This window comes from Marmota marmota, unplaced genomic scaffold (genome assembly GCF_001458135.2).
Source record: "Marmota marmota marmota unplaced genomic scaffold, marMar, whole genome shotgun sequence".
NCBI classification, from domain to species: Eukaryota; Metazoa; Chordata; class Mammalia; order Rodentia; family Sciuridae; genus Marmota; species Marmota marmota.
In genome coordinates this window covers 30,064,633-30,136,721 of record NW_025999900.1, presented here as the reverse complement: position 1 = coordinate 30,136,721, position 72,089 = coordinate 30,064,633, and positions in this window count along the sequence as shown.

Below are 72,089 nucleotides of genomic sequence, written 5' to 3'. Positions count from 1 at the left end.
ATCCTCTGATTATAATTATTCTGTGTTTTTCAATTCAAAGGTCTCTCTCTCTCTCTCTCTCTCTCTCTCTCTCTCTCTCTCTCTCACACACACACACACACACACAATGCCCAACATCTGCTTCCTCTGCTTTGCTTCAAATAGATTTATTAGTATTATATTTCTCATGAAAAAGGTGATCAGCATTTGTGAGTCAGTGGTATTTTTCTTTCCCTAGAAACATAATTTTTTCCTAGCTGGTGTACAATTTTATCCTAATTTGGAACATGATTTTGGTATATGAAGAATGGCAAGATAGATACTTGGTAGGCATATTATAGCTAGAGCCAATTTTGATTGCTTTTGTTTTTATATTTTTGAGTAATTTCTTCTATAAAATAGTTCAGACACATTCTAAAGTATAAAAATAGTAGATAAGCACCTATTAACCCCCAAAACAGCTTAATAAATTAAATACTATAAATACAGATGACATTCCCTCCATCTCCCCTCTCATCACTCCAGGAGTAAACACCATTCTGAATTAAATGCTTATCTTTTCTGTGTCTACATTTATGCTGTCATATATGTGTGTATGTGTGTGTATGTATATATATATATATATATTTTTTTTTTTTTTTCTTCCAGTTAAGAATTTGGAATAATACTGTGTGTATTCTTTACCAGGAAGATTTTGTCCCTCAGTGCTATGTTTAGAAGCATTACCTGCCCAGTTCATGTATTTTAATCACTTTAATTTATTCCACCATATGAATTTTCCACCAAGTATTTGTTAATGATGGTGGTATACATTACCTCATACTGTTTCACACAATGACTTCAAACATTCTCACACATGATTCTTCATGCTTAGGTTTCTCTAGGCCACCCAGCAGGGAATTGCTGGGTTAAACATTCATGTTATCAAACTTATTAGGTAGTGACCACCCTCTCTCCAGAATGTTTAATCAATTTATAGTCACCACTACATTGTGGTTATAAGCAGCATTTTCTTGATTGTTAAGTTGCAAATATCATTTCATGTATTTATTGGCCAATGAAATGTCTTCCTCTTTCTTTCTCATATCACTTGTGCATCTCTCACTGGGATGTTTGAAGTTTTTAATGCTAGTTCACAGAAAGCATTGACACATTATTGGTAGTTATCCCTTGTCAGCTCTCTGCAATACAAATATCTTCATCTCATGTGTTCACTTAGCTTTCTCTTTAGCCCAATGTCTTTAGATGAACACAAGTGTTTCATTTTATCATAGCCTATTTTATCAACAATGTCTTAGACCATTCTAGACTTTTGTGCCTTGTTTAAGAATTTCTTTATAATTCTAGGGTTTTGTAGTTTTCATTGTATAAATCTTTCACCTCTATAATTCCAAAATAAAGAAATGTCTTTCCTTGTTTTCTTCACAATGTCTTAAAATTTTCTTTTCATTTAGATCTTCATTCAACAGAAAAAAAAATATATTTGTATTGTCTATAATTAAAGATAATGATCTCAGTGCACATCATATGCAGATATTGAAATATCACACTGAACCCCATTTATATGACCAATCAATACATGTTAATCCAAATATTAAACAAAGATAAAGATTTTAACATTTTTTCACAAGGGTGATTAATAAAAGTTGATCCTTTCCCACCAATTTACAGGAACAATATCTGTCATATAACTGTGTATGTGTGTGTTCATATACATTAGTAAATACACATGAATACATATTGCTCTAACTGGACTTTCAGTACCCATTGGTCCATTTATCTATGTCCATTCCAATACTGCCTCTATTTAAGTACTGTGTCTTTAAAATGTCTTGATGTATGTGTGGGCTTCTCCCTGGGTTGTTCTGTTTCACAGCCACCTTGGTTTCTTTCCCTTTCCCTCTTAAAGTATGGATGTTAGAGCCATCTTACCACGTTACATGAATACTGGTGAGGTTTTTAATGGAGTATTGCTTCGAATTTATACATGAATTATCTCCAAATTTGGAGATAATTTTTTACTATTTTGAATTTTTCTATTGCACACAGTATTTCTCTCCATTTATTTGGTTCTTTAATGACTTTCAGTAACATTTTATAAGTTTATCCATACAAATCTTGCACATCATTTATTAGATTTATTCCTACTGCTTTACATTTTAGTTGCCTTCTAAATTGCAATCCTTTTAAAATTACATTTTAAAATGCATTTGCTGTATCTTGTGCATAATAAACATGTCAAAAGCTCCTTTTATTTATAACAGTTTTGCTGTAATTTCTCTTGGGTTACCTATGAGCCCCGAATACAGACAAATTTGTTTCTTCCTTTTCAATCCTTTTATTTACTTGTTTCAATTCTGGGCTTACTGGGCTGACCAGAGCAATGAGAAAATAGAACATCTTTTTCTCATTTCTGATTTTAAAGCATGTTCTTCTAAAGTTTTACCACTGTCTGCAAAGTTTGGAAAATTAAGAACATTTTTCTCTATTTCTACTTCTCTGTTTTATTATAAAATATCACTGAATTTTGTTGACCTTTCTGCTTCTACTGTGGCAATCCTGTGATTCTTTTGTTATTCATTTATAAATCTGTTAATGCAATAAATTTCATTTTAGTTTTTTTAGTTGTATATTATGTTTGGATTACTGAGCTAAACCACACTAATCATGATACATTTTTTTTATCCATTGTGGATTTGGGTTGCTAATTAATTGGTTCATGATTTTGTTTGTCTTCTAAATTAATGGCTTTTCATTTTTCTTTCTTTAACTTTCCCTTCAGCTGACTGTTTTAGTAACAGAGCCACGCAATGTCCTTGCTTACTTCTATCTCTGGGACAGTCTCCGTTTGGCAATAATGGATTGATTGGTTACTTGGGTGTTTGGTGTAACTTGCCTGTAACATAAGTCTGTCTAGATAGTGTGTGGCTTATGGGTGGGGTGGGAGAAGATTAGTAGTAAATGTTTTAAATACTGTTTCAACTTATTAAGTAATAATACTTTTATGAATTCTACTTCCTGCACCAGACTTTTATGAGTCATATTATCCCAATAGATCATGCTTTTTTACCCTTATTCTCAAAATAATCAACAAGAAAATGACTGTAAGTTTCAACATCTACTTTTGTGTGTGTTATGTGACCTTGGTTATTTATTTGTTTATTCTTGCCCTCTGTCAGTCTCTCTTCCACTTACTTTAGATTTATTCTGTTTTTCTCTTTCTAACTTCTTAAGTTGAACGCTGAGCTCATATTTTTCAGCCTTTTCTTTTACAATAAATCCCACTCTGGCCATTATTTTAGCCACATCCTATAACTTTTGATATATTGTGTTTTCTTTATTTTTCACTTATATTGTCTAATTTCCATTATGATTTCTTCTTTGAGTTATATAGAAGTATGGTACTTCCAAACATAAAAAGATTTCTTTTCCCATAGGGTGAAATATATTTTCTGATTAGTTCTTTTGTTGAGGATTTAGCACTTTGACAGCACTGGCTTTATTCAGGAAGCTTGATTCAAGTTTCTCCTTCAATCCAAAGCCCTTGATTCTTGCTTCAGTGCAGCAAACAAAATCCACTCACCCTGTGATTGGCAATGTCCAAAGCCACAACTTTTCGTTTTGGTTTTCAGTTCTTTCTTCACTTTCAAACCTCCCTGTCCTTTATTTTCTTGCAAGCCAAATTGTACATTTTTTAAATGTACTGTAACAGGAAATTTTCAGACAACCTAGTCAACCATGCTGCCAAGAGCCAAAGTTGAGGACAGGGGTACTTGTGCATGTTGCACATTGGAAAGAGTGTAGGGACATAAAATTTTTCCCATACTGTGTCTTTTTGTTGAGTGCATGCAAGTCTCAAGAAAATATTTGTCCATGAAGACTTCATGGACACTATTACATCTTTTTCAATGTAAAGTAAGTATGATCCCGATCCTTTTGGTTCTTCAACATATCTGTTACATTATTATATCTATACTGCATCTTAGATTCTAGGACCTGGACATTCTTCCTATACAGTGCCATAGTATGTCACATATAGATGTTAAAACTGTATTTATTCATGCCTTGTCTCATTCGATAAAAGTTAAAATTAAATAGAAATCAAGTCAAACTTATACGTAGGAGGAGAGTAAAAATAAATAATTGAGAAAATTAGTAAAAAGAAGACAGGAAGAGCTGGGTAGGGAAATACTAAATATAAGGATAGAATTAACATGTTAAAACAACTCCAACTCCATGCAGCACTGTACAAATACTAACAATAAGCCAAATTAGCTATTTAAAAAGGAGAAAAATCAAAGAAGGAATGTTATCCATTGCAAGAATCAAAATATCCTTATGATTAAAACAGACCAGTTGTCAGGTACTGGATCAAATATGATATTATAATGAGAAGAAGTCACATTTAGTTCTCTAAATACTTAGTCCTCTAAACACTAACACATTGTGATATACATGAAACATTTGCCTGAAGCCAAACATAAGAAATAGGCAGAAAGTGTACAATAGAAATAGAAGCTGATGGATACTATAGAATATTCTGTATGTTTCTCTAGAGACCAGAGGGATACCTTTGATGGAAAAATTGTGATTTTCTCTAGTCTAGTCATGAAGTAATGTTTCAAACACCTATGCCTTCTTATGATATTAGTGTACTTAGCAAATGTCTGTAGGTCACACCAAGAAATTATAATTAATTTTTAATGGCAAAAGTTGACATCAGAATTACATTAAGGCCTTTGCCCATAGGAAGTATAAAGCCATATTTAAACATTCTTTTTTTATGTGTATTTTTTTATTGGTTGTTCAAAACATTACAAAGCTCATGATATATCATCTTTCATACATTTGACTCAATTGGGTTATGAACTCCCATTTTTACCCCAAATACAAACTGCAGAATCACATCGGTTACACACTCACATTTTTACATAATGGCATATTAGTGACTGTTGTATTCTGCTACCTTTCCTACCCCCTACTATCCCCCCTCCATATTTAAACATTCTAATGAATTGTTAATAATTGAAATATTATAAAAACCTTACTGCATGCAAATAGAAAAATAAAGAAATATTGAGTAACAAAGTTGAGCACTACAGATGCCATTTAAGGAACAATTTAAGTGCAAGTCAATTGAAGTGTTAAATCTTATTCTGTTCTGGGAAATGGAAGTCACTTTGATGAAATAAAAAGTATGAAAACTTAAAGTACATTTAAAGAGCGCATATAAATATGTAAATCTATATAGATATAGTGACATGTATTTCAAATAGACTATCTCTGAGAAATCTTAGAACAAGAAAATAAGGTGACATTGTGGCACTCTGAAGAAACGTATACAGTTCCAGAAAGGGCAAATTTTCAATAAACTCATAATAAAGAGTTGAAATTTTTTTAAAAGGTGGATGAAATGCTCTATATTTCACACTTAAGCAAGGTTAATTATTTCTCCAAGAAAAATTGTGCACTTTATTATTTAATGCCGCAGTCCAGCTGCAGCAGAATAATCAGGGGGTGACGAATAACTTGTGTACGTTGATACAGCAGGAGTGGGAGCCGTTTATTGCAGGACAGGAGCAGTATTTATACATTCCACACAGCTTATCTAATTAGCATAAACTAGATACATCAGTCAACCAATAAGGAATCTCCACACTTAATGGCTCGCTTTTGTTACTTCTCAAACCACTCCCTCTGGCATTTTGCCAGGCACCATACAGACTTGTTTATGAACTCTAACATTCCCCTGACAAAATGCCAGGTGTTATTTTGACTTGTTTGCAGACTCTAACAATTTAAAGCCAATTAAATAAATGAAATATGAAAAATTTTAAGTGGGAAGAGAGTTGTGAAAATAAATAAGCTTCATGTTAAGGCAGCAATAAAACTTACCTTAACCAAGATAGAGGGAATGACTCTTGAGAATAGGGTTCTGAGAAAAGATGGAGAAAAATGAAAAGGTCGAAGGTCTTAGAGGTAGTAAAGGGATGAGTCAAGGCAGTGATGCAATTATAGTAGCCTTGATCCTTAACTGCTAACTAATAGTGTTTTTACATTTTTTAAATGTTTTTGGGAACCCAAAGCCAGGTGGGGAATTACTGTAATAACTATGTAAGCATCAAAGCTCAATTGAAAGAATTTTTATGAAAAAAGGCAGGGAAGAGAAGGAGGTTAATCTGTTTGACATTAAAAACAAACAAGCAACAACAGCAGAAAGAATATGCTTCATGGTATGGAATAGAGATGGATCCTGAAAAAGAAAAAGAATAAAATAATAATGCTTCAACCACAGGGAATTATGAGGTTGTTAAACAAATGCCAACGAAGGGGTAATTTCTGGCTGGAGAGAGGAATGCTAAAGATTTCTTTGCAGTATCTAACTCTGAGTAACTCACATCTATTGTAGCAACGTTCAGGAAACAGCAGAGTTTAATCTTTCAATTTGGAAACGGGATGGCAATTTTTAAACCTAAACAAAGTGATTTGCCGCCATCTTGTGGCAAAGCTGGAAATTACAGTTTATTTTAATATTTTTATTCTCTAAGATAAGTATGTTCCTCTTAATTATTGGTTCAAAGAATTTCACAAGATCATTACAATTGTTTTCAAAGAAGTTATATGTTTTATATGTATTAAACTAAAGTTTCAACTTTTTGTTTAGTCAAGTACAGAAAATATTTAGTGATACATATTCCAGTGTATTCATTTATTTTTAACTGTTTACATGAAAATTCATAAGCCAAATAAACAAGTTTTGATTATACACCTCTTTGTGAATAACTCCATGATACAGGCCAGAAAAAAGTAAAAGACATTGGAGGCTTCCTGTATAGATAGTGAGCAATGCTGCTTTAAAAGTTACACAATGTGAGTGAAAGAACTGACTTCTACCTTTACCTTCTTATTTGGTAGTTTTGTGACTAAATGGAAATTAGTTAGTGGCTGCCACTCTTTCCTGTTACTCAGTTTCATACAAGGGAAGGTCAAATGGGGTGGTATATGTGACAATACTTGGAAAACTGTGAAGTTCTACTTTAAAAATAACCAATTATATAAATAGATAAGATAAAAGAAATACTAATGGACCTATGCCTCAGTATGGAAGGGAAGGTGAATCAAAGCAAAACACTTTCTTCATGTGTAGTTGAATTAAAACAATTCAGTACACATATTGTTTTTTTAAATAAATATAATATGCCTGTTATTAGTGAAGACTATCAAGAAAAATGAAACCTGAAGATCTAACCAAAAACACCTCAGAGTCCAGTGGAAGATAAAGCCAACATTTTTAAGAGCTATAAAAAGATGTGAAAAATACTAAAGTAAAATGTTTGCAAGGTACAGTAGAGTTTCCAACAGAACTAAAGCCATAGATCCATTATTATTTTTATTTAAAATTAGGATAACAGAGCTACTTTAAATTAGGTAGAGGGGAGTGAAAAGAGGGGAGGGGGTTTGGGGGTAGAAAGGATAGTAGAATGAATCAGACATTATTACCCTATGTACATGTATAACTATACGACCAGTGGGATTCTATATTAAGTACAACCAGAAGAATGAGAAATTATACTCCATTATATGTAATGTATCAAAGTGCATTCTACTGTAATGTATAACTAAAGCAAATTTAAGAAAGAAAAAATTATGATAAAACCTTTATGTAGTCAAATAATGCACAGAAATTAAGTTCATGAACTAAAGCTTTACTGTGTCTACCTGATGGTAATAGGTGAGATGAACGCTTAAAGATTTATAGAAAAACCTATACAGAAGTTCCAAAATATCTGTGCATTTCACACAAAAGCAATGTTAATTCTTTCTCCAAGGAAAATCATGCATTATTTTAAAGCCAATTAAAAGGGAAAAATCTACTAAATTGTGTGAATTTGAGAACTCTTGAGACTTGCATGAACTACTTCATTCTTTAACTACTACTAAAGCTCTACAGGATTCCTGAGACAGGTCCACAAAGTGTAGTGTGCTGTAGTTTAGATTTTGAATGTCCCCCAGAAGATCATGTTTTATTTAATGCAGGACTGGTCAGAGGTAAGATGATGAGATAATGGGAGGTAGGACCTCACCAGTGGATTAATCCATTTGATGGATTGGTAATTTGAATAGACTATTGAGTAGTAGCTATAAACAGGGAAAGCATGGCTGCAGAAAGCAGGTCACTGGGGGCATGTCCTTCCTTAGCCTATATCTGTCCCTGGCCCCTTCTCCTTTCTCTACTTCCAATCTACCATGAGCTATCTATTTTTCCTTTACAATGGCCTTTGGCCATGGTGCTCTGCCTCATTTCAAGTTCATAGCAATGGATGTGGCCAACCATGGACCGAGCCTCTGAAACCATGAGCCCAAATAAACTTTTCCTCCTCCAAGTTCTTTTTGTCACGTTTTTTATCACAGTTATGAAAAACTGGTTAACACATGGTGCAATTCCCCTGATTTAGATATTTTATGAATTAGGAGGACTGATTAGGCTGATTGACAATTTTTGTTTAATATCAGGAAAGAACAGGATACAATGTAAGGGTAATACAAAGAAATTTTTAGTCCCCTTAGAAGAAAATTTCTCTGAGAATGTAAGTCATTTCTTCACAGTGTTTAATAAGACTGTCCCTTTCATTACCAAGCACAGTGGCACATGCCTGTAATCCCATCAACTCAAGAGGCCAAAGCAGGAGGATTGAAAATTCAAGGCCGGCCTGGAATACTGAGTGCCTTAAAACAAACAAACAAACAAACAAAAAGACCCAAAACACTGACCCTTCTTTCATCCTGGCTTACACAGGCTAACTCTTCTAAAGAAATACAAGTCCAATTCCAATTACTTATAAACATATTAATCTCTTTGCAGAAATTGTTAAAATCTACATTTTGATTTAAGGATACAGGCACCCAATGAAGCTGTCCACTAGAAAGTAAATATTAAAAAAAAAAAGCCTCTGTGGAGCTGTAGAACCTCTTTTCTGAAATCGTTGAGAAAGAATATATTTAATAATTCATTATTTTACTCTGAAACACTAATCTGGGTGTGGTGGCACACGCTTATAATCCTAGTGGCTAAGGAGGTTGAGGCAGGAGGATTGCAAGTTCAAAGCCAGCCTCAGTAACTTAGTGAGGCCCTAAGCAACTTAGTGAGAACCTGTCTCAAAATTTAAAAATGAAAAAAAAAAAGGGCTGGGGAAAGTGGATTAGTGGTTAAGCAACCCTGGTACCAAAAGTAAAATAAAATAAAGCTAATAAACCTTAAATTATATAGCTCCTTTTGTGGGTATTATTAATGCAGCAAAATGTATGTATATTTCTAACAAAGGGATTGAATAAAAATTATAAACAGCTTCATGTTAGGCATTGTTAATATTACACACAAACATGCACACACACACACACACACACAAACAGTTGGGCTTACAGAGCCTCTTAAATTTCAGAATTGTGTGGTGGACCAGTAGCTAAAAGCCCATGCAAATGTTTTGTCCTTTATCTACACAAGAAAGAAAGAAAATGTGAAAAGGGTCTTTTCAAAAAAACAAAGTAGAAAACATGGTGGGGAATATTTCCTAAAACCTAATAAGTTTCCACTGAGCTCTCTGGAGATTGGCAGGTGCCTTCTTTTCTTGAAAGATACGATTGGCTGGTTTCACCATGAGGTTATTCTAGGTTCTAAGAGGTAAACATCATCAGGTGTAGCGTATCATTGATATATCACTGTGCAACTACACCTAACTGTGGCTTAACACAACAATGTCTTATTTGTTCCTGGTTCTGTGGAGTCACTGGGCACCTCTCCTGATAGTCTCACCTGGAACCAACTTGTGTGGCCTCATCCGTCCCCTGACAGCTTGGGTGAAGCAGAACAGTGTGAGATACTCTCGCTTTTATTTCTGGAGCCTCCACAGATATGACTGAATAGTTGGGATAAGGAAGCCGATTTCTGTCTCTTTCTTTTATGTCAGCTTTCTTCACATGACACAATGATTCAAATGTCATTTCCAACACAATGTACATTCCAGATTCAATGTATCGAAGGAAGCCATAAGGCCAACCAGGGGAACAGAAAAGTGGACCCTGCCTCTTGATAAGAAGAGCTGCTAAGAACTCAAGACACATTTGGTACACAAAGAAGAAAACTTTGGGAGAAAGGGTAAGCAATTTGCAAAATTCCCAAAGGCTGAAAGCCAGCAGGAACCCTAAGTCAGAGGAGAGTTCATTCACTTCAATCAGAAAAACAGACATGGAGGGCCCCCAGCAACCGCAGAGTCTTCCAGGAAGCTGTGTAAACACAGAAAAATATCAGCCAAAGCAGAGGCCAGCCTGCTCTCCTTCCCAGCTTTCCTCCCCCTTCTTTAAAAAGGTTGGGAAATACAGCAAAATGGGAATAGAAGGGTAGGAACAAAGGCTGGAAAAGAGAAAAAGGCAAAACCCTCTTCTGCTTTCTGTCTGTGAATGCCCCAGCTGGGGAGAAATTTAACCTTAAATTAGATTCAAAGTTTGATTCTTCCATGGTACTAACTACCTTTAATTACAGAATTGTAGCTGGAAACTTAACCATAATTTTGAACTATTTGAAACTGAAAATGACCATATTTCTGTTTCCAAAGAGAAAGCTAAAAATACATGGACCTGACTGAATTTTCATTCATAAGAGAGAATAATTGCTTCTCTGAATAAATACTAAAGGAAAGATGAAAGACAAAAATAATGATAGTTTCTGAGTGACTGCTATTGTTATTGATTTTGAGATTGGAGCTTCAACGTGTACTTTGGGTACTGAGCAGTGCAATTCACATCCCACAAGATCAGTTGATTCAATGTATTGATTAATTTTTCTTGAAGAAATGGTGAAGGGTGACAGTACTACAGTGCATAAAACAGAAAATTATCCTGAAAATTGTCTTTATCCTGGCCATTCCCAGAGTTTTATGTCTCTTGGTTTTTCCTAAATCGTCCCCGCCTTAGTCTTCAAGCACTGTGGCTGACCTGGTTGCCCTCCTAATTCTCAAGTTCATAAAACTATGATCTCTTTCCTGTTTCCTGCAGGGAGAGCACCTTGCCAAGCACCTGGCCACATACACACACATCTAACTTATAGAATGGTGACTCTAAAGGTGTTTGGGAAGAAAAAATTCTGCATTAAATTTTGAAACCTAGTCCTCTAGGAAATAAAAGAAACTTATTGAACTTTGTTTATATCATAAAATACTATGATAATATTCCCATGTCAAAAACAGGTGAATCTGATGGTCATGTGCAGGATAGATTCTACAAAAAAGGTTTCAAAGGTAACAACGGAATTTTAAGTGACACAAAGAGAATAAGGGTGATATCAAGTTATATGGAAATGATAACAAGTGATAATTAACTTAGCTTGAAGAACCTGGCTCTGAGGATGAAAAAATGATGAGTGGCTATTCACAGCTAAATAGAAAAGGTCTGCTTTTAAAATATTACAATGAGTAACTATAATTAGAAGAAGTTGTATTTGCATTCATTAAAATCTCAGAATTAGAGGCTTTCCCAGATCTCAGTATTTTTGTAATAGATTAGGAAAAGATGGTAAGTTTGCAATTTGCAGATGACATCTATATTAACAAATTGCATTAAATGAACAAAAACAAGATTCCAATGTGACAAATCATCAAGATTGGATATCTACATTGATAAAATTCAAATTCTTCATTTAATTTAGGTTAGTTGCTCAGATTTATAGAGGAATACCATATAAATCATCCAATATTCAATACTCATTAAAAACTACCTATAGATCATCAACTCTGTAATGAGAACTTTATTGAGTACCTCAAAAGACATTTACAAGACAGAAACAGACCCTGCCTTGATATAGTGTACTATGGGATTCTGACAACTAAATAGAAAATTATGAATCTCCACGATGTGCAATGATAGCAAAAATAGATGCTGCAGTGTGGGCAGAGAGGAGGGAAATCTAATCCATACTTGGCATGTCCAAGAAAATCTCAAGAGGAAGTGACATTTAAATAAAATCTTGAAGATTTAACATAAAAAATAATAATAAAAGTACAAATGAAAAACAAGTTATGATTCATGTCAGATGGAAAACATGCAAATTCCTGGAGGTAAGAACAAACGTGGTTCATTTCAAAACTTGATAAGCATGAGGAGAGGAGGGCAATGTGACAAGAGATGATGCTACAGGAACAAAAGAAGGCTGTATTTCAAAGCTTGGCTGATAAACTACTGGGAGGTTTTAAGCAAAGAAATGACCTCATGAGATCTGCAGTTTGGAAAAATTATATTGGCTTTGATGTGCAGGACAGAATAGACAGGGCAAGGAGAGGAATCTGGGTTCCTGTGAAGAGCTGCTGTAAAAATCAGTGTAAGAAACCATAATCCTGACTGGCAGTGATAATGAAAAAGGAAGGGAAACAGGCTCCAAGAATAACCCCAGAAGCCCACAGAATGGGATAGGACTGGAAGTGAGGGGAGAGAAAGTCAAGTGGGGAGGGGTCTCTGCCTCAGCATTTCTGTTCTCCCAGAGGACTAGGGGATCTTGGATCATCGCTTGGTCTCTGAGATGATCCCAAGGATGGGGCAAGAAGGAGTGGGGAGTTATCAGATACAGGTTTGAGGACATCAGGGAATGTTTGGTAGTGTCACCATGATGAATGTAATCGAGGCCTCACCAGGAAAACATTAACAGGCCACAACTTAAAATTGATTGCCCAATTGTGATTAAACATGGAGAATGGAATTCATAGTGGAACAAATAAAGGGCGTATGTGTTCTTTGTGTTTTCTGTGTATTCATCTTTTTAACCCTAGGAAACGTGTTCCTCTTTCTTTAGTGACTCTTTTTAAATTTTTTTAACTGGCAAAGAAAATTGTATATATTTATGGCATACAACACAATGTTTTGATATACCATATGTGTACACTGGGGAATAACTAAATCAAACTAATTAAAATATGCATTACCTCACATACTTGACATTTTGTGGTGGTGATGATTAAAATCCACTTCTCCTGGCATCTTTCAAATATATGATACATTATTATTAACTATATTCACCATGTTATACAACAAATCTCTTGAACTTATTCCTCCCTAAATTTTGTATCCTTTGACCAAAAGCACCCCAATTCTGTCCCCAAAAGGGACATACAAGGACACTATGAATGCCACAGGAGAGTGTCTGCCCTGGGTTTTGAAGAATGGTTTGAACATAGACAGCTATGCCTGGGTTTGCATATCATATCATCTCAGTCTTTGGTGTTTTGATGAATTTTATTCATTAATCTCCTCAAGTGCCTTCTATGTGAGAGATATATTGCTTCATTAAGAGAATCCAAATATAAGTAAGTCACTGTTCCTGCCATCAGTCTTGGTGGAGAGTTAGCTGCAAAGAGAAAATTCTTAGACACACAGCAAAAATATTACAAAAGAAAAAGGTATGGGGTGCCAAGAGACCCCCGGAAGAGGAACACTGAAGTGGAGTTAAGATATGTTCTCTAGTAATATATTGTCTAAATTGAATCATAAATCATTAGTAAGGTTTCATAACTCTTATCATGCATCCCTTGCATGAAAAATATGTATTTATAGTTTGTAGGCATGCACTGCTATCCACATTGAATAGATAATAAAACACAAATTGCACACAAAAAGTGAGGCCTACTGTTAAGACTACTCTGTGTATAATGAGGATAAAAGAGTGATGAATGCATATGCTAGAATTCTGCAAGTAGTGTAGGACTGGCACTCTAATCCAAGTCATCTCTTGGTTGGAAGAAAATACGAATGTTCACACCTATCTTGTTTTTCCACACTAAATGCAACATTACTCCCACATCCTGAAACACACACAAAAAGGTTAAATGACACATTTTAAATAAAAAAAACACATTATGGGTAGAATTCTATTTTCATCTTCCTAAAAACTTATGATTTTTTTGGCTAATGTTTCATCTCTTTGTCTTCATTCCATGTGACTGAGAAAAGCTCGACCCCAACTGTGTTCTTTCCTTGTCCTTTGCACTTTCAGTGGTGGTATTAAATTACTGTTGGTCTTGGGCTTCGATTAAGGACATTTTTATGGCTATGGCCCATTTTTTGAGGATCATTTTGAGTGAGTATGATCCACCAATCCACTTAACTGGGAGTAAATAAACTACAAACTGTTTGACCATGCAGTCTACAAATAAGAGCAAGTCTTCTCCTCTGTCCTCTCCTCATTGTGGAACTGCCTCTCCTTTTCAAAAGTCCTGGAGGACATCAAAGGCAAATTTGTAACGTTTTATTTTTTCCTATTTTGTGGCCAGAAATGAATAAATAAAAGTTGTAGAATATTCTTCCACTTTTAAATGGATCATCCTTTGAAAACCCTAGAATGTATAATATGCCAACCCATTTTAGAGACCAATACAGTACAATTTAGCCAGGCCTTGGACAGAGAAAGCAATGTGTGCAATGGTCCTTAGGCAAGAAAGAACATAGCTTCTTTGGAGAAATACTATACTATGTATTTTGGAGGCAGAGTTCCTAGGCTTAGTTTTAGCTATGACTATTTTTTATTTACTTTTTATATATATATGACAGTGGAATGCATTATAATTCATACTACACCTATAGAGCACAATTTTTCATGTCTCTGGTTGTATACAAAGTATATTCATACCAATTCGTGTCTTCATACATGTACTTTGGATAATGATGTCTATCACATTCCACCATCATTTCTAACCCCATGCCCCTTCCCTTCCCCTCTAACCCCTCTGCCCTATCTAGAGTTCATCTGTTCCTCCCATGCTCCCCCCTCTCTACCCCACCATGAATCAGCCTCCTTATATCAGAAAACATTCAGCATTTGGTTTGGGGGGATTGGCTAACTTCACTTAGAATTATCCTCTCCAACTCTATCCATTTACCTGCAAATGCCATGATTTTATTCTCTTTTATTGCTGAGTAATTTCCCATTGTGTATATATGCCACAGTTTTTTTTTTGTTGTTGTTTGTTTTTATCCATTCAGCTACTGAAGGGCATCTAGGTTGGTTCCACAGTTTTGCCATTGTGAATTGTGCTACTATAAAGGTGTTTGCATTATCTCTGTGTTACTTTTTTATTAATGAAGGCATTTGATAACAATATGTTTAAATTCAATAATAATACATCATAAGACTACATTAGGATATTAATTTATGTTATTTTCTTTTCCCTACATCCTTTTAATTGAATTTTCTTCCAAGATATAAAAAGTTTCACCATCACTTTAGGGGAAAATAAGATTGTTATAGTGAGTTTAAAAATAATCAAGACCTAATTGGTGCTTGATTTATTTTATTTTTAGCCCTAGAAACTTTTAGAAGATTTTTCTAAAGAAGCTCTTCACAGCCAAAACAATAAATTTGGAAAGCGATGAGAGGGAGAATTAGATCATTTCACTCACACCTCCTTGGAGAAATAGAGGTGAGTCACTGCATTGATGGGGAAAGGTTGTGAATGAGGTGTTGTTACTGAACATCAAAGATGTGAGTAGAGAGACCTGAATCTGAGACAAGGAGGTAGAGAGGAGCGGAGTCTGCATACAGAAACTCAACAACACTTTGGGAGGCAAAGGAAAGCCCAGCCAATACTAGAAAACACTAATGCTCACTCAGTATAGCTATGACAGCTTTACCTGTATCCCAGGAGTGTGGGCCTCCATTCAAGAGCTGCCTATGAGAGATGTTGCTGAGCTCCATGCAGGTGAAGCTCTTTGAAGATCCAGATTGTTCTAAGATTCCTCAAAGGTAACATGGAGATCCCTGATATACAGAAAAAAAAAAAAGGGAATATCCTAGAAGGAAAAATCCCAGCACTTGGGTCAACTGGAAATGATCATAACAATAATGGCCAATGTTTTACAGAGCACTGACCATATTGTCAGGCACTGTACTAACAAACACGTTATGTACTTCTCATCATTTAACCAGAGTCTTGATCTCTACACTTCACAGCTGTTAATATTTACACCTTCCTACCTCCCAGGCAAGATGAAACTATATATTTAAAGTATCTAAATCTGTGTCTGAGGTATATAATGCTTGTTTTGATTATAACTTCAATATCATTGAAGAAGAAGGGAGAAATGGGGAACAGGTTGGCTACCTCCTGTAATAACAAATGGGTAAAGATTGCATCTGAAACTTCAAAGGTTCAGATCTCAAAGTTCAGAGAACTTGTTTCATTTTTGCCAGATGATATGAGTTCTTTTTTTAATTCACAGATAGTTCAGTCTTCATATTTCATGTCTGAACATAAGGAGGCAGATCTGGAATTCAGAGATTCTTTGCTTGCTCAATGGTCCTTGTTTTAAATCTAGTAAAAAGACAGTAGGTGAGTACTGAGGTTTAGTATTCTCACTGGGTTTACTTCCTCTGTCTACAAGATCTCTTGAATCATCTTTCTACCCTTCCTCTGAGTTTTCCCTTTTAAGGTATTTCTCGCTTCAGAGATACCCATTGACTGGAGGTAATTTTAATTTATCTTTGCTCCCAAGTAGGGACTGGACAATAATTGGCAAGTAAAGTCAGTGGTATAAAGCTGAGAAATTAGCCTGCTATGGCCAAACATCTAAGCCATGTCTTCCAATTTGTATCTGACTTTTGGGTGTATCTCTCAAGTAATTTCAAAGTGGGGAGGGAAAGAAGATGTTATTTATAGTTCACAAAAATCATATGATATATGCACAGCAATAAAAAGGAAAATGCCAGAAGTATTTGTTATAATGTTTCAAAATTACAATAAAATATTACAAAATTATATTAATAATGTAAAATAGTGCTATAAAGTAGTTATGGTGGTGGTATGGATTTCTGCAGTTCTGGAGCTTGGGGTCTAGTAGAAGAGACAGCTATCAAATAGTCAAAAGTAAATGTGAAACTGCAATGACACCATTCATTAAAGACCATGACTTGAGCTCATCAACAAAGCCAGGTTCTTCTTTTCAAAGAAAGTGGAAACTGGGTTTACATCTGATGGAAATCTTTCCAGTTGAGAAAATGAGCATGTATTCAATACCTACATCATATTCCTGCTTAACTCATTTCAAAGCTATGCTCACTCTCCTTATAAATAAATGTGTGAAAATGGAAATAAAAATACAGATCTACAAATATAGATTCCACTGAACTTCAAAGTCCCTTTCCAAAGTAACTAGCAGGGCAAAATGTTTAATCCCGAAGCTAGTTAGGAAAAATCTTGCTCAAAATATCACCATCAATAGACCAAAATAAAAGATTGACAGCCTGGATGTGCAGGAGTTAGAACTGAGGGTTAAAAAAGCTGAAACAATGCTGTAGCTAGCAAGAGGGATAAGGAAAACATTAAAGAAATTGTTTGACTAATTTCTATATTTCTGACATATGTGTGTGCTTCTGAATTCTAAACTGTTCTTTGTGTTTGGCATAGCCTTAAAGAATGTTTTCATTAACTTCTGCAGAGTTACCTTGGCACATAAATGCTAAGCTCCGGTTATTTTCTAAGATGAAACAATTCCTGCATCTGCATATGCAGCTGTACACAGCAAATTGCTGAACCCTAAAGCAAACTGAAGAAAATAAAAAAAAAATCACCTATGTAGAACAAAGCTGGAATCTTTTTCAATGCTTACAAAAACAACTTCTAAAATAAGTGTTAAATATGCCAGAAGGGCACCATGGTTCAATTGTGGTATTTATTTGATCTTTTAAGTTATTGTTAATGTTCTTACTTCTGAACTCCCCATATAATTGCAAGATTTTGATTATATAATAATTTATAAATGCAATAAAATGCTATTTTGAAAGTATTGTGCCCCCTGCCTGTTATTACTCCCCAAAGCATCTAAATAAACTTGATCAGCGAGCATTTGCTCCAATTGCTATTTACCAAATGAGAAACTTGAGCTAGAAAAGAAAGTTTAATAAAGTCAAATTAAAAATTGCTGTGCTGCATTCTATGCAAACATGACATTTAAATTAATAGCATCTCTCCCCATCCCTTAGGACATATAGTGTAATTTATAAAACTACAGATGGTATATATTCATTTCTGCCTTTCTTTTTCTGATTCAAACACATTGTTATTGAGAATTTAAAAGTGTTCTTAAAGTTGTTGTAATTCATAACCACCATGTTGAATTTAAAAATTAACAGGAATTTAGTAAAGCCTCTTATAACTGTAAGGATATCAAGCATAAAAACAGATGCCAAATTATCTTTACTCCATGAACAAATAATGCCTTTGATGCTCTTCTCTTCTAAACTAGTTTGGATCATATAAGAGAGGCATATGTAACATATTTTTCACTACTGTCAAAAAGTATCTCAGTTTCTGGGATACTCTGTGAGCTTCGTGAACAAGAAAAAATATTGCATATAAATGATATCACATTCTATGCTTTATTTAGCTGGTTATTCCTCAATCCTTTATTGATTGTAGGCCATACAACTTTAGGCAGACAAAAGAAAAATAATACCTATCATGTTGAATGCCAGTCTGTGGTGTTTATGAGTACCTCCCGCTGTGTTAAATGACTCACACATCTGTCAGGTGTGCTGCATTATAGCCACAGGAAAACCTCAGTACAGGTTGTGTGCCAGGCAAAATGCTTTGTCTCAGACCTTGTCAGTCCCACTGATGGATGAGTTCAGTATTCAAATAAATAAGATTCTAAATATGTTTATACTTTGCCAGATCTCCAAATCACATCAGGAGGCACAAAGCTCAGGCAATTGGAAGGAATAAGATCATCTTAAAGGACAGTGCTTCTCCTGACTCATACAAATGTGTGGGTTTTAAACTATCCTGGTGAGATGGTATCCTAGCCCTTTGTAATCCTTTTTTTATAAGCTTCATTTAACAGACTAATTTCCGTTTACTCAAAACAAATTAATTCCAAACAATTTGCAAAGGCTACTATACTTTTTGAAGAGCTTTACTTACTGTTAGCTTTATATTTTGCATAGCACAATGTCTACAATCAAAGGGTTCGCAGACATATTATTTAGCGAATTATATTTTAAGCTGTGCTAACAGTGACTAAATCAGATGAAATTGCTTTAGTAGTTTGGTGTATATATATGCTCCACTTAAATAACATATCAGTGATAAATCCAACCACTTTCCTCATGACCTTTCATATTCTAATTTTAAAACTAATGGTTTTTGAAATTAGCTTTGGCATGAATATTATAGCAAATATATCCTCTATTATATATCAACTACTTGCCTTAATAATTATATAATATTCATTTTATATTTATATAAAGTTATAAGTCCTGTCCCCATAACAATATTGTAAAAATGTTTCATACAATTGACACTCAAAGTTGACTGTTTTTAAACTCTACATAATAGCTAACACAAATCCTAGTAAATTATATTCCAAATAAGGCTAAAAACACACCAATAATGGGGAATACTGAAATGAACAAACAATGAAATTATGAAGCATCAGTTTGAAAATACAAATCAATGTCTCCTCTATACAATATTGGGAAAAAATCACAAGCAATATAATTTTTTTCCAACAAGACAATAATCATCTCAGTTAATACCCTGCAAAATCACAAAACATATATTTAGTCTTCACAATTAAACCAACAGTGTTGTGAGGCTAATGACTTAGTAATGCACCAAAAATAAAAATTCTAACAGCACCTGTGGATAGTAGGCATGGCATCAGTCATATAATCATGAAAGGAGCTTTCTCTGAGACATTTATTTATTCATCCATTTATTCATTTATTCATACTATGATAAACACTGGAGAAAGCATGCTGAGAATGACAGTCTCTTGTCATTTTGAAATTTCTAAATCTCTAATCAAATTTTACCATTTTCTGGTTAACACAATTCGTGAGTCAAAATGTGTGTATATCAACACCTATCAGTAAAAAATATTTATGTCATGAGGAGACTAATTTTTAGTTTTTAAAGGATTTTTACTGATTATTTTTACACACATACTCATTGTAGAACTTTTAGGGGAAAAAGGTACAGATAGAAATTACAAGTATCCATAATTCATAATCCCACCCCCGCCACTGCACTGCAGAATCCTAACTCAGGTGTCATGTATAAGTACTTCATATATGATCTTTGTATTCTCTATTACTAGTAGAAACATGAACAAAGAACTTGATGAACCACTCCAGAAGAGAGTCTACGTTCATGGACGCTACACACATGAAAAGGTGGCCAACTTCATCATTCATCCGACAAATAAAAATTTAAGTGATTTAATATTCTCCAGAACAGCTAAAATGAAAAAATAAAAGAGAACAACAAATGTTGGAAATGACTAGGATAAACAAAAACTTGCCTACTTGGCTAGTGGCAATATATATATTGCTGCCATCACTCTAAAAACTATTAGAGTAACCTAAAGCTGCCTATTTGCATGCCCTATCATTCAACAATTTTCCTTGGAGTATAAATATACCCAATAAAAATAAGGTATACATGTTCACCAAAACAAATATATGAGAATATACACAGCAATACTGTTCTTAATATATCCAAACTAGAAACATTTCAACTAACCAGTAATAGAAGAGATAAGTAAATATCAATATATTGTAAATGAAATTCTCTTCAACAACAGTAATGAACAAACTATATATAGAACATCATGTAATTTAATAGCAATAAATAAATAACCCAATTCAAAATGTCCAAATAACCTGAATAGACTTTTTTCAAAAGAGAATATACAAATGGTCAGTAGGTAAATAAAAAGATGCTCAATATCACTAATTGTCAGGTAAATTTTAATCAAAATCAAAAGGAGATAGTACCAGACACCTGCTAGCATGGCCATTATGAAAACCCCAAAACACAAGTGATGGTGATAAGGATGGAAAGGGAGCCTGGTGCACTCGGTATTGGGTTCTGAATTCTGTCAGACCCTTGGAGTTGAGCCAGGTGCCACCCAGTCAGCACCATGAGGACATCTGCAAGGAGCAAAAGAAGCCCTGCATCTCTTCCACGTGCATGAGTCCAGCAAGACACAAGAAGTCAAGCAAATCAAATATCATGCAGAGAGGGGCAGCAAGGAAAAGAAGAAGCCCAGGACCGGTGGATCTAATCACCACCGATGACTCATGAAATCTACCCCGGATGGGTGAAGCCTCCACTGCATCTTCACCACATGGTGCCAAGCTAAGGAGCCCTGAAAATGCTATGTCCTAGGTTTATATGCAGCAAATATCTCATCATGAACAATGGAAACCAGAAAGCAATATAGTTTCATCTTCACTGTGATGAAAGAAAAAAAAAAAACATGTTATGCAAGAATTCTATACTCTGAAAATCTACTTGAGAAATACGAACATTTAGGGAAAGTAAAAACAGAATTCATTGCCAACTGATCTTTGTTATAACAAATGTTAAAGGAAATGTTCCAGGCAGAAGAAATATGTACCAGAAAGAAACTTGGATCCACCTGAAGAAATAAAAAACACTGAAATGGCATAAAGGTGATAAGAAATTCATTTGACCTGTTTTAAATTACTCTAAGAGATAAATTACTAACTACAACAAAACAAGGATGCTATATTACCTATAGCATCTGTACAAGAATAAGGTAGCTCTACCACAATAATAATAGCACAAAGAGGGAGAGGAAGAAATTCAGGGTGGTCTTTGTACTACCCATGAAAGTGGTTTCATATCACTTACAAGTAGATTCTGATTTAAAGATACACATTTCAAACTGTAAGGCAACCACTAGAAAAATGTAGAAGGGGTAGAAATAATGTACTACAGATGGAATTATGAAAAAAAAAACTAAAAGAACTGGGGGGAAAAATAGAAGAAGAAAAAGGAGAAAACAAATGAAGCTAATACAAAAAGGACAATGACTTTTAATTCAAACTTAACAACATAACATTAAAGTAATAGTATGGAAAAAGATAGACCATGCAAATACTAAACAAAAGAAAAGATGAAGTAGTTACATAGGATAAAGTCAATTTTCAAGAAGAAATAATCATCCTAAATGTTTATGGACCAAACAGCAGAATTTCACGATATCTGAAGTGAAACGGAAAGCTCAAAGTAGACATGTGCAAATCTACAATTACAGCTGGAGACTTCAATTACTCTTTCAGTAATTGATAGAACATTTAGTAAATATACCAAAGAGACTTGAACGGTGTTATTAATCAATTTGTTTTATTTGCCATTTATAGAACACTCCACTAAATAAAAGCACAGTATATACTCTTTTCATAAGCATACCAAACACATAAGATAGACCATATTCTAGGGAAAAAAACACAAATATGAACAAAATTGTAGAATTGATTTGCACAAAGTCTCTAATGGACATATTCTCTAACAACAATGGGTCAAAATTAGAAATTCATAGGAAAAGGACAGCTAGAAAATTTCCCCAGATATTTGAAAGTTAAAACAACACAGTTCTAATGGTCATGAGGATGAAAGAGTCTACAACAGGAAATTTTAATACATTTGAAATTTAACAAAAATGAAAACAGTGTATCAAAATTTCCATGATGCCATTAAAGTAGTTCTTTGAGGCAAACTTATATTTTAAATTTATATTAAATGCTCATATTAGCTAGTATGAGAAAATATTTCAAATCTATATTGTAAATTTCTACTTTAAGTAACAAGAATAAAAGAGAATAGTAAATCCAAAAAGAGTAGAACAAAGAAAATAATAAAAATAAATCAACGAAATTAAATCTACACACACACACACACACACAGAGAAGAGAACTAAATGAAGCAAAAACTGTTCCTTGAAAAAAAATCAATAACAGGCTGGGGCTGTAGCTAAGTAATAGTGCAGTTCTCTAGTATGTGTAAAGCCCTGGATTTCATCCCCATCACTGAAAAAAACAATCAATAAAACTGATAAGCCAGGTGAACTAAGAAAACAGAAAGTACAGAAATTACAAATATAAGAAATAATGTGGTAGACAACTATACACACAAATATTTAACAACTTTAAAAAAATGTCAAAATTCTTTGAAGTATCCAAACTCCCAAAGCACACTGAGGAAGAAATAGATAAACTCTGAGTATTTCCAAATCTATTAAAGAATTAAATTTACACTTTAAAAATCTCCAACAAAGTCAACAATGGTCTTAAATGGCTTATTGTTAATTTTATCAAACACTTAAGGAAGATGATAATTTTTCAAAACTTCTTCCAAATATAGAAGAGAAAAAAAAATTCTCCTAACTCATTTTAAGAAACTGATTTCAAAACAGGACAGAAAAACTTACAAAAAAAAGATATCCCTTGTGACCATGTATACAAAAATTCTAAACAAAGTACAAATGCATTAAATATAACACTATGCTAAAAGATTAATAATTATTACCAAAGGAGGTTTATTTTAAGAATTTTTCTACATTCAAAATTCAATCATTTTACATCCAATTCTCATTCATACTCATTATGTTCTGGAGTCTCATGGAACCCTGTACTGGAAAATGCTGAAACTTTGCTCCTATGGAAATACTGGGTTAGGTTTCTGTCAGCCTCTGGTCACATTTTCAACAACTGATCAATATATAATATTGTACTGTGTTTCTGACTTAAGACATCTTATTTAACATATATTATTGATTCATGAGCTAAACCATGTGCAGTTGCATATGCACACCTATAATCCCAGTGACATCAGAGGCTGAGGTAGGAAGATCACAAGTTCAAGGCAAGTCTCAGCAACTTAGCAAGATGCTAAAAACTTACTGAGGCCAAGACTCTTACAAAAAAAAAAAAAAGGCAGGGGTGGGGGACTGGTGATGTGGCCCAATGGTCAGTGGTTGAACATTTCCAGTACAGGAAGAAGAAGCAGGAGGAGGAAGAAGGGGAGGAGTAGAAAGAGAGGTGGTGGTGAAAGGAAAAGGGAAGAACCATCCTGTTTAATAAGAATAATCAGTGGTCAGCTATCAGAAGTGATGGTCCCCAATTGAGATCTTATTCAAATACAAAGACCCTGCCTTGAGGCTCCTCAGTGGGAACTCCTCTGGACATCTCCTTTGTCCCAGTGGCAGGAAAACTGAAAGTGGGGGTGAACCCAGATCAGAGTTACAGGAAGGATTAAAACTGAGGCTAAAGGACACAACCAGCAAGCCTGATACTTTTTAAATTCCTATTTAACACATTTTGCTTCATGCTCTACCCAAAACCATATATAAGCCCCTAAGCTGGCACGCCAAAATGGGTTTTTCTGCTATCAGGCCCCCTCCCACATGGCAGGAGATCTCTCTCTTCTCACTTATATAAATCCTACTCCCTGTCATTCTTCCCATCTGTTATTATCTGTGGATTTTATTCTTCAAATTTGTGAGACAAGAACCTAGAAGGAAATTGGCAAAGCAGGAAATCCAGTCTCATCTCAACACTCTGGTTTCCCCCATTATCTTTTAGGAGGCAAAAAGCTGTTTGACAACTTCCCCTTTCTTTCCAGATAAAGTTCTCAGCAAGCTAATAATAAGGGGTCATCAAGTTGATAAAGGGCATCTGCAAAAATAAACAAAAGCACACAGCTATATACGTAATAGAAAAAACTAAATATATTCCTCCTCTATGACCAGCAAAAATGCACAAATTTCTTTTCTCACCACTGCTATGCAACATCTTCAGGTTGTCTTAGCCAAAGGAATAAAGCAAAACCAAAAATGAATAATACAGATTGAAGAAATAAAATTGTCCTTATTACTAGAGAATAAGACTGTCTAATAATAAATCCTGAAGAATATTTATATTTTATATATACTTATATATTACGATATGTTTATATATACTTAGTTTATACAGTTTTCTTTAATCATGTATATTCATGTATATTTCTATATTTTCTATTTTTAAGCAACTAAAACTAAAATATAAGTTTATCAAGGATTCAAGACACAAGTACAGTATGTAAATACCAATTTGTTCTGTGTAGTAGCCATAAACAATTGAAAAATGAAAATTGTCAGTTACAATGATATCAACTACTCTTATAACAGATTTAAATTTATAGACTCTCTATAAGATCTTTATATATAAAATTATAAAACACTAACAAAAGAAATCAAAGAAGGCCTAAATTAATTGATCAATATATACCATGTTCTTGATTTGAAAGATTCAATATTGGTAATATATCAGTTTTCCCCAAACTGATATACAATGTAACTCCAATAAAATTTTTAGCTGTTCTATTTTAGGAATTTGTCAAGCTGGTTCTAAAAATCTACATGTAAAGTGAAAGGAAAAAGAATAACCAAAACAATTCCAAGAAAGAGCAACACATTTCAATGATTTACACAATTGATGTCTATAGTTACCACAAAGGAACAAACAGTAGACAAGGTAATATAGTCTTAGAGAGAAAGAGATAGACATAAACACCAAGGGAGAATGACACATATGTGGCTTATTAATTTCTACAGAGTTGCAAAGTCAATCCAGTGCAGTAAGTTCTTCTTTTTCCGCATGTGGTTCCCACAGAAGCCAAAGACTGAATCTCCATTCACACCTCATGCCTTACACAAAACGTTTATTCAAAATGGAGTAAAACTTATAGTCCTAACTAAAAACCTACAACCATGACACTACAAAACTTTACCGTACCAAATAAGATTAGTCAAAAACTTTTCCTTATTAAGTCCTTGCTGATTCTTTGTTCTGAAACTCTTCTATTAATATGGATGTGCTAAAATCTCCAATGACTCTTTCTCCAGTAAGTGTGCCAGTTTTGCCTCATATATTCTGAATCTCTATTTTAGGTGCATATATAAATTATTATAACTTTCAATGTATTGACCTCTGATCATGAGGAAATGTCCCTTTTCATCTCTTGTAACCCTTCTTATTTTTTTTCACATTACTATATGCACTCCAGCTTTCCTACTCTTATTATTTTCATAGTATATTTTTCCACTAATTATAGCCACCCTCTTTGTGTCTTTGCATCAAATTCTATAGACAGCATATGGCTGCTTCTGGATCTTGTTTTTCAGCCATTCTGAAAAATCTATCTTTTGATTGTAACTTTCATCCATTTTACTTGAATGTTATTATTACTATGGTTTTATATTACTATGATTTTATGTAGGTCTATCATATGAAGTTTGTTTCCTAGTTGCCTTATTTATTTTTTCTCCTTTCTTGCGTTGTTTTATGTTAATACAAATTATTTTTCATAAGTATTTTATTATAATTACTCTCTTAGCTTCCTAGCTCTATTTCTTTGCATCAAACGTAATGTTTGCCAGAATTATAATATCCATCTTTAATTTATCACATTTTTGTCTTAGGGCTAATGTTCATATCAGACAAAATACTGAAAATTTGCCACAGTGTATCCAGTTATCCTCCATTCCTTAAGTGATTGTTTCTTCATATATATGTATTATAAACCCAATAGTTGAGTGATACAATTTTTGCTTTAAGCCACCATGTCTTTTAAAGAATTTAAATTAGAATAAAACTATAATCTTTTATATTTACCCAAGTATTTATTGTTTCCTGTGCACTTTGTATTTTCCGATAGAACTGAGTTTATCTACATTCTTTTTTTGCAGCCTAAATAGCTTCTTTTTTTTCTAAATAGCTGCTTATAAAGATGCTATGCTACATTCATTATTTATTCTTTTAAAAATTTGAATGTGTCACTGTAATATCTTCTTTGCTTCTGACAAAAAAACAACCATCAATTTTACTGATATTTCATCACTCAAATTTGATATTCTTTTTTTTTCTGCTTTTAAAACTTTTCTTCATCTTTAACTTTTAGTAGTTTGAATAAAATGGACATGTGATTTTGTTTTGTTTTTATCTTGTTTGAGATTTCATTAAAAATTCTTTGACCTGAAATTTACTTGTTTTTTGACCAAATTTTAGAAGATTTCAACCATTATGTTTCAAATACTTTTCTACATCTTTCTCTCAGCTCTCTGAAGCTCTGTTCCTTAAAAAAAATAAAATAAAAATAATCCTTCCTCCCTGTATTCCTTCATAGGTGATTTCTATTGATCTAATCTCAAGTTGCTTTTTTTTTTCTTTCACCTCTAATAAATTTTTGAGCCTATTTCTGAATTTGCCCTTTTTCTTATTGTGCTTTTCAACTCCGAAATATCTTACTTCAATAGCTTCAGTTTTTCTGTTCATTTTCACTTTTTCACTCAGAAGACTAATTTTCCTTTAGTTATTTGAACAATATTTCCCTTTAAATTTTTGAGCATATATATAATAGAAGTTTGCATATCTTCATCAGCTAAATTCAGTTTCTGAACCCACTCAGATTCAATTTCTATTAACTGCTCTTTTTTTCTAAGTGTAGGACAGGTCACACTTTGTTACTTCTTGACAGGCCTAGTGATTTTTAGTTGAAAACAAGACACTGTGAAAATTGTAGTATGTTGTATTCTGAGGACTTTTGTTGCTCTTATTGATATCTTTTCTATTTTCTGTGATGGTGATTGTTCTAGTAAACAATTTCCTCGTCCATATTCCAAGTACAAATTTTGTCCACCCTGTATTTTGCAACAGCTAGTATCTCTGCTTGGATTTTAAAACTTCCCAATATTCCATTTCTTAGCCTGGCTCCCTGAGAATCCTCTGTGCATCTATATAATAGCTGAGCAGTCAAACAAGTATTTGCACAGAAATATATACACAGATTTGGGAGCATGTCCTCTCTAAGATCACACTATTGTTGGAAATTTTCTCCCTAAATTTCAGCTGCTTTGCCAGCTTCAAATTCCATCCTCGGATGCCTCAGCCCAATAAAACTTCAGTTGTCTGCAACCAATCTATGCCCAGTTTGGGAAATGCACTCAGTTAAAATAGTAGCAAACTTACAAATCTCACCCAGTGCAGCTGTGACTTTCAAGATGAGCTCCTCTCTGATCTCTGCCTGTTTCGGGATCATCCCTCCAGGTTCTTCACTGAGCCTCTATCTGTAGCTCAGCTGTCAGAGATTTAGGCAACTTGTATTCAATAGTTCCCTCGCAGGACTGGTTTCTAAAAATTTCCAGCTATAATTTCAGCTTGAGTTTTCTCGTTGTTGCTTATTTGGGTGTTTTTGTTTGTTTGTTTGCTTGTTTGTTTGTTTTTTGTCCTCTGCAGCTGGTAAGTCTATAGTTGTCTGCTTCCATAGACATAGTGACTGTGGAGACCCTACAGGTAAAGCAACAGCAAACTCACAATTTTCACCTTCTACAGTTAAAGTTTCTCAATATCACAATTTCCTCCAGCTTTTATCTAATTTTTGATGCTTTATAATACCTTTATTTGGTTTTTAAAATGTGCTTTGTACTGATCTTAAAATCGTTACCTATCAAAGAGCTTGCATTAACAGTTCATTCTATTGACAATACTATAAGTTCGATTAAGACCTTGATTTTTTTTCAATAAAGCTAATAGTGTTTTTATTTGCAATCACATAAGCAAAACATAGAAATATTAAGAAACAATAAGAAAATATGACAAAATTTATGCCCCAAAGTGACCTCCTAGACAAACTGACAAAATGCCTTGAAAGATACAAATCACCTAAATCCCCAAATTTGTGGAGAGAAGAATGAATCATTTTTAATCACTTAAAAAAACTAGTTATATGTCTGGAGTTTAGGATACCATTCAGTACTAGGTTTATAGATTTGGGAGTTTCTGTAGCTAGGTAAGACTAGAAAAATAGAGATCATATCCTGTTGGACCTTGTACAAAGGAATGACAGAATTGTCTTTATTCTCAGGACAATGGAGATCACCACTGCTTTTAACCAAAGGGGTAGCATGAGGTTTGACTGTTGAAAAGCTCTAACTGCACTGCAAAGAACTGATTGGAGCAGAGAGAAGAGGAATGCAGGGAAATTGGTTCAACGGCTATTTTAGTACTTCAGATGAAAATGATGGTAACTCGTACTCCAGTGAATTTCATGAAAAAAGTAGGAAGATGTATAAGATATTGAGGAATTAAAGTCAAGAAGCCTTATTGATGGATTTCACATTTAGAATGTAAAAGCAGTTTCTTCTGCCTGAGCAACTAACACATGAGCTTTTCATTCCTTGCAGTAAGGAATTTGTACGTTGTACATTCATCAATTTTTAATTCATTTGTCTACTTGAGAGATGTGTAAGTTGAGAGAAATTTTTCTTCTACATTTGAAACACTTGATCTCAAAATTAGCATGAATATCATATTTAGATACAAAAAAATTGACAAAAGCTCTTCACATGTCTAATAACATCACAGTAGTTAAATCATGATTACAAGAAGCATGCTAATATTGTCACACCTGTATCACCTCAAATTTTTCCATTGTAAAATGTCAGCAAAAGTTCAGCGTCAGGTACATAACCCACTCTGTTTCTGGTTCTTATCTTTTTGGCATTTTACAATCTCTCTCAGCTTCTCTTGTCTCTAAGAGAACATTTTTGGGGAGGGAGGGATTACCAAGGATTGAACTCAGGGGCACTGGACCACTAAGCCACATCCCCAGCCCTATTTGTATTTTATTTAGAGACAGGTCTCACTGAGTTGCTTAGTGCCTTACTTTTGCTAAGGCTGGCTTCGAACTTACAGTCCTCCTGGCTTTGCCTCCCAAGCCACTGGGATTACAGGTGTATACCACCATGCCCGGTGGAAAACACTTTATCTTTATTGCTTCTTCCACAGTTTCCCTAACAGCATTCACATGTTAATAGATGAAATATTATGCCAAGTAATAACCTTTTGCTATAAGAAGAGAAATTTTTAAAAATATGACTTTCTAGTGTATATAATAATCATAACAAAGACAGATCATAAAAAACATTTAGCATAAGACCCTGGCCAAATTTATCTATCTTCTCTTAAAACATTGATAGCATTCTGTGATTGTTGCTTTGTCTCAACTGACATTTGAGATACTATTTGCTTTTGTTGTTTTTCCTTCAAAAATAAATGTATTCATTCTAAAAGGAATCATAATACAAATATTTTGCAAAATGTCTAATTCTAACAATTAATTCATACAGTAATTTTAAAATGAAAAGACTAAAAAAAAAGACAAATTCTGATCCCTTAAATTTTAAGGTAACCATTTAGTTAAATTACAAAATACAAGCAATGCTAAGCCTACTAAATGTGAACTTTAGATCACATACTAGTGTCAACCACATTTTACTATGTGATATATCTCACACATGTGTATTTTCAGTGCTACATAAAGGAAATATCATTCATTACCTCAAAAATATGTTCTATTTAGAAAACCAGGAGCCTTCCCAGATACAAATTTGAATTAAACAACAACAAACATTTCTAAGAATCTTAGAAGAAATAAAAGATGCACCAAAATAATTGCACAGTAATTTCAGATTGTACTTAAACTGAGATTCACAGATTTCACTTATTCATTCAAGTTATATTATAATATTATATTATATTATATTATAAAGCTCTTTACAGACTGAAGCAATTCAGCCTTTCCTTGTTAATCATTTTATTCTAGAGGTTGAGAAGTTTTGGGGAAACTATTTATTTTATAAAAAAGGGGGAGAAAGTATGTTCTGTCCATTTATACACAAAGATAAAATGCAAAAAATGCCACCAGATTTCAGAATGAGGACAGTTAATAGTCACGATCTGGGAAGACTCAACGTGAGAATTCCAGGTTTAGGAAGACAAGAGACATTTTAAATAAGTCATCAAAAGAGAAGAGGACAGGAGCCATTAAGAAATGATAAAAAATACAGTCCTTTTAGAAATCAGCAAGATCACCTAAGTTCCTGTAACTCAGTTCATGTATGTACAAAGAGCAAGCAATGCAGTGAAAGGAAGGAAAAGCAACAAGGTTGAAAGGCAGGAATCATTAAGGCCAATGCAAATTGAACGTAAGGCCCTGGTTGGCAAGCCACAGGTTGTGGACTTGCTTTTTTTCTGAGCATGTATATGAAAGTCTTAGAAAATTTGATCTATCAGCAGTCTGATAGATGAGGGCTAAAACAGAAATAGAAACACAATAGAAAACCATTTGATACATTCATTTGATAATCTTAAAACTAAACTTGATTGGAAGAAGTCCAATTGACTCCATTTGATTTTAAATATGAGTTTTAAATATGAGAATATAACTACTTCAAATGGGCAGGAAAAAAAATATTAAATTCAAACTGTTATAGATTGAGAGGTTGTTGTTTTTTTAGATCATCTGTCAAAAATTGAGCCTTTTGACCTACCCAATTGAACCAAGAGGATACAGATAACCCCACATTGAACGAAGAGAATATAGATAACCTAAAAAAGACTAACAGCAAGTGAGATTGAAGCATTAATTAAAAGCCATCCAACACAGAAAAGCCCAAATCAGATATTGTCAGCTGAGTGCTACCAGAATTTTAAAGAACAAATGCCAATCCTCCTCAAATTATTCTGTGAAATAGAAAGGGAAGGAACACATGTATTACCCTGATAGCAAAATCAGACAAGGAAACTTCAAGGAGAGAAAACTACAAACAAATATTCTGGATGAACATAGATTCAATTATATTAAATAAAAATGAACATTTGTATTCAAAAACATGTGAAGATGATTATACACTGTGTTTCGAGTTGATTTCATCCCAAGGATCCAAGGTTGTTTCAGCACATGCAAATCAATAAATGTTATTTATCATGTAAGTGGAATTAAGGACAAACTATGTGGTTATGTCAATAGAAGTAGGAAAAAAAATCCTATAACTAAAGCCAGAATCTATTCGTGTTTAAAACATTGAAGAAACTAGGGATTGAAGGAATTTGCCTCAGCATCAGAAAGGCTATAACCAACCCAAAGCTAACATCATACTGAATGGAGAAAAACTAAAACCGGGGTTGGGGATGTGGCTCAAGCGTTAGCGCGCTCGCCTGGCATGCGTGCGGCCTGGGTTTGATCCTCAGCACCACATACAAACAAAGATGTTGTGTCCGCTGAAAACTAGAAAATAAATATTGAAAAATTCTCCCTCTCTCTCTCACACTCTCTCTTTAAAAAAGAAAAACTAAAACCATTTTCTCTAAAATCAGAAACAGGAAAAGGATGTCCACTCTTGCCACTTCTACTCAATTTTTATTTTTTAAAATATCTAGCCAGAGCAATGAGGAAAGAGAAGAAAATTATAAGGATACAAACGGAATAAGAAGTCAAATTATCTCTGCTGAAGGCATGGTCCTATACTTATAAGACCCAAAAAACTCCATCTGGAAACTTCTAGAACTGATAAACAAACTCAGCAAACTAACAGAATAAAAGATCAACACACGAAATCAATAGCTTTCCTGTACACTAGTAATGAACCTACTGAGAAAGAAATTAGGAAAAAATTCCATTCATAAATGCTTAAAAAGAATGAAAGAAAGAAAAAAGAGAAAGGTGGCGGGGATAAATTTAACCAAGGAGGCAAAAGAGTCCACAATGAATATTAAAAAAGATTGAAGAAATTGAAGAAGACGTTAGAAGGTGGAAAGACTTCCCATGTTCTTTAATAGGCAGAATTCATCTTATCAAAATGGCCATATTGCCAAAGGCAATTTATAGATTCAGTGCGTTCCTTATCAAAAATCAATGACATTCTTCACCGAACCAGTAAAAAGTTCCTAAAATTCCTAGGAAAGATCCAGAATGAATAGTTAAAGCAATTCTGAGCAACAACAGCAATGCTGTTCCATCACAACATGCAATTTCAAATTATACTACAGAGTGATAGAAAAAAAAAAAAACAGCACGGTACTGGCATAAAAACAGACATGAAGACCAGTGGAATAGAAGATACAGAGGCAAATCCACATAGAAACAGTCATCTGATCTTTGACAAAGGTGCAAAAATATGTGTGGTGGAAAAGACAGCCGTTTTAACAAATGGTGCTAGGAAAACTGTATATCCATATGTAGAAGAATGAAATTAGATGTGTATCTCTTATCCTGCACAAAAATCAACTCAAAGTAGATTAAAGACCTAGAAATTGGACCAGAAACATTGCAACTGCTAGAAGAAAACATAAGGTCAACACTCCAACATATTGGCATAGTCACTAACTAATTCCTTAGCAAGACCACTAAAGCTCAAGAAATAAAACCCAGAATCAAATGGTTGCTTTGAATGGGATAGCATCAGATTTAAAATCATCTGCAAAAGAGACTATTAAGAGTATGCAAAGAGACTCTACAGAGGGGGAGAAAATCTTTGCCAGCTACTTTTCTGACAGGGAATTAATATCCAGCATATATAAAGGACTCAAAAAAAATTAACACAAGAAAGACAAATAACACAATCAGTAAATGAGCAAAGGATCAAAACAGGCATTTCTCAAAGAAGCAGTACAGATGATGAGCAAATACAATTTAAAATTTTTCAACATCTTTAGCCATCAGGGAAATGAACATCAAAACTACACTAAGATTTCATGTCCCTCCAATTAGAATGGTAATTGTCAAGAATACAAATAACAATTTTCTCCATTCAGTATGCATAGTTGGCTTTGGGTTTGTTATAGCCTTTATGATGTTGAGGCAAATAACAATAAATACAACCACTATGGAAATCGGTATGGACGTTTCTTAAGAGAGGAGGAATGGAAACACCCTATGCTCCACTTATTGTGCTCCTTGGTATTTATCCAAACTAAAATCAGCATATAATGGTTATTGAGACACGATATTGATGCTTATAGAAATACAATTCACAATAACCAAGTTACGGAACCAGCCCAGAGGTCCATCAACAAATGAATGGATAAAGAAAATGTGCAATATATACAAATGGAGTTTTACTCAGCTGTAAAGAAGAATGAAATTATGTCATTTGCTGGTAAATAGATGGAACTGAAAATATAATACTATGTGAAATAAGCCAGGTTCAGAAAGTCAAGTGTTGTATGTTTTCTCTCACATATAGAAGCTAAAGAGAAAAAAAAATAAAATAAAAGGAATTTAACAAGGGAGATCTCATGAAATTAGAAGGGAGACCAATAGAGTAGATAAAGGAAACAGAGGGAGTAGGAGGGAGAACAGGAGGGAGAGCAGGGGAATACAATGTACAAAATTATACTATGTCCATATGTGAATATGCCACAATGGATCTCACTTTCACATACAATTATAAAGCACTAATTAAAATAATAATAATAATAGAAGGGATATCAGTAGATTAAAATGGTCAAGGGGAAAGAAGAAGTGGTAAGCAAAGATAAAGGGAAATGAGACAGTTCACACTATGTTATGTGCATGTACAAACATGGCAAAAGGAATCCTACTATTATGATTATAATGCACCAGTTAAAAATCAATTCTTTCTTATTAAAGGGCCTAATTCACCAACTGTATTATAGTAAAACAGAAGAGTAAAAATAGCTTTTAGGATAGAAGAAAGGAACACAAAGAGAAAGAAATGACCAAGTGGTAATAGACCCCAACAATATGAGCAAAGTCTGTCGGAAAGAGAGGGGGAAAAACGCAAGTAGGAGATGAATGAGATCACAGTGTAGTTCAATACCTATGAGGGCATTCTGTCTGCAAGAAAGAGTCTAGAGTAAACAGTGTGCAATAATACATTAGGATGCATGTTTTATAGAAAGAGAGTGTTCATGAAAAAGGTGAAATTAAGCTATAGGAATTTATAACAAGAAAAGTAAAACACTAATAACTGATTATCTAAATCTCAAGGAAACTGGAAGATTAGCCTGTTGTCTTCCTGAAGTCCCCAGGTATACAATGCAAGGTCCACAACTTTGAGGTCATATGAGCAGAAATAAAATATTGATCTAGTTACATCTGGAAAGAAAATATTTCCTCAAATGCTAGTGAGCTATATACACTGATTTGTAATATTTGACTTAAATACTACATAAGTCTGAACATAATTTTGTCTCATATTATTTATTCTTGTGTTGAATTTCAAAGATATTGTTTTGCTATTTCCTAAGAAACTTTCACATTATTTAAAGGGGAAATGTCTGAATCTGTCAGTGCTCCACCAAATATGCCTGAACTTGTACTGATGTTTAGTTCAGATCATACATATTTGATTGAGCCTCTAGCCTCTAAGAAGCAAAGGAAAGAAAAGGGGCTTCTACCTGATTGGCATCCTGAAAAAGATGGTAATATAAAATATATATGTTGGGCTGGGAATGTGGCTCAAGTGGTAGCATGCTCGCCTGGCATGCGTGCAGCCTGGGTTTGATCCTTAACACCACATACAAATAAACATGTTGTGTCCGCTGAAAACTAAAAAAATAAATATTAAAAAAATTCTCTCTCTCTCTTTAAAAAAAAAAAAATATATATATANTATATATATATATATATATATATATATATATATGTATATATATATATATATATATCATGTGTTGTTCTGCTGTACACATTTCTAACTGGCATACATTAAAAGATCAAGATTTTTCAATCACTTCCTAACTCAGAACATCCAAGTGTAATGACCACAGTCTCTGATCCATCACTTCATAGTACTCATGCATTGCTATGCTTATCTTTAAGAGGAATTACATGTTAAGAAGCAGCATATTAACAGTGTTAGCCAATTTCTTACTCTGCTTTGTGCTGTTATAACAGAATCTCTGAAACTTGATAATTTTTAAAGAACAAAATTTATTGGCTCACAGTTCTCAAGGCTGAGGAATTGAAGATAAAGGCCTTGGCATCTGGCATTTGGTAAGAGCCTAGAGTCAGCTTCCAAGATGGTTCTTTGAACGCTGTATCCTTCACAGGGATGCAGTGCTAGTCTTTACACTGAGAGGGAGAGAAAGAGAGAGGGGGCCAGGGGAGACCACTCCCATCAGCCTTTTTAGAGTTAGGTTAATCCATTAAACCTTCCCCATTAAGGTTTAATGGATTAACTGCCAACACTGTTGCACTGGGGATTGAGCTTCAACAGGAGTTTTGAAGGGGACACAAAAGCATAAGAGACAAAGACCACAATGACATGAGAATTATTCCCATTTCCCATGATGAACCAAGCTGCAATGGTTGAAGGAAGTAAGAGAACAATGTTGACTGTCCATGAAATAAGAGCTGAACATGAGTTAAACAAGTCATTGAAAGGAGAGCACAGGTTTTTACCTGCAGGGTGCACAGAACATATAACTTAGTGGAGGCTTGAGAACCAGAGGACAAGAAAGAGGTATTATCCAGGGAGGAAAAGTGGGAAGAAACCCTAAAGACTGAGTCTTTTCTGTAAAGGAAATTGAGTTAACCCGAAAGTAACTGCATTTTAAGCCTGTAAATGACTGAAATAGAGGAGTTGAAATCTTTTACACATATCTACACATCTTGCACCAGTCCTGAGAAAAATGAACTAGCACATATTTGACTGCCATATAAAACTCACACTGATGAGAGATCACACTTAGAAATATACTTTAGTCAATAATTTCAAGTATACATGGAATCAAGAGTTTCCGGTAAAGCAAGCAGAAGTCTGAATCATCATAGACAGCTCTCAGGTCCTGCACCACAGGCCCAAAATAGATGAGATTCAGGGAATTCACACAGCTGAAAGTGCATAGATTATCAAATATGTCATTTCACACTCCAGAGTGTTGAAAAGACTTTTGTGACATTCTCCAAGAAGCCACGCCTTAAACTCTGGGTTCTACTTCTTACAATCCTTAGTCAGGGACATCCTGCTAAGAGCAATTCAGAAATAAAAACACATTATTTATTTATCCAGAGGTCCTGGAGATTAGATCAGGTCACAAGCTTCTTTTCTTCCACATGGTCTCCCCTTCCACACCCACAAAGGGTTGATTATAAATCAGACGCTCTTATCTCCTTCCCATGAGGCAGGTTGAATTGTCATAGGCAAATAAAAAGTTTTATTTCTACACCTATATGGAGCTGATTTCCATTTCATATGATTTTACTAGTTTATTCGTAACAGTGATTTGTCTTCTAGTTTAATTACTATTTTGGAATTATTTCATGACTTGCAGACTGCCCATATATACTATGTATTTTTTCTACAAAAATCCCCCCTATTTCTCATGATATTAATTTGAGATCATATTTTGGATATTTTATAAGGTCCTCACATGTAGAAAAAAAGATGCAAACTAACATCAAGAGGGAAAAAGCATATTTGTGTGGATAAGAATTCAGTGATCTTTCATGTTAAAACCATCATTAAATCAGCCATTTAAGGATAAACAAATCACTCAAAATCTATGAAAACGTTTTCAATGCAACATAGCAAGTGGGCAGCTTCTATTGTCTAAGTATATAGGAAGCATTTACTTTAAGACTGATGATTCTAAAAATTCTGTAAGTATAGAGTTACTAAATTAGATAAGAAACATTCATAAACAAAAAAAATCAATGTGTGATTCAAAAACTAAATGTTAAAATCTAAATATACATTAGTTAAAAATCTCTTGTTAAAATTTACTAAAGCATTGCATATTTTTCTTAAAATGCTTGGAATCAATGTTACTAATTCTTGCTTTTAAAGAGTTTCTCTTTTTCTTTTAATGTATCTCTTAGATAATGTGACTGTTTTGTATAGTAAACAAAACTCCATTACTGCTTATTCTGTCATTTCCTATAGTTCAAAAGAACCTCTTGAGACTACTGGGGTTTTTTGTTTTGTTTTGTTTGTTTGTTTGTTTACTGCTTTTATTGATTCAAGTGACTAACAAATACTTTTTTTAGTTTTAACTATGCTTAAAATATGTTAGTTGGATTCTCAGGTGAAATAATCTGATCCAGGAAATTTCAAATCTGTGAGGATGACATAAATTCAACAAGATTTCAAATGATTTGATAATTATTAAATTGTCTAAAGGCGCTTGGGTTAATTATATTATCTTTCTACTTGAAAATTTTATGCTTAAATGTTTATACAATGTTTTAAAAATTAAAAGTAGACTATGATTCCTGTCAGGTACCTTCTCAGTATTTCAGAACCTTCATTCCAGTCACCTCAAAAATACCTTCATCATGTATTGCCAAGAATTTTGTTTTTCAGCCCTGACTTAAATGTTTTAAGTAAAATACATGTGGTGAGATGTTAACCTTGCTGTTTGCAATGATTAGGCTTTTTGTCCTATCCCTCTGAGTCTCTTAATGCTGTTTACAAAAAAAAAAAAATTATTTCCTAAACACCTCAGGAGCCAACTTCAGATATTCCAATTTTGCAGTTACTACTTTAGAAGAAGAAGGAAAGCTGAAAAACTTGTTCAAGGTCACAAGGCAATTTGCTGTAAAAATCAGAGCAGGAAACCAAACTTCTTGGTCCTAGAAATGAATTCTAATCATTGGAGGTTGACTTGATTGAGAATAAACTTGAAAAGTTGCTTTGATTTAAACTGAATTAGATTATATACAGGCCTATACTTTTCCATGCTAGTGTTCTCTTTGGTAGTTATGCACTAATTCAAATGAATCACTCCAGATTTAAATAGAAAATATGTTTGGCAATAGCTACAGGCTTTATGGATTTATGCAGAAACTTTCTGGCAGCTCTCTCCATCAGGCAGAGCTTTATGACTCATATCAGTCATCATGAGTAATGCCTGTCAATGTCACCAACATAGACCCTGGCTGAATAATCAATGTTATGCACCCTAGTGAGGTCAAGTCGTGGTAGTTAATAAGATTGATGTTGTCATATCCATGAAAACAGTGAAGTTCTTATAATTATTTTTAGAGCCAACAGGGAGTGTATTTCCTGTTCTGATAGTTGTAATCATTCTCTAATGAATAAATGACCAAATTTTGAGTCAATACATTAAGCTTTGACTGAAATACATATATTTCAGGATTGATTCCAAGGTCATTTCATTAAAATAGATTTCCCAGGGGAACAAAATGTCATGATACTGCCCGCAAAAAAATGTTGAGATAAAAAATGTGTTTGTATTTCCCCATTTGTTCTTAATTAGTATTTTATAGTATAAAATATTTTAATTTAAAGTTCATATTTTATCCAGGGCTCATACACACCATGAAATTATTTCATACCTTGCCTGAAAAATTAAAATGAAATGGTATTAATTTTCTCTATTTAAATGATGTGGTAGGTAGTTTTTATTACTGTGCAACAAATTATTACAATCTTAGAGGCATATTATAGTACCCATTTATTTGCCCACAGTTCTACAGGTCAGAAATCCTTCTCAGAGCCCAGGTTCTCTGCTCAGAATATCAACGAGTGAAATCAAAGTGTCAGCCAGGCTGAGTTCTTGTCTGGGATCTGGGAAAGATCCAATTCCATGGTCATTCTTGGAGTTGACAAACTTACCTCCTTGCTAGTATAAATGGAAGCCCCATTTTCTTACTTGCTATCAGCCAGGGGCACTCTTGGCTCACAGATGTGACCCAAATTCATTGCCATGTGGCCCCTCCACCTTCAAAGTCAGTAGCAAAACAAGACAAATCCTTTTCATGGTTTGCATTTGTGACTTTGCCTTCTGTGATAAACCAAAAAAAAAAAAAAAAAAAAAAAAAACCCTCTACCTTTAAAGGTTTCCATTGATTAAATATACCCTTCCAGAGTTACTTTCTTATGTTAGAGTCAACTGATTTGGAATTCTAATTGCATCTGCAAAATTCATTTATCCACAGTACTTAGATTATTGTCTGTTTGAATAATTGGAAGAAGGTGTGTATCCTCTAGGGGCTGGGCTCTTAAAAGGACTTCTGACCCCTACTCATTACAAATGGAATTGTATAAAATGAAATTTTAATATTTCTTCTGCATCTGTATATTTAAACCAAATTATCCATGACATTTTCCTATATCCTCTGTTACTACCCATGATCCTTACAAATATTGAGAGTTGGGATTTTGATTCATTTTATTTATTCTAGTTGATTTTAAATTGTTTATTATTCTCAATTGATCACATCCACAATATTTTTTGCAATGTAGACTCAGATTTAGCAATGCATTTTTTTGCCAGTGTACTAATACAATTACACTAAATCTGCACAATTACTTGCCAGTCCAAAGGCCTTCTAATTCACTTTGCAGATACCCTGTATGACTACTTATGACAAATATGCTGTGTACAAATCTATAAAAGAACAAATATAATTTGACTCTGGTGAGTTTGGCCTACTACTGTGTTAGTCCACTGAGCACTATCTGTAGTAAATGGCCCTTGTGATCTCCATCATAGGAACATTTTCTTTTCTTGTAAGAATGCAGTTTACCCTTGCAATAGAATAAATCTGATCATTTTATCAGAAAAGTTACTATTATTTTTCTCATTATTTCATGGAAGAATAATTTTTCTGAAAAAGTATCAGGTAAGTTCCAAGTCTATCATGACCCAAAGATCCTTTAACTCATCAAAATGGATCTCAGAGTAATCATATTTTAGAGCCATGATCAATGTTGTACTGACACTAAGTAGTAATTGACATAGTCTTACATATTCTAATACCCCAAATGAAGCATGATATTGTCATAAAAATAAGTATTTTTAGAAATAATGTAGTTTCTAGGAAACAAGTTTTGACCAGGTCCAAAGGAACTAAATTTTATATTTTTAATTGTTATTTCATAATGCTGTGCATTTGATCATGAACAGTGGTAGCAGAAATCATTAAGAACCCAAGCCAGAAAAGATATATATGACTAAAATCCAAATACAAAACTAAAGTCAAATACAAAGTTTATTGATTGAAATGAGTTTGGAATCCAAGGTCTCAAATCAAGATAGAATACTCAAGATTAACAACTCAATGAATCAGAATCAGTATCCAAAGATACAGACTGGAAAGACATCAGGTCAAAATCAGAGTCTGCATAGTATAAAGCTTTAGAATCAAGGAATCTTGACTGAATATAAAGAAAGTAAAATCATAAAACCATAAATCATATTGTTCTTCAACTCTTCAACTTCTCTTCATTGCACTTGTATCAAAACCAAAATTTCCTTCTATATTCACTAAAATTAGTTTAGGGCAATGGTAGCCACTCTAGGAATTAGTTATGCAAGAGTTGAATACATGAATTAAGGACTTGAATAACCATCACAGGATCTGGAGTGACAAAAATCAAGGAATCTTCCATTAAAATATGGGCTCCTGCCACCAAAGCATGGAATGCCATTGTCCTCAAATCACTGTTCATTGCTATGACCAAAATTCACTTAACTTTTTAACATAGATCTTGTATCATAAGACCTTCCTGAACTTGTTAATTAGTTATTATATTTATTTTGGAGATGTTCTATGTGCATCATATCATCTGACAATAAAAATAGTTTTATTGTTTCATTTCCAAAATTTATGCCTTTAGCATCACCCCAAATGTGTTTGCTTTGAGTCAGCAAACTTTTTATATAGAGTCAGATTGTTTTTTCCCTCCATGAATTCTCTATCACAACTAATCTGCTGTTCAACTAAACTATTGTATTAAAAAACAACTATGTAAACAAAGAGGTTTAACAGAAATACAAAGAAAACAGTTATGAAACAATGACAGAGCCAAATAGGAGCTAGTTGATCCCAAACATATCACACAAATTAAAACTTCTTTAAATGTTGGTTGGGGGAGGCAGAAAAAGCAGGCATATGAGGGGGAAGAATTTAGTCTCTCACCAGTCACTATTTTTTAATTGCTTAAACTGCTGATCCTCCTTTTGTGTTCATTATATCCTATCCTTCCCTCCCTATTTATTTTACTCCAGTTTCTGCCTATGAGAGAAAACATTCAACCTTTACATTTCTGAGTTGGACTTATTTTGCTTAGCATGATGTTCTCCATTTCCATCTATTTACTGGCAAATGCCATAATTTCATTCTTCATTATGGCTCGGTAGAACTCCATTGTGTATATATACTACATTTTCTTACTCCATTTGTCTATTGACAAGTATCTAGGTTATTTCATAATTTATCTATTGTAAATTGTGCTGCTAGGGACACTGAGGTGGCTACATTGCTATAGTATGTTGATTTTAGATCTTTTGAGAAAATACCAACAAGTGAGTTAACTATATGACAATAAGGATTCCATTCCTAGTTTTTTTTTTTAAATTTTAATATTTATTTATTAGTTTTCGGCAGACACAACATCTTTGTTGGTATGTGGTACTGAGGATCGAACCCGGGCCGCACGCATGCCAGGCGAGCGAGCTACCGCTTGAGCCACATCCCCAGCCCCATCCATTCCTAGTTTTTTTGTGGAATCTCCATACTGCTTTCCAGAGTGATCATACTAATCTTCAATCCCACCAACAATGATTTGGGTCTTTTCTCTCTTTCCTTAGGTTCATTCGGCTAAAGGTTTATCAATCTTATTTATCTTATCAAAGAACCAAGTCTTTATTGCATTAATCCTGTGTATTGTTTTTTATTCTCAATTTTATTAATTTCACCTCTGATCTTAATTATTCTCTGTCCTCCACTGATTTTGATTGTTATTTCTCCTTGTGAATTGCTTTCTAGTATCATTCCCTCTCTTCCTAATAATTCCATTTAGTATTTCTTGTGAGCCTCATTTGCTAGTAACAAATTCTATTCATCTTTCATTACCTAGGAAGGTCTTTTTATTTTGCCTTCATTTTTTAAGGCTAATTTTTTTCTGGATATAGAATTCTTAATTATTAGAATGCTTTTTTATTGTGTTTTTTTCTTTGCACTTTATACATGCTATGCCATTGGTAAATCAGCCAGTAAATGGGCTGTTTTGCCCCTTTTTTCTCTTCAATCTTTTGCTTTTAAAAAGTTTGATTTTGAAACTTGTATTTCTTTGTGTTTATCCTACCTGAGATTCTTGAACTTAAAATTGCATGTTAATACTTTTCATCAGTTTTAAGTTTTTGGTCATTTTTTCTTCCAGAATTTTTCTGCCCTTTCCCCCCATTTCTTCTTCTGGTATTATCATTATTCAAATACTGGTATACTTGTTAATTAGTTACTATATATATATATATTTATACAATGATTTTCCACAGCTTCCTCAGACCCTATACATTTTTCTTGAAGTTTTTTTTCTTTCTATTTCTTACTTTAAATCATTGCAATTGGCCTTTCCTCAAGTTCATTGATTCTATCATCTACCATTTCAAATCTGCTGCTGAGTCTCTTTAGCAAAATTTTCCTGTCTATTACTATCCTGTTCGAATCCAGAATTTCCATTTCATATGACTTATAAAATCTTCATCAAGTTCTTTATTGAGCCAGCACCATCATTCAATTCCTTAAGTTTGTTTTCTTTTGTTTCTTTGAACATAATTATAAAAGCTCTTTTGAAATTTTTGTCTTATATATTCAGAATTTGGTCAACCCATACATAATCTAATTACTTCTTTTATACCTGATTATTTATGACACTTTCTCATTTATTTTCCTTTCTCATAACTTTTGGTTGAAACCCAACATTTTCCATAACGTATTGAAAACCCTACAGATTCTGAAATTTCCCTCCTGAGGGCTATAGTTGTTGCTCTTTGTTTACATATTTTTTGGACTAAATCTGAGGAACATATCTCACAGTGTTTGAATATTAATGTCTATTCTCGGGGGGCAGGCATATTTTTATATGCATTTTTAACCTTTAAGGTTGACTTCTTAGGGGCTGGCTCAGTGTCTGCACAGACTAGTGGTCAGGCAGTTATTGACCATTTGTTGTACTCAGACACTTCCATAAAAGAAAGACTTTTACTTTCTACTCAGGGATTTGTGTGCAGGTTCAAGAACAGTTAAAATTTGAGAACTTTTCAGGTATTCCCCAGGCTTAAATCTTCCATCAGGCATCTTGTGTCTTAGCTGTGTATACACACAGCTTCCCAGACCACATGTCATATATGAAAAGTCTGGACCCTGGTCAGTCTCACATGCCCATTCACAGAGACTTTCAATGAGCCAAGGATGTGTGGAAGGCCTATCAAGCCCTCCTATGGCTATCTCATTTCCTAGAATTTGTCATTAAATTTCATCTAGGTTACTTTTCTTCCACAGGCTGCAGCCAGGATGATGACCTCTGGCTAGCAAAGCTGTTGTTTTTCCCTGGTGACTGGCCATCAAGATCACTATTTTTACTGACAACACTGCTGAGTGTTGTGTTTTCTCTGCTCCAAATAGAGACACCTCCAATAATGAAACTTGTGGTTTCTCTGGCTTTTCTTGTCATTGTAAAATTGCTGTACCATCCAAACCTGAAGGAAAGAAAATAGCTCTGAAGAAAAAAAACCATTGGTTCCCACTGTTCTTACCTGAAATTCATTAACTGTTCATAAATTAATGCTTCTCACTTTTTTTTGCATGTCTTTGGTACATGTCTGGAGTTGTAAAATGTTTTTTTGTTTTTGTTTTTGTTTTTGTTTTACTATTCTGTTTTATGGTTACTTTTTGAGAAGAGGATTTGCTGACCTTCTCCTGGTACTATAATAAAAGTTCCATCAGAGGCATGACATTTACTTCTAAGGTCAAGGGTTAAAATCAAGGGCTATCTTATATCCAAGGTGCTTTGGGGCAAAGTACTGCCATGTTTATGGTTTGTCTTCATTTAAATGAGATTCTGAGAGGAAGCAATTTCCAGTTTCATTACCCAGCTGAATGAGAACAACTCAGTGGTGAAAACAAGTACCAATTAGTTAAATGAAAAGTTCAAGCTGCGAATCTTTCTTCAGGGCAAATGGCAATGATTTGAACGGCAGCTGTAGGAGGCAAAGTATATAAGCAGGACAAAATAGATAAGGTGAAAGTTGGTCTTGCCTGTTTTTCCTATATTGCTCATTATGAAGGAAATATCAATACATAAATAGTATATGTAATTATACATGTATATTATATGTTACATAGAGGTTAATTTGTAATATAGAATCATAATTTGGTTGTAGCTTGGATTAAATGCAGGTTATTGAATTAACTTGAATTTGCTACTCTTGACAGATATGGTGATTTTATTCATTTATTATGCTTAATCCTATTAATTGAAAATATAACTTATTTAAGGGTTTTTTTAAGTGTATCTGACATCCATCTATCATAATAAAAATGCTGTTGGTTAAAAAGTAAACAAAGTTATATGATTGCCAAGAAAATTAAAGATTTCTAGTAATTCAATTTTTAAAATGAATAAAATAATTTAAATTGGGACCAAAATGAATTTTTTAAAAACTATTAGTACCACATATTGCCAAATATGTGAGAAAATCATAGGATCTCCCTACATGTCAGAGAAAGACTAATTTCTATAACTATTTTGGAGAAAAATTTCAGATTACCTATTATAATTTTTTAGAAGCACAATCATACAATTCAGTAATTCAGTTTCATCTAGGGATATAAATACAAAGAAGTGTCAATAACAATGAAGGAAATCAAAATATATCAAAGCAAATAGATTTAAAACATAAGAATAAGTGAAAAAATAAGTCATAGAAAGATGTTGAGGATGTTAACATTTATACTATTTTACATTATATATTTATATGGTATTGAGAAGAAGTAGAAAGGAAATTTTATATCTGTTAGTAAAAATCGTGAATATAGAAATTCACAGATTAAGACAAAATAATACAGGAGTTGGGCTATATTTCCCTGTTAGAGTCTGTAAACAAGTCAGGATGGTGCCTGGCATTTTGCCAGGGGAATGTTAGAGTTCGTAAACAAGTCTGGATGGCGCCTGGCAAAATGCCAGAGGGAGTGGTTTGAGAAGTAACAAAAGCGAGCCATTAAGTGTGGAGATTCCTGATTGGTTGACTGCTGTATCTAGTTTATGCTAATTAGATAAGCTGTGTGGAATGTATAAATACTGCTCCTGTCCTGCAATAAACGGCTTCCACTCCTGCTGTATCAATCTACACAAGTTATTCGTCACACACCCCCCACCCCGGTTATTTTGCAGCCAGCCGGCTTGCGGCATTTCCCTATATATTTCTGGTTCTTTTAAATATCTAACTTTTAAAATGTAGCAAGGTAATATTAAAGACACATGGTGCTATCAAACATTACCTTTTGGTGAACCCATTCATATTACTAACTTATTAGATAGTAATGAATACATTTGCAAATTATTGCCTCAAGGAATATGAACAGGTGATGGAAAATTCAATAAGCTCACCTATATGAATTTTTCTACAGCACTGATATTAACACGCTACTAACATTACCATTAGACTATTTGGGACACTATATATGATGCAAAAGGCATTTTCATACAAAGCCAATTATAGCAAAACAGCATATTTCATCTTGAAAATATTCATGCCTTAACAAGCCTTTGGGAGGGTGTAGGTTTCTCTTATTCCTCCATATTTCCAAATGAAATACTGCACTAGAGGCAGCACCTTCTTTGATTGACAATTGGCCTCTATTGCTCATCCCTTACCAACTCCTGCCTTACTCTCCATAATCCTTATTTCACATCAGCACTGTAACCTAGAAAACAAAATTCAAAGAATTGAAAAGGCAATTTAAATACTTCAGATAGATTAAATAATAGCTTTTTTAGTTCCAAAGTGTATTTTTTTTTAAATGGCATGTGGAAGGCTAACCTGTGTTAAAACTCTGGATTTCTAGCTTCAGAAGCTGAGCAAATTTGGGCATTTGTATTTGTTGTATATTTAAAAAATATTTTTTTCAGAGACATAGAGATTTATTTAGGAAAACAGATACATATTCAATGGAGAATAGGGAAAATTTCAAGAGAGAGAAGCCTTTATAGGTAAAAGAAAGAATACACATTCTAGGAGAATACAAGCCATCTCCAGAGCTGGGAGAGCCAACAGATAAAATAATTAAGAAAGCAGTTACTACTAACCTACTTCCATCCCTCTGTGGAAAAAAAATTAGAACATTATACAAATATATGGAGTATAAAGTTGAAAGGTTTCACTGATATGCTTCTAATGCTCAAAGTAAAGTTATAAATGAACAGACTATGAAATACACAAGATTGATCCTAACTTAAGTAATCAGTTTTATGTTCCTTGACATTTATTTCATCTCCTTTACTAGAACACTCCTCCGGTCATTTTTTACATGAAAAATATCCCATATTTATAAGTAATCTTTTCTCCCTATCTCAAATAATTAGATGAAGAGATGGTGTTCTTATAAGAAAGGTCAACTGGGCTAAATGCAGGAATCACTCTTCTAACACTCTGTAATCCATCTCCATGGTGTCCTCTATAATCCGTATCAACAGTCTTGAATCCTTTAGATTAATTTAGTTGTGTGGCAAAAGCATTTACTACTCATTGTCTATCCATGTGCTCTCCCACATTTCAGAGCCCTCCTGTCATTTGGCATTGCTACTGAACTAGCACTGCCCAGCTGACTGTGTCCATAAGTGATAAGTGTCCATTCCAGACTGAAGCATTTAAGAGCCAATGGACAGCCCTTCTTCTCTCCATTTCTCTGACATGGCCACAGTGGAATCCATTTATTAAGAGGACAAAGCCACAGGATTGGAAGAGCCTTCATCTCTAGATCGACCCTTACAAGGCATCAGACTACAAGAGAGAGAAATTACCTTTCACGTGTTAAACCATAATTATTTCAGTTTTGTTGTCTTAGCAGAATATATTCACAAGATATAGACAAAAATTCAAGATAGCAAGAGAGAGAGAGAGAGAGAGACATACACAAAGAGAGAGAGAGAGAGAGAGAGAGAGAGAGAGAGAAATTTGTGGTAAGAACATGTGTAGCTGGAAATAACTGAAAAGTCATCAGTCTTAGAAACAAAACCATTTCCAAATCAGTTCTTTTCCATTATACTTACTTCAAGGTATATTTAGGAAATTTGGAGAATTGTAAGTAGCCAATTTCACAAACTAGTTGCCATTGCCATATATTATATGGTCATAGGTATGCAACATCATGAAAATGTAGTGTTCCTTAAAGACTCTGGGTCAGCCACTTCCAGGAGATTATGGTGTCACACGGCTAAGGAAAGGCATAAAGAGAGAAAGAAATTGGCAATTTCAGAAGAATAAAAAAAAAACTAAAACGTATTCCAAGATAATGGCAACTCTCTTCACATAAATTCTCTTTTTTAAATTTTAAATTTTTCTTTCTGATACCAGAAATTGAACCCAGGGGGTGCTTAATCAGTGAGCCACATCCCCAGTCCTTTTTATTATATATACATTTTATTTAGAGACAGGGTCTTGCAGAATTTTGCTTAGGGACCTGCTAAATTGTTGAGGATGACTTTGAACTCACAATCCTCCTGCCTCAGCTTCCGGCGACACTGGGATTATAGGCATGTGCCACCCTGCCCAGCTATTCACAAATATTCTAATCCTGTTTTCCTTTAAGAGATTCATATAAAATATCCAGGTATATAAAGAAGACATCCACTCTTCTAAATATAGGGCTTCTCTCTTGATTCCCAGATAAAAATAAGAGTATTCTAAATTTGAACTCAAAAATACCTTACCCATGTCTTCCACTTCCACATTTACTTATCAATTAGGAATTGAAGAAAACCAAAGAAATAAATAGAAGAAAACAAATTAGTAGACTATGTTTACTATGAGTTTTTCTTATGTGTTTTCTTCCTACAAAACTTTTGTAAAAAAGGATTTATGTTCTAATATTTCTCACATTGAAGAATTAACATTAAGAATAAGTGTATGCACCCATCTTAAAAATGAAGTATCATGGTGTCATTAACCAATTACTCAATCCAAAAATAATTATTCAACAATTATCCTTTGTAAAGAATTTCCTGATACAAATCCTAATTATGAATTGTTTTAGAGTTCAAAATATGTTTAAGAGGAAGTAAACCTTTCCTTTAGATTTCCAAATTGGTGCCTGTTGTGATCTGTTACACTCCATTTTTAACTGAGATCAAAGTTTTTAAAAAGAATCACAAGGATTTTACTTTTTTCTAGTTTATAAATTTAGTATATTTGGAACAAAAGGAGAGAAGAGAGTATCAAGTTTCTGGATAAGAGAACTATATTATCATAAATGTTATGTTCTATAAATTTACAAATTGGTTGTCAATCAATTGAATCACAAAGATTATGTTGCCTACTAATTTTGGCCATTTCACATAATTTTTTTTAATTTATTTTAATAATATTATACCATAGATATTTTGGGAATTCCAATTTCTTGTCTTTAAGAAGAAGATATTTCTTCATGTGATAAAAATCCTTCTGAAGACTTTATTTCTACTTATATACAATTAAGATGATATGCTAACATCAAAAGATCTTTGAGTCCAATAACACCTAGTTTTCTGCCAAGATCAGTTCTACAATCTTTAAGTGACAATTTGTTTGAAGAGGTCAGTGCAAAATCATATTTGTCTAATTAACATCCTTCCCTGTTTTGGCTCTCAATAGTCCTGCTATTAATTAGCATTGTACTACCAATATTCAGCTTCTACCATCTAAGAAGGCTCTAACTATGCCAAGCCAAGTCATAATTCACTGCCTTCCCAGGCTTCTGCACCACTGTGATTGTCTCCACCAACACACCACCATTCTTAATGCCTAATGTTAGCCATTCCCATCTCTCTTTAGGAAGTTATCTCCTGTTAAGTAGAATAGTTCTTTCAATATGTTTGGAGATATTACTACCTTTTGTTTGGCACCAAAAAAAAGATAATATTAACCCTTCATAGTTATATTTCTGTTAATGAAGCTTTTTCATATTCACAAGGAACTAAGGAACAATTCATGTGCCACCATTTGTCAAGCACTCTGCATTTCTCACCAACACCAATGCCCAGAATAAACTACATCTTCCAAGAACACTCTTATTAGATGAATAGATAAGCTTCAACTTAATTCATTGTGGTCATGCTCAGAAAAGTAAATTCGACCCAAACTTTCCTCAGAATAAAACTATCTTGTTACTTTCTCTCATACAATCATTTTTACCTGACATGGTTATAAACAAGTCTTTACTATGCCTTCATTACCTAGTTCATAAAATTTCAAGGTCAAGATATTTGTGAATTATTACAGTTTTGTCTACTTGCCAGAATCATATCAATTTTCCAAATCTGGAAACCTTGTGAATCTATTTTTCCCAAGATTTTTACAAGAATTATATAAGACAGTACATTAAAAGAAATATGCATTAAGTATGACCTAGTATGTAGAAGAAATAAAATATTAGTTAAGTCACTATCACTAGTTATTATTATTCCAACTCCTTCTCCATTTGTAGTGTCAGATCCCATTTATGATTTATCATTTATCTCTAAGTAAATACATCTAATTCCCTTAACTTATTAACATTTGATCAAACAAAAATTCATTAATTTAAATTATGCTTTAAATATCAGAACCTAAATGAGCTAAATATGATTTAAAATGTCAAATTAATGATATTATTAGCTAAATTAAAGTTTTGTTGAATTGCAGTATTTCTTTATTATAGTGGATTGAGGGTAACCCTAAAATTTATGTCTACCTATGACTGATACCTTATTTGGAAAAAGTATCTTCACAGTGGCAATTCAGAATATTGAAATGAGATCAATTAAGATTAGGTAGGCTTTAAATCCAATGAAAAGTGCACTTAGAAGAGAAAATAGACAAGTGGGAAGGTGAAGGGAAAACTAGGGCAGAGATTAAAGTAACAAATCTTCAAGAAAAGAATACCAAGATGGCCACCAGAGACAGGAAGCCACTCAGAAATTCCAGAAGGTGCCAACACTGCCAACACCTTTATTTCAGACTTCTGGCTTCCAAAATCATAAAAGAACACGTCCAAACCACCAAATTTGTTGTAATTTGTTACAGTAGACCTAGGAAAATACTATACCAATTAAATCCATGTTAAGTGTGTGTCTATTTCTGAGTGAATTTTTTTTTATTTACCATATCTCTGAGTATGTTATATGCTCAAAGAAACAAATCACTGAATTATCTTTAATATAATTGCCATTGTTATTCTTGTAGCTATTCTTTACAAAAACTTGTCATAATTCAGATATTCTATATACACACTTTATTCCCTTAACTTCTACAATTAATATGTAATGTATATAACATTGTCCACATTTTATAGGTAAAAGAACAGACTTAAAGTGGTAAAAATAACCTGCCCAAATTTACACAGCTAGAAGGTAACCAAATGAAGTTTCAAACACAGGTCTGTCCATCTGTCTCCAAAATCTCAGTTCCAGAAAATCTATTATTTAATGGATGATGCATTGATGTATGTAATTTACAACAAATCCTACATTATTAACCAACCTGTGAATTACTTGTGAGGGTAAATGTCAGGTACACGCTGCTTCCTTCTCCAGTCCTCCAACCCAACTTTTCAGTCCATCTCATATTTGTTCCCTTCACACAGAAACATGCCTGCAAAATGACACCTTCCTTCATTCCCTGCTCAAGGCCATCTTAGGCTTAGTGAATTCCGCATATGCACTCTCTTTCTTCCCCAGCATTTTTCTGTTCTTGACCAAACAACTCAAGAATATCTTTCCATGGCTCCTCTGACCTCCATTTCTCTGCAAAGTGTTTTTTCTTATTCCCTTAATTAACAGTGATTAAAGTAAGGATAAAACAATTTTAGCAATCCAAATTAATCTTAATGGGTTACTTATGAGCTGAAGAATATGCCCTCCCCCAAAGTCATATCTTGAAACCATTGCTACCGGTTCCTCAAAAAGTGACTATTTGGAGAGAGGGTCTTTTTAAAAGTCACTAAAGTAAATAAGGTCATATGGGTAGGCCCAAATCCACTATGACTTGTGTCCTTGTAAGAGAAGATTAGGACCCAGACATGTACCCACATAATCAAAGTCAATATAAGGTCACAGCAAGAAGATGGCCTTTCACAAGCAATGAGAAAGTCCTTAAAGAAATAAATAGCTGTTGGCACTGTGATCTTAGGTCTTCAGCCACCAGAACCATGAGATAATAAACGTTTGTTATTTAAGTTACCCATTCTGTGATATTATTTTATGGCCTAACTAGTACAACAATTTAGCAATCCACATGTTTAAAGGAGTATAAGTGTTAATTAGGAAATGACATATTCATAAAAAAGCCACAACTGTATTTAGTATGTATTATCTACAAAAATGCTCACAAGTTCTTTTCAGAAATTCCACAAATTCCTCCATTTAATTCTATAAACTAGTTCACTTCTCCTTGATAACTAAAATTAAAAAAGAAACATTTCTTATTCAATGCTAATTTTAATTATAATCTATACTTCTGCAACTGAATTGTTTCCAACTGTTTTCCTTCACTCTGAAATGAATTAGTTTCTGAATTGAGCTGGAAAACAAAATCTCAATTATAACAATGTTTATTTGAAAAATGTACTGTGAATTTCAAACAACCAACTTAACATCAAACTTTCTGTATATAACCAAATGTGATTTGAGAACTATTTTAGAGCTTGTTGTACGTAAGACATGTATATAAAATTATACCTTAAATAATATGTATACATAGTATATATTAAATATATATTAGAAGTGAATTAACTGTGTATAATATGAGCACTTTTTTATTAAAGGGACCATAGATCTCTCTTTTTATTGGCACCCTCTTTAAATTAATAATGTTAATAATGCAATTCAATCAGAAACTCTATTTAGTCCAATGAAGCTTTGCTATTTGTTTTTACTATCATCTTATAGCTTACATAAAAATAGTGCTCTTTGAGCTTTGTTTCTTCCTATCTCTTATCATCTATCTGTAGAGTACTTGCTTGGTGCACACAAGGCCCTGGATTCATTTCTCAGAACCCCAAAATCAATCAATCAATCAAATCAATCAGTCGACCAATCAATGGCATTCAGATACAGCTTTTGAGTAGATCATTGAGATGTTTCCTACCAAGGTAACTGCAGATGTCACTTACTATTCTTAATATTGAGGGCTGCATTTGTTTTTTACCATTTAATGCTTAGATATGTATTTTGTTTCATGGTTGATCTATGGCATCATTAAATGCTTGAATTGTCTTTAAAAGGAAATTGCTATCATTGGTATTAGTTATTGAATACTAAATTAACCTAGATGACATATGAGATACTATCCTCCTTGCCCAGAAATTAAGTGCAAAACCACATCCATTTCAAATGGTAGAGAAAAATCACTCTATATTTTTAAAAATCTGTCCTTATTCACACATTTTTACAAAGGCCTCCTCCTCACTAAAGTTACTAATCTTGAGAAATTAAAGAGAAGAACATGAGGCAATCAAAGTATGGAAAAGATATGTTCTTATTTCTTTCACTTGTTATTTTAATAGACACCTCCTACTTTTGTGTCTTTCCTGAAATACACTCAGGTTTCACTTCTCTGCTGTCACCATATTGTGTTTTTAAAAGCAACATATTGATTTAATTTACATGCATTACAGTTTTCAATAGTGGTAGAACTCTTCATTTCTTCTCCATGTTTCACATTAATCCATTTACATCTACAGAAAATGGACCTGCAACAATGGTAATGATACCTGTCTCTGCATTATCTCAAAAACGCACTTATGTAACTAAGAACAGGAGAAAATTTATGTTCAGATTATTGACATTTAAGTGTACAGAACCCAATACTACTATTATTTACAAGTGGCATATTACTTTCCTGAATAAATGCAAAGACGTTTGTTAATTATAGACTGCAAATGTGGAAAAGAGATTCTTATACCTATTGAATGCCCATTTTTTTTTAATGATTACCTTTAAAGTAAGACAAGGATCTTTGTACTTCCTTGGTTGTAATAAACGTATGTTCTCTGACATTTTATATAACATAAATATAATCATTAATTTTTTTAAAACTTGTTGGCATCAGAAATATATTTTCCTATTCTAACATTTTCAGAGTATATGGGATTTAAACATGACAAAGTTTTACTTTAACTCTTTTCTCAGACTATGCCTCAAATACAACAAATAGTCATTAAAAGCCTATAATATACAAGGTACTATTCTGAAGACTTTAAAGGGCTTGGAGATAATTGGCATTATTCTTGTTCTCTGTGACAGCAAAACTGACCTGAACTTCTCTGCAACTATGAATAAGTATGTATAATCATCCTATAGCTAGCTGATGGGGAGCTAATGGGGTCAGATAGCAAAGGTAGAAGATTGCTAAACTGGCTTAGTAGGATTTTTTTTAAATTTTTGATTGACACATAATATTTGTAGATATTTATGAGGTACAGCATAATGTTTTGATTCAGGTATATATTGGGTAGGAATCAACTCGTGTAATTAGAAATATTGATCAAACTAGATTCTACAGGGACAGAGAGAGAAGCTCAGGTTAAGGACCTAGACAAGAAAAGCAAGCACTCAGATTAGCCAGACCAGTTTCAATGAAAGGAAGATATGTTTTTGTCAGTAATGTGTTCACAGAAGCCAAGCATTAAGTAGTTGTGAAGTTGAAAGAGGAGGACAGCCTTCAGTTTTTTAATAAGTAAAGAACAGATTAACTTAAAGCTTAACTCAAAAGATTTGAAAAGTAAAATAAGTCAAGAAAAAAAGAAATCAAACATTCAAACATATGAGAGTAATTAGAAGGTAATAAAATACTAGAACTGGAAAATAAAAACCAAGGTCTGATTTTTTTTTTCCCAGATATCAATCAGAGAGGCCAACATCTATCAAATCTGATTAAGGAAAAGGAGAGAGAAGATGAAAATATGACTAGAGACTCAGGAATGTTTGTAAATCATAAAGTAATATAATAAATTATGTGAAATTAGGGATGGAATAAAATTGTCAATATTTCAAAAGTACACAAAAACAAAGAATAAATTAAACATTTATCTTAATAAAATATTTGAGGCCTTCTGCCCAAAATCAAAATAAAAGAAACAAGAGATCACTACTGTCAAAACTAAACAATTTTCACGAGGACAGAGTTAATGTACAAATAAAAGGAAAATAATAAGTACTTCTGTAATATAAATTAGAAAGTTTGGGGGATCAAGATGGTGGAATAAAGAAGGTTACTTTCCAAACTGCTCATGACACAGGACCAGGAAAGAGGACAAACAGCTTCTCTTTGAGGTGAGTAAAAAAAAAAAAAAAATCCCCTACTGGGATTTAATACTGGATTCTCAGAACAACTTAAGGACACAAAGGCTCAATAGAATAAAATTTTAAAAAATAAAAGAAAGAAAAAAACCCACCACCAGCACCAGCCGCTGCTGATGCAAATCCATTGAGAGCAGGCTAGAGACATAGACTAAGAGAGCCCACATTTTGGGTGGCACCAAGACATGTCTTAAAGTAGAGAGAATGGTGATGGAGGATATTGTGGAGCTGACCCAGTGGGTGATCAGCACTTTGTTTTCATGTGAGAGGAACACTGCACTTCTCGGAATGACCTGAAGAGAACAAGGTCAGCTGCCATCGTTTTCCACTGTACTAAGGCAGCTGGCTAGCAGGTGTGGATCCAAACCCAGGCACTCAGAATTGTGTAATTCCAGCTGGGTCCAAAAACCTGACCTGGCAGAGGCCTGCCATGAAAGACAGAGTGTGACTAGAAAACCAGGTGAAATGAGTTACCCCCTAAAACATGAGTTACTAGAAATCTTCAGGGACATTATAAATTCGTAGGATAGAAGCTCTACCACCTCAGATCCTTACTGACAAATGGGTAGACATAAACACAACCAGAAAAAGCAGAGGAACAAACAATCCCAAACAAATCAGAATACATCATTAATAGAATCCAATGATATCACAATGGAGGAAACATCAAAAAAGGAATTTAGAAAGTTCTTAATTAAACTGATCTGCCAGGTAAAAGACAAAGTGAGGAAATGGCAGAAAGAAAATCCAAAAAGTGAAAAATCACTTCAATAAGGAGATAGAAATCCTGACAAAGAATCAATCAGAAATTCTTGAAATGAAAGTACTGATAAACCAAATTAAAAACTCAATGGAAAGCATCACTAGAAGACTAGACCACTTGGAAGATGGGGTTTCAGATAACGAAGACAAAAATATATAATCTGAAAAACAAAGTTTGGAAAAAAATGTTAAGTGAACATGAACAGAACTTGCAAGAATTATGGGATAAGTTCCAAGATAGTGAATTGGAGGGAGGGTGCATTCCTTGTCACTCTGTGACTCAGGATTCAAGCAAAGGAAATATTGTTTCTCTGTGAAATAGACAAACCTCCTGCCCACGGATCCCCTGTTGTTTGACCCGTTTGACCCGTTTGTCCACCACAATCACCAGATCTTTGCCAGTATATTGTCAGCCTTTTGCATGCAGATTGCTCACTGACCACTGTCACTGCCTGCTGGTTGCCGGTTTGCCCACCTTTTGCCTGCCCATTGCCTGCTACCTGCTGTCCTCCAACCAAGTTCTTACCATTTGCCCACAGATCACCCACAACCACCGGCAGAGCCCCTGCAGAGCACCCACTATCCTTGCTGCCTGGAAGTCCATTGTCAGGATACCTGCACATTTGGTTACACGCGGCCACAGTCATCTTGGAATACTGGCCAGGGCCTGGAAGTCCAGGGCCAAGGGGCATACAAGTTTGCCATCACCACCACTGCCATCTCAGGGCATGGCTGCCTCAGTCTGGGGACACCACCTGGAGATATATTGTTGGGGTACCTGCAGGTCTAGTTGCACATGAAGTCTTCCTGCTGGGTGTGTTAGTGGCTGCCATCTGGCTGCCTCTTTGAAGGGTCGCTCCTTTGTGTGAGCACAGCCCTGGTAGTGTCTCTACAAGTTGGTATGGCATTGAGATCTTAGGACTACAACAAGGCAGAGGCTGGGGAATCTGAAGCCCAGGTCTGTCAGAGTGCAGCTGAATCTGCATGGGCCATTCTGGGCCTGGCAAGCCTTTGTAAAGCCAGAGATTGGGGGCAGTTCCCCCATGAGCACAGGTTGGAGAAACAGGAAGAAAATGGGCTCTCTCCAGCCCAGTGAGCCCTGAAGTGCATGGGGACAGAAGGGGCCAGTTACAACATGTAGGAAGACTAGAAGAAGAGGTGAGGGCATCTAGCTATGGCTCACCCAGCCAACCAGTCCAGAACCCCCAGGACTGCAACTACATAAGACAACAAACATCAGACAACCCCACCTATCATCAGAGAATGGAAGCTGAGAAACATTTTGAAAGCCAATGGAAGCAATTGTTCAATTTCCCATAGAGATTTTCTTTTTATTTCCCCTCTCTCACATCTCTACCATCTTTCAATCCAAATATTTTTCATTCATCAATTTCTTGAGGAAAAACATGTCTGAATAGCATTGTGTATTCTTATATTTATACTATTTTAAAATATGTATATAATTTTTTCTCATTTATCTGTCTCCCTGGATTCTCTCACTTCTCTCATGCTAACAGCCAATCTCTATTAATTCCCCCTTCACTCTTACTATATTTTTTTTTACCTATATCTCTCTCCTTCTCCCTCATAAACATCACATCCTACACTACTTCAGTTTCCTCTTTGTCCATCATTTGGAATGGTAAATCCTTTTTAGGAAACTTACTGTTTATATTATAGACAATAATTGAATACATCATTTCTGTTTATTGCAACAAAACTGTGGACACCTTAATAGGAGCTATTTGGTTTAAGGTTCTATATTGTTTGCATTGGGTACTGTTTATATTGGTCTCCCCCTTAAAGGTGAGGTACTGGAAGACTTGAGGGTCACAATAAGACTACAGGGTAGAAACTCTACTGCCTCAGATCCAAACATTTAGGTGGGAAAACACACACACAAAAAATGAAAAAACAAAGTGCTTCAAACAAACCAAGATGTTCCAACAATAGAAACCATAGACAACACAGTAAAGAAATGTCAGAGAAGGAGTTTAGAAGGAACATAGTTAGACTGATCTTTGAAATAAAAAATGGTATCAGAAAAAAATATAGGAAGTGAAAGGTCACTCAATACAGAGGCAGAGATTATAAAAAGGAATCAAGCAGAAACCCTCAAAGTGAAGAAAACAATAAACCAATTAAAAATTCAATGAAAAGTATCACCAACAAACTAGACCACTTGGAAGACAGAACCTCAGGCAATGAAGACAAAATATATCCTCTTGAAAATAAATTTGACTGTACAGAGAAGATGGTAAGAAATCATGAACATGCCTTTCAAGAAATTTAAGATTTATCAGAATATACAAAGATGTGGAGATACACACCAGAGGAATGCACAATTTTTTCAATGACATAATATTAAAAAATGTCCTAAATCTAAAGAATGAAATAGAAAATTAACTATAAAAACCCCAAATGTACGAAATCACCACAAACCCACACCGAGGCACATTATAATGAGAAGACTATTAGAATAAGGATAGAATTTTCAAGACTATGAGAGAAAAAAAATCGTTTTTCTTATAGGAGAAAAGTAATTCAGATCTCAGCTGTTTTCTCAACCCAGACCTTCAATGCCAGGAGGTCCTGGAATAACATATATCAAGCTCTGAAAGAAAATGGGTGCCAACTGAAAATTTTATATCCAGAAAAACTAAGCTTCAGATTTAAAGATAAAATAAAAACCCTCAATGATAAACAAAACTTAAAAAAATTTAAAACTAGGGTTGGAGTTGTAGCTCAGTGGTAGAGTGCTTGCCTTGCATGTGTGAAGTACTGTTTGATTCTCAGCACCACATATAAATAAATAAAATAAAAATATTGTATCTAACTAAAAAAGAAAATAAAGAAAAAAAGGGGGAAAAAAGAAGAATTCACAACTAGAAAGCCTCTACTACAGAATATTCTCCAAAAAATATTTCATGAGGAGAATACAAAAAAAATAAATAAATAAATAAAAACATTGAAAATCAGGAAAGGCATGTACTACACTAAAGGAATGCAGAAAAAGCATTTGACAAAATACAGCACTGCTTCATGTTTAAAATACTAGAAAAATTAGGTATAATAGGAACATATCTTTAACACTATAAAAGCCATCTATGCTAAACCCAAGGCCAATATCATTTTAAATAGAAAGAAAATTGGAAGCACTCCTTCTAAAAACTGGAACAAGACAAAAATTCTCTCTTCACCATCTTCTATTCAACAGAGCAATTAGACAGTTAAAAGAAATTAAAGGGATACAAATAGGAAAAAAAGAACTCAAACTATCACTATTTGTATATGACATGATTCTATATTTAGAAGATCCAAAAAATTCCACCAGAAAACTTCTAGAACTAATAAATGAATTCAGAAAATTAGCAGGATATAAAATCAACACCCATAAATCAAATTCATTTCTGTACATCAGTGATGAACCCACTGCAAGAGAAATTAGGAAAATTACCCCATTCACCATAGCCTCAAAAAAATAAAATACTTGGGAATCAATCTGACAAAAAAGGTGAAAGACCTCTACAATAAAAACTACAGGACACTAAAGAAAGAAATTAAAGAAAGATCTCCCATGCTCTTGGATAGGCAAAATTAATATTGTCAAAATGTCCATACTATCAAAAGCTTTATACAGATTTGATGCAATTTCTATTAAAATCCAAATAACATTCCTCATAGAAATAGAAAAAGCAATCATGAAATTTATTTGAAAAAATAACAGACCCATAATAGTCAAAGCAATTCTTAGCAAGAGGAGTAAAGCAGGAGGCATCACAATACAAAACCTTAAACTATACTACAGAGCTATAACAACAAAAATGGCATGATTTGGGCACCAAAATAGACACGAAGGCCAATGGTATAGAACAAAGGACAGAAAGATACACTCACCTATATACAGTGATCTCATACCAGAAAAAGGCACCAAAAATATACACTGGAGAAAAGATAGCCTCTTCAACAAATGGTGCTGGAAAGACGGGTAATCCATATGCAGCAAAATGAAATTAAACCCCTCTCCTCTCACCTTGCACAAAAATCAATTCAAAGTGGATCAAAGACTTAGGCACTATAAGAGAACCCTGTGCCTATTAGAAGAAAAAGTAGGCCCAAATTGCCACCATGTTAGCTTAGGAACTGACTTCCTTAAGAAGACTACTAAAGCACAAGAAATAAAAGCAAGAATCAATAAATGGGATGAATTCAAACTGAAAAGCTTCTCAGCAAAGGAAACAATATCTGAAAAAAGAGCCTACAGAATGGGAGAAAATCTTTACCACACACACTTCAGATAGAACTCTAATCTCCAGAATATATAAAGAAATAGAAAACATTTAACACCAAAATAACAAAAGAGACTAGAAACAGATTCACAAGAGCTAGGTCAATCACAAGGGAGCTTTAATACTAATCCTATTGTTCTCAAATAAAATAAGTCTAAAAAATAAGAGTGGAGGATGGATTCAAACTAAAAATCTTCTCAGCAAAGGAAACAATCAATAATGTGAAGAGAGAGCCCACAGAGAGAGAAAAAATCTTCACTATGTGCACATCAGATAGAGCACTAATTTACAAGATACATAAACAAACTCAAAAAACTCAACACCAAAAGAATAAATAACTCAATCAATAAATGGGCCAAGAAACTGAACAGACACTACACAAAAGAACAATAAAATCAATCAACAAGCATATGAAAAAATGTTCATCATTTCTAGTGATTAGAGAAATTCAAATCAAAATTGCACTAAGATTTCATCTCACTCTAGTCAGAATAACAAATATCAAGAATACAAGCAATAATAAGTGCTGGTGAGAATGTGGGGGGAAGGTGCATTCCTACATTGCTAGTGGGACTGTAAATTGGTGCAACTACTATGGAAAGCCATATAGAGATTCCTTGGAAAACTTGGAATGGAACCACCATTTGACCCAGCTATCTCACACCTCACTTTATACCCAAATGACTTAAAATGAGCATACTACAGTGATGCAGCTAAATCAATGTTTATAGAAGCTCAATTTACAATAGCTAAACTAGGGAACAAACCTAGTATCCCTTCAACAGATAAATGGATAAAGAAAATGTGGTATATATACAAAAGGGAATATTACTCAGAATCAAAGAAAAATTTGCAGGCAAATGGATGAAGCTAGAGAATATTATGTTAAGTAAAATAAGCCAAACCCAGAAAACCAAAGGCCGAATGTTTTCTCTGATAAGCGGATGCTAATCCATAATGGTGGTGGGGGGGTGCAGCATAGATACGGAAGAATTAAGGAACTTTGGATTGTGAGAAGGGGAGTAAGGGAAGGGGAGTAGGCATGGGGATGGGAAGGACTATGAAATGAGACAGACATTATAACCCTATATACATGTACGATTACACTACTGGTGTGACTCTGAAACATATTCACCCACAGGAAGAAACAGTTGTGCTCTACTAGTGTATAATGTATCAAAATGCATTCTACTATCATGTATAACTGATTAGAACAAATGGTACCTCCCTAGAAGAAAGCTGTCTCCCTCTGCTTGAGGAGGACACCCAGAAAGACTATGCTCACTCATCTCAACAAATATTCAACCTCTCCACTTTGTTTCTAACAAATAACCAGGGACATCTCAAAATAACCAAAAGATGAAGTACAATCCCTGCTATGGGAAGAAATTTGTTATTTTTAATTTTCCAAGGATCGGCTAATAAATAGTTCATAGAAACTGAGTTGAAAGTAAATCCAACTGATTTGGAATCTGTAGTTGAAACGGAGTATGAAACTATTGGACAACACAGAGGTGAGAATATGAGTTTATAAATATGTTGGCACTCTCCCATGATTCCAGTAAAAAGTGTCCAGGCATAGGCTGAAGCCCAACACACAGCTGGGATAGCTCTGGGAAGGATGAAAGAACAAAAATGTTACTAATGAAAAATGAAATAAGATGCTAACACTGCCTTGGCCAAATACTTAATGAGGAAAAAGGGGGCTTAGAAAGGTGGACATGTGGAACTGAATGCAATATGTCAGACCAAAGAATCCGAAAGCTAATTATGTTCCACAGGAAGGTCCAAAATCACTTTCCAGTAAAGCTATATAAGAAATGCGCTAGAGAAGAAACTATGATGGGCACCTGTTTTTTGTGAGCCAGTCTAATATAGGGGAATCTGCTATGGAACTGGGCTCTGTAGATTCAATGAAGATATAGGATTTTAAAATAACAGGGGAGGGCTGGGGCTCAGGGGGAGAGTGCTCGCCTAGCACCAGCGGAACCCGGGTTCGATCCTCAGCACCACATAAAAATAAAGGCATTGTGCTGTGTCCATTTACACCAAAAAATAAATATTTTTAAAAAATTAAATAACAGGGGAAAGATAAATGTATTTAACTAAAGCAAGGTTGCAGGGAAAAACAAAGCTGAAGAACACACACTATCTGCTTTCAATTCTTACTATAAAATAGCAATAATCAAGCCAGTGTAGTACTAAAGAAAAGTATATAAATCAATGGAACAAAACAGAAGATTCCAGAAATAGATCCATGTTAAAGTCAATTGGTTTTTTTGTTAAGTTACAAAGATGATCCAATTAAGAGGGTTTTTGTTTTGTTTTGTTTTGTTTTGTTTACCAAATGGTTCAGGAAAAACTGGATATCCATCTGCATTTTACAGTGTGTACAAAAGTTAACTCACAATGATTCATCATTGTAAATATAAAATCCAAAACCATAAAACTTCTAGAATATATGATAAAATGTTTGTGACCTTAAATTAGGCACATGTTGCTTCAGTATGACATTCAAAGCACTATCCTTATAAGAAAAATACAATAAATTGAACTTTATGAACATTAACAACTGTAGCTCCAAAAGAGTCCAAATACCCAAGCCAATTTTGAACAAAAAGAACAAAACTGGAGGTCTCCCACTCCCTGACTTCAAAATATACTACATGGGCTGGGGATGTGGCTCAAGCAGAGGTGCACTCACCTGGCATGTACAGGGCGCTGGGTTTGATCCTCAGCACCACATAAAAATAAAATAAAAATGTTGTATACACTGAAAACTAAAAAAAAAAAAATATTAAAAAATTCTCTCTCTCTCTCTCTCTCTCTCTCTCTCTCTCTCTCTCTCTTTCAAAAAAATACTACAAAGCTACAGTAATCAAAATAGTATGGTGTTGTCATACAAATAGACATGTAGACCCATGTAATAGCATAGAGAAACAAGAAGTAACCCCATCCATTTACAGCTAAGTAATTTGTGGCAAAAGTGACATAAACATGGAGAAAAGACAGATTCTTCAATAAATGGTGCTAAGAAAACTGGATAGTCACATGCAAAAGATTAAAATTTGATCCCTATATCTCATTCTATTTAAAAATCAATTCAAAATAGATCAAAGTCCTAAATCTGAAACTATGAATCTATCAGACAAAAATACAGGGTAACACTTCAGTACATGGACATAGACGACAGAACCAAAAAACACAAGAAATAAAACAAAAAAATAAACAAATGGTATTATATCAAACTAAGAAATCTACACTGCAAACGAAACATTAAAAAGAAAAAAAACAACCTTCAGAATAGGAAGATATTTTTGCAAACAATTCAACTAACATAAGATTAATATCTATAAAATACAAGCAGCTATAAAATCTCAGTGGACAAAAAGCAAATGATTTAATAAAAAACAGAAAATTAATATAAACATACACATTTTTTTATTTTTTTAATTGGTTGTTCAAAACATTACATAGCTCTTGACATATCATATTTCATACATTAGATTCAAGTGGGTTATGAACTCCCATTTTTACCCCAAATACAGATTGCAGAATCACATTGGTTACACATCCACATTTTTACATAATTCCATATTAGTAACTGTTGTATTCTGCTACCTTTCCTATCCTCTACTATCCCCCCTCCCCTGCCCTCCCATCTTCTCTCTCTACCCCATCTACTGTAATTCACTTCTCTCCTTGTTTTTTTTTCCCATTCCCCTCACAACCTCTTATATGTAATTTTGTATAACAATGAGGGTCTCCTTCCATTTCCATGCAATTTCCCTTCTCTCTCCCTTTCCCTCCCACCTCTCATCCCTGTTAAATGTTAATCTTTTCCTCCTGCTCTTCCTCCCTGCTCTGTTCTTAGTTGCTCTCATTATATCAAAGAAGACATTTGGCATTTGTTTTTTAGGGATTGGCTAGCTTCACTTAGCATAATCTGCTCTAATGCCATCCATTTCCCTGCAAATTCTATGATTTTGTCATTTTTTAGTGCTGCATAATACTCCATTGTGTATAAATGCCACATTTTTTTTTATCCATTCATCTATTGAAGAGCATCTGGGTTGGTTCCACAGTCTAGCTATTGTGAATTGTGCTGCTATGAACATCGATGTGGCAGAATCCCTGTAGTACACTCTTTTAAGGGCTTCAGGGAATAGTCCGAGAAGGGCAATAGCTGGGTCAAATGGTGGTTCCATTCCCAGCTTTCCCAGGAATCTCCATACTGCTTTCCAAATTGGCCGGACCAATTTTCAGTCCCACCAGCAATGTACAAGAGTACCCTTTTCCCCACATCCTCTCCAGCACTTGTTGTTGTTTGACTTCATAATGGCTGCCAATCTTACTGGAGTGAGATGGTATCTTAGGGTGGTTTTGATTTACATTTCTCTGACTGCTAGAGATGGTGATCATTTTTTCATGTACTTGTTGATTGATTGTATGTCCTCCTCTGAGAAGTGTCTGTTCAGGTCCTTGGCCCATTTGTTGATTGGGTTATTTGTTTCTTATTGTTTAATTTTTTGAGTTCTTTGTATACTCTGGATATTAGGGCTCTATCTGAAGTGTGAGGAGTAAAAATTTGTTCCCATGATGTAGGCTCCCTATTTACCTCTCTTATTGTTTCTCTTGCTGAGAAAAAAATTTTCAGTTTAAGTAAGTCCCATTTGTTGATTCTTGTTATTAACTCTTGTGCTATGGGTGTCCTATTAAGGAATTTGGAGCCCGACCCCACAAAATGTAGATCGGAGCCAATTTTTTCTTCTATCATATGCAGAGTCTCTGATTTGATATCAAGCTCCTTGATCCATTTTGAGTTAACTTTTGTGCATAGTGAGAGAANGAAGTCACTAAAGAGAATGAGAGTAAGCAGGTAGAATTCACGGAAGGGGAAATAAGGAAATTGAAAAGACAAAAGAAAAAAAATAGAAAAGAAAAAAAGAAAAAAAATTTAAAAAATAATAAAAAAATTAAAATTAAAAAAATTAAAAAATATATTTTAAAAAATTTAAAAAATGAAAAAAAAAATAAAATAAAAAAATTAAATAAATGCAGTCTTAGAGTTTGATTAACTTCTCTTCCAGTAGGTGGAGCTGTGCCCACCGGGCAAAGCTTCTCCTCTCAATACGCGGGAACCAATCACTGTGCAGCAGCTCCCCCTCCCAGACTGGGCGGGTCTCCAATCCTGAGTGCCTAGGGCCTTCTCTTGTTTCTAGTCACTTCCCCACTTTTCCTCAAGCCAGGCCCCGCTCACCGGTGACGCTCACCACAATACTGGCTACACACCAGGTCTGCTGCTCCCAGGAGCCCTATTTTCTTGAACGACTGGGCACACTCTCCCTGTTTGCCAGTCCCTCAGACTCTAAGTTTGTGGAGCTTGGGGCTGAGAACCCTCAGCGAATTTTGCTTGCCCTCCGGTAGCCATGCCCCTGGTAGCTGGTGCAAGAGACCTCAGTTGTCAGCACTGGTGGGAGCGGTAGCCGGGGATTCCGTGCCGCGCATCCCACGCCACTCCTGATTCCCTCGGTCTGACTATCGCGCTCACGGGAGAGCTGGGAGGGGCTCTTACGGGAGAGCTGGGAGGGGCCCTTAAGGTTTCCCCACTGTGTGGAGAGGGAGGGCGAGGGGGTTACACACCTGTCGCCACCAGTTTCAATGAAGTTATCTCCTCCGCCACATTCTGGTGATGTCAGTTCTCTGCCATGGTGGTATCCCATGCAAATGGCGACAGTTCAGTTCCCTTTGTCAGGTGACCAATGCAAGGGGTGGATCCTGAGTGGCACTCCCAAGCCCCGTCTCAATCCTGTGGCCACTGCCTATGAAGGCTCGGTTGGTATTAACCTCCGTAAGTTCAGAAGGGCGGACCAGTTGTTTCAGCGGGATCGTTTAGTGCTGAGTCACAGTGGTTTGTCTGCGAGACGCAGGCAAATGGGAGCTTGAATTCAGCCGATCCGGGCTCGGTGTGTGTTCTGAGAGGCCCAGACTGTTAGCCCCAGATCCACATCAGCTCAGCATTGCCTAGTGATCCGCGGGCGGCCTCCTGGAAAGGTGCAGGGCGGCCAGGCTCAGTGCTGCCAGAGGCTAGAAGGTGGAGAGGAGGTGGCCTGGAGCTGCTGAGGAGGCGGTGCGGGCAGCGGGGATGCGGTTTCCCCAGGCGAGGATCAGGCTGCCTTCAGGGCTAGGGCGAGAGTGGCCTCTCCCTGGCTGACTTGATCACCTAGTGATGGAGGAGATAAACATACACATGTTAAAGAAATTCAAATGTTCAACAAATTTATTTTTTAATTTATTTAAAAATTATGTTTCTTTATTAGCTACCAAGAAAATGCAAATCACACCCTGGTTAGAATAGCTATTATAACAAATTCTGGCAAGTATGTGGAGAAAAGAGAAACCTTGTACAAGTTTGGTAATGTAAGGAAATAATAAAGGGAGACAGGGAGACAAGGTGCAGAGACAGGAAAATGGCTCCTTGACAAGCAGCCAGGTTTATTTATACCAATAGGTCATTAGTACCATAACCATTATTGTTTAGAGTACTAGTAAGGTTGCTTATTCTGCAGTTACAGTTCACAGTTACAGTATGCAGTGTCAGGAGCTTTGTGCAGTTCTTAAGAAAGTCCATTATCTAAAGTTACTGTTAAGTGGGCAGATCCAGGAGCACCTGAGCTTGGTGAAACATTGTAGTTATCTAGCAAGCAAGTTCCTTCATTCCAAGGAGTTATGTGCCAAAGATCAAGGTCAAAACTGATAAAACTCTTAACACAGAGCTTCCTTCCTGACTCTGAACCTTGTCTCTGTGTCTCCCTTTATTATTTCCTTACATGATGGAAATATAAATCAGCATAACTATAATGTAGAACAGTGTGGAGTTTCCTCAGAAAAACTAAGAATTGATCTACCATATGACCAACTATCTCATTTCTGGATATATATCCAAAGGAAATGCTATTGGCAATATCAATTTCATATATCAATATCAAAACACTTACATGTTTATTGCTGTACTATTCACGATAGCTAAAACAAATAAGCCTGGATGTCTATCAGGTACATAGATAAGCAAAAATGTGATATTTGTATATGAAAAGAATGACACTCTTTCATTTGCAGCAAAATGGATGGAGGAGGTAGAGGATAAGATGTTAAGTGAAATAAGTTAGATGCAGAAAGACAATAACCTCATGTATTCTCTCACATGTGGATGTTTTTAAAAGTTGATCAAATAGTGAGATGCTGGGAAGAGGGGAGAGGGAGGATAGAGGGAGATTGACAAATGGGTACCAAAATAATTACAGATAGAATTGATAAGTTCTAGTGTTCTACAGCATGGTAGGGAAATTATAGTTCATAATAACCTATTTTATCTCTTATGAATAACCAGAAGCAACCCAAAGTCTTCAAATACAAAATAATGATAAGAAGATAGACATTAATTATCCTGATTTGACCAATATATAACATATATATGTATTGAAATACCACACTGTACCCCATACATATGAAAAATCATTACATGTTATTCAAAAAAAATTTTTAAAGAGAGAGAGAAGAAGAGAGAGAAAGAGAGAATTTTTTCATATTTATTTTTCAGATTTTGGTGGACACAACATCTTTTGTTTTGTTTTGTTTTAATTAGTTATACATGACAGTTCAATGATCTTGACATATCATATATTTGAATCAGATGGGATATAATTTTCTCATTTTTCTGAGTGTACAGGTTGCAGAATTACATTGGTCATTTTATTTTTATGTGGTGCTGAGGATCGAACCCAGCGCCTCGCGCATGACAGGCAAGCACATTACCACTTGAGCCACATCCCCAGCCCAATGTTTGAAATTTTTAAAATGTTTAAGAAGATGGAAATGTTAACTATCCTAATTTGACCATTAAGCACTATACATGTGCCTCAAATTATCACACTCTACTCCCAAAATTCATACAATTAAAATTAGGAATAAAATGGGAATATAAATTTAAAAAATGTTTTTTACAGGATATTCAATATGTTTTGTAGGAATTCTGACCATGGAAATGTACAGGGAAGCAATCCTCTGGTGAGCAAGCTCCCAGGGGTTAACAGGCACTCTGTTTCCCATGCTTGGAATGCCCAGCAGTACCTCCTTGAAGCTAGTAAGAACTATACGGCTGCAGTATCTAGTTTTTTTGGTAATATCCTTGGAGAAAAGGGCTCTGTGTTTTACTTAGCCTGGACTTTGATCTCAGTAATCTAGCACCTAGGATTAAAGGAATACTAAATAATGAACGTAGTCATGGTTCTAACAACCTAATGTAACCTTTGATATAAATTAACGCGGCTGCTTAGAGGGGCAGCCACTCTTTCTTTCCCTTTCCTGCCTCTGCATCTTGTCTCTGTGTCTCCTTTTATTTTCCTTACAATATTTAGCAGAAGAGACTTACCAGTACATAAACCTCAAAAGTTTATACTTACGTGGAAGAAATGAGGGTATAATTTTAATGCAAAATTGTTAAAATATTATATGAAGCGAGCACCATAAAAATAGGTATACAACAAAAAAGTGATGTTTAACAACATCGATAAATCTCATATGCAGTGTGTTAAATGAAAATACCTAAAATCAAAAGGCTATATTGTTTGATACAACTTTGTAAAAACACAAAACTATAGGGAGAGTTCTGGCTGCCAGAGACTTGGACTGGGACGAAAGCCGATATAAAGGGGCTTGGGTGAGGAGGGATTTGGTGTTGATGTACTCTTTCTATAACTTGATTGTGTTGAGGGTTACACAACTGAATCCATTTGTCAAAATGCACAAAGTAGTACACTAAAATGATTGAATTTTACCACATGTAAATTACACTTTAATAATTAAGTGAAAAAAAAAGCCACAGGGGAACAAGTAGTCATTCTAGAAAGATAGCCAAGGACCTTGACTCACAGACAATTGTATGACATCTAATAGACTATGAAGTTTTAGGAGCAAGGTAGTTATAAAAGAAGGGTAATGTTTAAGACATGTAACAGAAATTTTGTGAGCAGAAGGCTAATTTCAGTCACCATAATGAAAAAAAAAATCACAGTTTCCAGATCTGATTACATTACATTCTTGATTGAAGAGAAAAATCACACATTGCCACAGCAATAAATAGGTAGCAGGTACAAGCAACATTCTGTGAAGGTGCCTAATGGCCTTTTACCAAAATAAATCTACAAGATGTTTTCCCAGGAGGGCTTAGGAGATGGGGGAAGAGTGGAACTCAGGTATTTCCAGGACTTTACATACAAATTTGAACAGACATCGATACTAAGTGAAACAAAATCTCATCACTGTATAATCTAAGGGGAAAATGGAATCCTATGCCAGGTCTATATCATTTTGGGTCTACTGCATGGGATCATTTCTTTAGTTTCCCTAATTTCTGAGGGTAAAATCAAAAGGAATATATTTCCCAGCTAACAGTTTTCCTGACCTGAAGAATGAGTCATTATGGTAGAAAATACCAAGTGGAAGCCTCTGAAACTTGCATGTTGGGCTACGATAGTAAAACATGAGCAAACCACATCCTGAATCAAATATTAATATCACTTTAAAGTCTTAATGGATTTAGGACTGATGGTTTCCTATACTACATCCTTCAGTGTGTTCTGCAAAAAAATCAAATGGATCATGGCATCATGATAATTATGGAGATTTTTTTCCATTTTAACCCCAATTTGAAGTACTTTGCTAGATGTGGTATCTCTACTAGAACACATCAACTTGGCCTCTGATATATGATATGAGACTATTATCTCTTTAATCCCCATAAGACAGGGAATCAGAAGCTCTTCACATTTATTCAAATGGACAGCAGCACACATTCTTGTTTTACTCTAGAATTATGTTAACTCTCCAGATCTCTACCATTATGAACGCATTTATCTTCTAGTCTGTGGAATTTTATTCTGGTATATAATATTGATGACATAATACTTATTAGGCCTGGTAGTCAGAAAGTAGCAAGACATCTGGATGATTTGGTGATGCACTAGAAAATGGAAGATGAGCCTAACCAATATCTAGGTGTCTGACACATTAGTGAAATTTTAAGGGCCTAGTTCTCTGGAACATTGAAATATCCTGGGACATCTCCTCCTAGGTTAAAAAAATTCTTGCAAATCATAACTTCCTGTCACTGAAAGGAGGTGTAGTAATCTGTTATTTCTTGTATTTTAGAGACAGCACTTTTGTGGTGGGGTGGTAGGCAAATGAGTATTGAATACAAGACTTTGAACATGCTGAGCACATGCTCTCATACTTTCACATATTGTCTCCAAGATTGGAGACACACTTTTCACACTTGGGAATATTGCTTCAGGCTGTCAGTGGGACCCAGAACAGAACAGAACTCTGCAAAACTTTAAGTTGAAGCATGTATAAACATTCCTGTTTGGGGACTTTTATAACCAGCAGCACCCATGAAGCAGATAATTTAAATAGACTACCATCCCAGATACTACTTTTAGCAACTGTTTAACCAATGCTTTCCTTAGCTCAAACCTGTGTCTTCATAGAATCTTCCCTAGAATGAACCAATAAATGAAGAAACAACTAAGGGCTAATCTAATTCATAGATCAATCAATGAATGCAAACTAAAATTATACTCCTGACACACGACAATCAAATACTCAGGAGTGATCCTAAGTGAAGGGAAGTCTTCCCACTAGACAGAGCTTTAAAGAGTAAAAATGGTTCTCATCTTGGTGAGAAAGATAAAGTAAACTGAGATAAAGATAAATGTGAACTACTGGAGTAATGCAAATGGGTTAGCTCCTTGGGTAAGGCCTTGTAAAAACCAAGATTAAAAGATCAGAAGGATATGAATGGACCTACAGGAGTGGACGCAAAGTGGACAGACCTTTGCATTTCATAGAAGTGACCCACTGTGAGCCTTCACCTCAACCAGTCATACAGAATGCATTCGGTGGATATCAACTTTCCTCCATTCTCAGCCACTCCAGGGAACAATGGATTTTAAAAAGTAAATATACATTCAGCTAAATGTCAATAGATTCAACTTACAGTTACTTGAGAAAGTGAATGACTTCTTAGGACAAATTACAATCTTATTAAAGTATATCAAAGAAGAATTTAAGCATTTTTATTAAGAAACTAAAGTACTACTAAATGGTTATTATCAATTATAACAAGCAAGCCGGTTTTGCCCTAGAACACATTCAGGACACTTTTTTTTCTTTAATGATTCTTTTTTATCTAGACAATTAAAAATCTATCTTGTTAACGGGGGATATTATATTGAGTGAAATAAGTCAGACATACAAAGACAAATACCACTTAACAATGTTCTCACTTAGCACGGAGAAGCTAAAACATTGATCTCATAAAAATAGAGAGCAAAATAATGGTTACTGGAAGATAAAAAAGTGTGTGCATGAGAATGGGGAGGAAAAGGATAGCTGCACTTGGAAGGAGGAAAAGCTTCTAAACTTCTAAAGCAGAGCAGGATAACTATGATTGACACCTAAAAGTATATTTCAAAATACCCAGAAGAGAGAAACTTACGTGTTCTTAACACAAAGGAAGGATAAATGTTTGAAGAGATGGAGATGGCAATTGTCCTGATCTGATCTTTACATACTATATACATGTACTGAAATGTCACACTTCATTCTAGAAATATACATGATTTTGTGTGTTAATCAAACATAAAAGAATATATTTAAAAATCAATCCACTTTAAGTGTAGTCTTGTCTTTTCTGTTCCAAGATCACTTGTGGAATTTTGGTGTAAGATAGGGGTCAGCAAACTGAAGCTGACTAGTCAAATTTAGCCCATCACCTGTCTTTGTAAGTTTTATCAGAACACAGACTTGCCCATTGATTTATACATTCTCTAGGTTGTTTTTGTGCTCTAATGGGAAAGTAGAGTAGTTGTAACCGAGACTTCGTGTTCAGCAAAGACTAAAATATTCCTTTTGTAACTTTTTAGAGAAATAGTTTGCCAACCTCTGGTCTGAAATTTTGTGAGCTTTATAATATAGGGTAGATTAAAATGTATCCTAATAATGGCATAATGACAGACAAGAGAAAATTAA